The 70,771-nt window shown below is 39.2% G+C and overlaps 9 protein-coding genes across 9 annotated transcripts in view; 1 reads left to right on the top strand and 8 right to left on the bottom strand.

Annotated features, from left to right (window-relative positions):
* Nucleotides 1–6,685: 6,685 nt before the first annotated feature.
* Nucleotides 6,686–8,412, bottom strand: crygdl.28 (crystallin gamma D like gene 28). The gene is made up of 3 exons (XM_004910967.4): nucleotides 8,306–8,412; nucleotides 7,208–7,450; nucleotides 6,686–7,029 (listed from the first exon to the last, which is right to left on the bottom strand). The coding sequence occupies exons 1-3, from the start codon at nucleotides 8,312–8,314 to the stop codon at nucleotides 6,754–6,756; spliced, it is 528 nt and encodes a 175-aa protein (XP_004911024.1). The 5' UTR covers nucleotides 8,315–8,412; the 3' UTR covers nucleotides 6,686–6,753.
* A 4,217-nt stretch (nucleotides 8,413–12,629) lies between these two features.
* LOC116406474 (gamma-crystallin-1-like) lies at nucleotides 12,630–14,504 on the bottom strand. Its single transcript, XM_031905695.1, has 3 exons — nucleotides 14,496–14,504; nucleotides 13,155–13,397; nucleotides 12,630–12,971 (listed from the first exon to the last, which is right to left on the bottom strand). Exons 1-3 carry the CDS (start codon nucleotides 14,502–14,504, stop codon nucleotides 12,696–12,698), a joined length of 528 nt encoding a protein of 175 aa, XP_031761555.1. The 3' UTR covers nucleotides 12,630–12,695.
* A 4,838-nt stretch (nucleotides 14,505–19,342) lies between these two features.
* Nucleotides 19,343–20,795, bottom strand: crygdl.27 (crystallin gamma D like gene 27). Its single transcript, XM_031905076.1, has 3 exons — nucleotides 20,787–20,795; nucleotides 19,894–20,151; nucleotides 19,343–19,683 (listed from the first exon to the last, which is right to left on the bottom strand). The coding sequence occupies exons 1-3, from the start codon at nucleotides 20,793–20,795 to the stop codon at nucleotides 19,408–19,410; spliced, it is 543 nt and encodes a 180-aa protein (XP_031760936.1). The 3' UTR covers nucleotides 19,343–19,407.
* A 12,636-nt stretch (nucleotides 20,796–33,431) lies between these two features.
* Nucleotides 33,432–34,948, bottom strand: LOC116412112 (gamma-crystallin-1-like). Its single transcript, XM_031905676.1, has 3 exons — nucleotides 34,940–34,948; nucleotides 33,939–34,181; nucleotides 33,432–33,774 (listed from the first exon to the last, which is right to left on the bottom strand). Exons 1-3 carry the CDS (start codon nucleotides 34,946–34,948, stop codon nucleotides 33,499–33,501), a joined length of 528 nt encoding a protein of 175 aa, XP_031761536.1. The 3' UTR covers nucleotides 33,432–33,498.
* A 4,292-nt stretch (nucleotides 34,949–39,240) lies between these two features.
* crygdl.25 (crystallin gamma D like gene 25) lies at nucleotides 39,241–41,122 on the bottom strand. The gene is made up of 3 exons (XM_002939780.4): nucleotides 41,015–41,122; nucleotides 39,710–39,952; nucleotides 39,241–39,582 (listed from the first exon to the last, which is right to left on the bottom strand). The coding sequence occupies exons 1-3, from the start codon at nucleotides 41,021–41,023 to the stop codon at nucleotides 39,307–39,309; spliced, it is 528 nt and encodes a 175-aa protein (XP_002939826.1). The 5' UTR covers nucleotides 41,024–41,122; the 3' UTR covers nucleotides 39,241–39,306.
* Nucleotides 41,123–45,012: 3,890 nt separating this feature from the next.
* Nucleotides 45,013–46,427, top strand: crygdl.24 (crystallin gamma D like gene 24). Its single transcript, XM_002939774.5, has 3 exons — nucleotides 45,013–45,042; nucleotides 45,665–45,907; nucleotides 46,084–46,427. Exons 1-3 carry the CDS (start codon nucleotides 45,034–45,036, stop codon nucleotides 46,357–46,359), a joined length of 528 nt encoding a protein of 175 aa, XP_002939820.1. The 5' UTR covers nucleotides 45,013–45,033; the 3' UTR covers nucleotides 46,360–46,427.
* Nucleotides 46,428–51,127: 4,700 nt separating this feature from the next.
* On the bottom strand, nucleotides 51,128–52,611 carry crygdl.23 (crystallin gamma D like gene 23). Its single transcript, XM_002939776.5, has 3 exons — nucleotides 52,514–52,611; nucleotides 51,611–51,853; nucleotides 51,128–51,465 (listed from the first exon to the last, which is right to left on the bottom strand). Exons 1-3 carry the CDS (start codon nucleotides 52,520–52,522, stop codon nucleotides 51,190–51,192), a joined length of 528 nt encoding a protein of 175 aa, XP_002939822.1. The 5' UTR covers nucleotides 52,523–52,611; the 3' UTR covers nucleotides 51,128–51,189.
* A 4,709-nt stretch (nucleotides 52,612–57,320) lies between these two features.
* Nucleotides 57,321–58,701, bottom strand: crygdl.22 (crystallin gamma D like gene 22). The gene is made up of 3 exons (XM_004910966.4): nucleotides 58,693–58,701; nucleotides 57,853–58,095; nucleotides 57,321–57,662 (listed from the first exon to the last, which is right to left on the bottom strand). The coding sequence occupies exons 1-3, from the start codon at nucleotides 58,699–58,701 to the stop codon at nucleotides 57,387–57,389; spliced, it is 528 nt and encodes a 175-aa protein (XP_004911023.1). The 3' UTR covers nucleotides 57,321–57,386.
* An 11,903-nt stretch (nucleotides 58,702–70,604) lies between these two features.
* The window catches only part of crygdl.19 (crystallin gamma D like gene 19), a 1,474-nt gene continuing 1,307 nt past the window's right edge, over nucleotides 70,605–70,771 (bottom strand). The window contains exon 3 of the mRNA XM_004910964.3: nucleotides 70,605–70,771. This exon is cut by the window's right edge and continues 109 nt beyond it. Coding sequence (XP_004911021.2) covers nucleotides 70,605–70,771 — 167 coding nt within the window.

Genomic DNA, 70,771 nt, shown 5'->3' with positions numbered 1-70,771 from the left:
AAAGTGTATAAAAATAACTAAAATATAATGTGCTGCTGCCCTGCACTGGTAAAAGTAGTGTGTTTACTTCAGAAAGTCTACTATAATTTATATCAATAAGCTGCTATGTAGCCATGGGGGCAGCCATTCAAAGGAGAAAAGGCACAGGCACATAGCAGATAACAGATAAAACACTATTGTATTCTACAGAGCTTATCTGTTATCTGCTATGTAACCTGTGCCTTTTCTCCTTCTTTCCAGCTTGAATGGCTGCCCCATGGCTACACAGCAGCTTATTATACCAATTATAGTAGTGTTACTGTAGCAAACACACCAGTTTTACCAGTGCAGGGCAACAGTGCATTATATTTTTATTACTTTAAAGCTCTTTCATTGTTTGGTGTTACTGTTCCTTTAATATGTTAAGCTACTTCAAAAATGAGCATGCTGGAAGTGAAAGGGGTACCTCATCGCTAAAGAGGTTTCAGCATATATTGCACTCTTTTTATAGGCGTTGTCTTAAAAGTTAAATTTTGTGGACATTCCATCATCTGTGTTAACTGAACCCTTTATTTACACTTGTTTATTGTTACATTTATTTATTTGAAAACATTTTTAACAGGATAAAATTATCCTACTAAAAAAGGTGTTTTGGTTTTTCTGACATTTTTAGTGTACCTTATTTTTGTTTGTTAACATTACATATTTATATAAATTAAAAGTTTCTTTCATAAATGTGTTGTAAGTTCCTTTAGTAAAAAAATGAAACCATTCATTGTATTGATACCAATTGTATTATCTAAAATGCTGAAAAAAAGAGATTAAAAAAAATCGAAACCATATAATGGTAAGGTGGGAAATTGTAATGTGGGGTGCAACGGCGCAGGAGGGCAGTGCTGATTGAATCCCTTGCCTAGGGTGCCAAAATACCTTGGCCCGGCCCTGATTGCTAGAGATTTGAGTCTCAGTTTCAACTGTTAATGAAGGGGTCTAAAAATAAATTTGGATATCATCAGCATACAGATGATATTTAAAGCGAAATGAGCAGATGAGATCTCCCAAGGACAGTGTGTAGAAGGAGAACAACAACGGCCCAAGTACAGAGTCTTGCGGTACCCCCACATTAAGTGGAACTGGAGATGAGGTTTTGTTTGCATAAGAGACAGTGAATGATTGGTTAGAGAGGTAAGAAGAGATGCAGGATGCAGCCTGATTACGGATACCAATCAAATGCAGAATTTGCATCAGGAGGTAGTGGTCGACCATATCAAATGCAGCCAACAGATCAAGGAGGATTATTATGGAAAAGTTAACTTTGGCTTTAGCAACCTGAAGATCATTTGTAACTCTGCACAAGGCCATCTCAGTAGAGTGTGCAAGCCAGAAACCAGATTGCAGCAGGTCTAATAGATTTAGCTTCCTAGGTGTCATCTTTCAACATTTCGGCTTTTTGCCCATATCTGTTTGCTCCAAGCTGCTTGCTCCTTCCATACTGTGCCTTCTTAAGTGGATGTATATTTTCACTTATTGATTTTTTTTCGGGGTCTCAATAAGTGGCAAGTCTTTCTCAAATGGAATGTTTGCTTGTACATTTTGCAGCAAGAATGTTATGTTCTCATTTAGTTCTTCAAGGTATGTTTCATTCTTCTGTAAATATGTACAATCGATAATCCGCTTTAAATTTTGAACACAGTTGTGTATCAGTTTCTTCCGTCTGCTTTTCCTGCGGTCTGGAAGGGCTAGAACACTACTGTCTGATAAAGGAGGGGTCATATAATCACTCTCTTGCTCAATATTTGGCTTAGCTCTACTAACAGACAGACAATCATCATCTAAAACAAACGGGATTTTGAGTATAAACAGTGTTTAGCCTATCCCACTTCAATTGACTGCCATATTTTATAATGCAGCATATGTGCTTGCAGGGTAAAAAGGGTTTTTCCCAGCACAAGTGCAAGATGGTATTCCATCTTTAAATGTAACTTGATAGGTTTTAGCTGCATTTTCCTCCTTTTTCTGTCTAAACATTTTATGTGGCTGTTGTCTAAGGTGGTGTCAAGCCTCTTCATCATATGCCACACAAAGGGGCAGATTTACGAATCCATGAATCCCAATCCCGAATGGGAAAAAGACGGATTGGAAACGAACATTTTGTGTCTTTTTCGTATTTTTTGCGATTTTTTTTTGTTGCCGTCGCAACTTTTTTGTGAATTGTCGCGACTTTTTCGTATTGAGCACTCGTAAACAGCAGGCAAAACTTTCTGACTTTGCATGATTTTGGAAGCCTCCCATAGGACTCAATGGCACTCTGCAGCTCCAACCTGGCCCAAGGAAAGTCACGATACTGAAACTTGAATGAATCCGAAACTTTTGTACTCGGTGTGACAGTACGATTATTTCGCGATGGCGACGAAAAAGTCGTGACAATTCGAGAAAAAGTTGTGACAATTCGCGAAAAAGTCATGCAGGTGGCGAAAAAAATCGCAAAAATACTGATCATAACAAAAAAACGCATTCGGGCGCTTTTCGGATGTTCGTGGATTAGTAAATGTCCCCCAAAGTCTCTTGGCCAATTTCTCAGAAAATCCGGAATATCTTTGTTAAATTTTCTGTAGGTCTCACAGCTTTGTACATTTAGCTGGATGTATCTCGTAAAAAGACAGTAATTAAAAAAATATTAATTTATACCTTGATTAAATATAAAATTCTGAAAAATCAAGCTTGTTGCACAACATTTATAAAAGTCACCAAAATCATAATCCGCAATTATACACATATAAACAAATACAGTAAATGCTATTCAAAATCAATTGAAATTTAAAGGTTATATTTTATCTTAATTACACTAAGGATAGTATCATGCAGGTTTGTGCCTTGGCCACTAACAGGTTTTTCAGGCCAAAAATCTCCATGCTCTTGTGTTTTTAAATAAAATCTACCACATGATGGTTGCCTTAAACCATGCATTGTATTCAGAGGCTTAACTAGGCACAGACGGGCTGCCCCCCCAGAAACAAATGCATGTTTGCAAAGTCATGCTACCTGCAATATAACTCATAGCGGCTCTAGAAGGCCCCAAGGGGGGCTGGGCACAGGTGCTATTGCACCCCCAGAAGTTACACCAATGTTACATTTGCCAAAAATTAATTAGATTTACATATCTGAATTTTGTAAAACGCAACATATCCATACTTACTTTTTGTGTGCATCTGGGAAGAAATGGTTATAACGAACTATTAACAGTTCACTGAGTGTACTGTTTTTATATCCTTCCATATACTGTATGTGTGTTTTAAAACTTCATTTTGCCTTTCAAGGCCACTATTTGTATGTATCGCAATCTGTAGTTCTCCAGTTCTTTAAACATGTGCCCATTTCTGTGGTGGAGACATCAAAATTAGTTTTTTATTTTCTGTTTTGTGCACTCAGATTATACTGCAAAAGGTTTACAATCCTTATATGCCTCTGTTATTTATAGATGTACATTCATATTCAAAATTTGCATTAAAGCATAACAACCAATATGACACCAAGTTGACTTCCACTATACAAGTCTAGTAGGTTAAACTGTACCCCTCCAAATAATGTTCCTATAAAAATATATTTACATAAAACAAATCATACAGTATGTCAAGCTACAATTTTCATTATAACATATTTTCTCCGTAGTATGTGCAATTGGGTAATCCTAAATAGAAAATTGCTATTTTAAAAAAAGGGCTGCCCCCAGGGATCCTAGGATTCACGGTGCAAACAACCATACATGTTAGGTCACATGGGCCAATTAATGGACAAAGTTCTGTCTTTTGTTTCCAATATTTCTTCTTAAGGGATCTCTGAGAGGACACAGACCATCACAAAATGGTGGCTCAAGGAAAAAGATATAAAAGGGCAATATTTACTGATATATGTATTTAAGGTAAGATTCTTTAATGGTACACTTAATACGAAAGTTTATAAACTATCTGTTGGTTAAGTATTTTATTCTAGGGGAATAGTTTTATTTTAATGGGGTTAATACAAAGCATTTTTATACAGTGTTTTAGGCAATACATATTCACAAAGTAGGATATGGATGCAGTAAATACAATATATTTTTTTAAAATATGTATACAGGCATTGTAACTTTATCTCTATTTGAGGTAGCCACTTGTTTGAAAACCAGTGCCTCAGGGCACTGCATGTCTTCCAAATTTTTGATTCCATCAGATTTTTAAGAGAAATTTGATGTTCATCCATAGTTCGAGCAAGGGCTATTTTACGAAGCATGCTCAAGATGGTCTTCCGAAAATCATACACATTGTGGTCTTTTTTACTGGTCCATTCAGTCCATGTTTTTTCACGGTGAAAATCACAGAGCAAGACTTTTGATGCTAAAATTTTGAGATATGTACAGAGAAAACAAGAATTAGTGATACACCCCCCCAGCAAATCAGAGGCACAGTGATTCCCCCACCCCATAGGCCAAAAGAAAATCTGAGGCACAGTGATACCCCCCCAGCAAATCAGAGGCACAGTAATCCCCCCACCCCGTAGGCCAAAGAAAATCAGAGGCACAGTGATAACCCCCAGAAAATCAGAAGCACAGTGATCCCTCCACCCCAAGGCCCACAGAAAATCAGAGGCACAGTGATACCCCCCTCAGAAAATCAGAGGCACAGTGATCCCCCCAGAAAATCCGAGGCACAGTGATACCCCCCAGAAAATCAGAGGCACAGTGATCACCCCACCCAAAGGCCCACAGAAAATCTGAGGCACAGTGATCCCCCCAGAAAATCCAAGGCACAGTGATACCCCCCAGAAAATCAGAGGCACAGTGATCACCCCACCCAAAGGCCCACAGAAAATCAGAGGCACAGTGATCACCCCACCCAAAGGCCCACAGAAAATCAGAGGCACAGTGATCCCCCCAGAAAATCTGAGGCACAGTGATCCCCCCAGAAAATCTGAGGCACAGTGATCCCCCCAGAAAATCTGAGGCACAGTGATACCCCCCAGAAAATCAGAGGCACAGTGATCACCCCACCCAAAGGCCCACAGAAAATCTGAGGCACAGTGAATCCCCCCCAGAAAATCAGAGGCACAGTGATACCCCCCAGCAAATCAGAGGCACAGTAATGCCCCCCAAGGCCCTCAGAAAATTAGTGATCACCCCCCACAGCAAATCAGAGGCACAGTGAGATACAAATATCCAGTGACTCTGTAACTGCCTCAAAATCTAGAGTAAAGGTTACAGTCTGTACTAAACTCACATTACAAGTTGTCAGCCATTAAAAGTTGCAGGTCCTGTGAAATGATCGCTGTCTGCCAGTAGAAGCCATTAGCACGTCTGCGTGTTTGAATGTACCGCACAATAATGGGGAATGCGCAATGGAGCGGTTACATGATATTACCACATGACCGTGATGTCATAAAGGTCCCTTATGATATACTGTATGATCTGTTAGTATATATTCTAAATATAAACACAACGATGGGTCTTGAGGAAGACTTTAAAGAAAACAGGGAAAAGGGTTGTATAGAAATGGGCACTTGGAGTGGAAATGTGGACATTACATTTTACAGATCTCTAAGCAAAGATCTACAGTATTGGATAAAGTGATTAAGAAAGGTATCACTGTGTGCAGCAGATGCAACAATAAAGTTTGGTCCATTTGCATTTATAAAATGTCAAACAGAGTCTAATCCCCTGATAAATAACACAGTGCCTTGAGGCAGGGTATCAGTATCATATATTTAATGATCAGTTTCAGAGCAGGCAGCGAGTTTTCACATTATGTCTCGGGAACTCCAGAAAACATTTTTTGACTGTCAAATCCTGCCTCTACAGTAGAATTTGAGATGGTGCTAGAGTGAAAGACTTGCCAGCAAAGCTTAATAGAAAGATCATGAAAGAGTAAGTGCAACATAGGTATGTAACAAAATTAGCATTTCTTAAAACCAATCCAATTACATAAATGATAATAATATGCCATGTACAGTGTTGTGTAGCCCCTAAAGTCCCCCTGGTTTCAAGTTTGTAACTAGGGGTGAGTGAAATGTTTCTTGCCTGATACAGATCTTCACAAAAATACATATAAAAAGACCATTAGAAACAACAGCCATTGACTCCAATGAATTTGGTGCAAGAAAATACTCAGCATAAAACATATATAAGAGTCAATGTCACCATTTTGCAAATTTTTCAGTGTCTTCACAACGTTTGCAGGAAAAGAAAAGGGACAGTTTCATTCATCTCTCTTGGTAACTTGAGCAGACTCTAAAGCCCATTCATTAGTAACTATCTGGATTTCACCATTTCATTACTATGCAATAAATGCTTACTAGCACACATCCTTGTACAACATGATTCTAACTTGGGCAAAGACCTATTTAACCCTTCCCATCTTTTCTTAATGTTTTGAAAGCTGTACATATACAGTATTTAACAGTTTTCTTTTGTTATAGCTAAAGCTAAATTCAATGAAGTCACCAAGCAATCAATTTTATTCTTTTTGTGTTGAGATATAAAGTGGTCATATCCCACCAAAATCACCTTTTCTTTACTGTATATAAACTCAGCTTGATCAGTCTATCTACATAACTCACACCCATTCTCTACTTTAACTCTAATACCCTTCTGTACACTTTGTTGAGTTTTCTGTTTATTTTTGTTGTTCTGGAGACCAAAACTGCACTACATGTACAAATGACAAATCAAAAAATATGAGAATAAGGGATTTATCACTTTTATTAGAAGATAAACATAGTTAGTGTGCAATGTTTCAGAATGATTTAAAATCTGTGATAAACTCTTCTGAATGAGCCAATTCTGGCACTTGAGGCTCCCCAGTCACTGTATCTCCTGTATTGTCCAGGTCTCAGGTAGTACTGACGTCCCCTGTAGTTGGGTTCCTCATAGAACATCCAGTGGCCATCAAACACATTGCAGGAGTGAATGTCATGGAAACGGAATCGATCATAAGTATTGGGGCAGTCATCAAAGAACTCCATCATCTGCCCTTGGTAGTCTCCTCTTTCATAGATTCTCATTTTGTATTGGCCATGGTGCTTTAAATAAATACATGAAAAATAAATGAGCAAGCCACAAACTCTGAAACCTGAAATCTTTTCATTAATCAGTCTTGTTTTATTCTACTAGCTCTTTAAGTACAATATTCTTTTCTACTATTGCTACACGTGAACTGGAAAAAGAGGTTAAAGTTAGGAAAGCTTTGAAAACACTTACATTGGAAAGAAAGCGGCAGGACTTGATGGAGTCATTGAAGCCCATCCATCTCTGAAAGTCTGGGTATTCTCCTTGCCAGAGGTAATACTGGTGTCCCCTGTAACTGGGGTGCTCATAGAGGATCCAGTTACCACCCTCTACCCTGATGGAGTTGCAGCGATTGAAGTATGAGGACAGGTCAGAACAGTCTGAGCCACACTCATAGTGGCGGCCTTGGAAGTTCCTTTCCTCGTAGAAGAAGATCTAAAAAAAGCATTCTAATTTAAAATCTTTTACATATCTGGAAATGAAAAGTGTCAATGCTATATAATTTACCTGTGTTTATAATGTGCCAACATACTACACAATGTTGTACAACAGAATATAAAACATAAATGCAGCTTAGAATATCAACCCCCTTATGCAATAAAAAGCACTAAGTTTGCCTAGGAGTAGTCACCCGTAGCAACCAATAAAATGTTTACATTAAACAGATGATCAGTGAATTCTTCCAGCTGTATGATTGATATTGGTTACTGCTCCTTGGCAAACTTAGTGTCTTTTAATGCATAACTCCCTATTGTTTATATTACTCCTTAACTGAATTGTTCAATGTTCCTTTAATAAAAATTAAAGAGAGACCATCTTTTTCAAGTTTGCCTAGGAGCAGTCTCCCATAGCAACCAATAAGATGTTTACTTTAAACATTTAAAGATTTCAGAACATTTATGGTACAGGTATAGGACCTGTTACCCAGAATGCGCGGGACCAAGGGTATGCTGGATAAGGGGTCTTTCCGTAATTTGGATCTTCATACCTTAAGTCTACTAAGAAATCAATAAAACATTAATTAAACCCAATAGGATTATTTTACATCCAGTAAGGATTAATTATATTTTAGTTGGGATCAGATACAAAGCCCTGTTTTATTTTCACAGAGAAAAGGGAAATTAATTTTAAAAATCTGAATTAGTTGATTAAAATGGGGTCTATGGGAGGCAGACTTTCCGTAATTCGGAGTGTTCTGGATATCGGGTTTCCGGATAAGGGATCCCATACCTGCATATAGTAATTAGAAACCAACAGGATTATCAGGACATTTAGATGGTTGTGACTTACCTTTCCCATTGTGAATGGATCGCAGTGTCAGTGCCACTAAAGGAGAGAAGAGGCAGCCTTTATATATGCCCTGTATTGCTGCTGTCTGCATCTGCTCAACCTGGAACCTGTATTTTTGACTAGTAAGTAAAATGTACAGATCTTTTGTCTTTTATTGTTTCTTTTGTTTGTGCACTGTGACAGCTGTTTCTCTACTCTTACTGACACCTATATTCTATTGCTTTAGCTAAAAAGCTACCCTGCATTATGTATTATCTCAGTGAGTAAATGGCTGTGATTGGCTCTATAGATAACACACTCTCCCTGGAACCATTTAATGTGATATAATAATATAAATCTTGAGGGATTATAATAAAATGTTTATGGTCTGACTGTGTGTGTTATGGTTTTATGTTTTTAAAATAAGACTTACAACATGTCCCTTTTTTGTGATGCTTATAATAAGTTTCAAAATAAAATACTTATTATGTCATGTTCATCAATTACACAGACTATTTTCATTTCTATTAGGTCTATTAAGTCAAAGTAAAAGTCTGTATGTTTTAGGTGTTACTGCAATCTGCAGTATCAGTGGGCGGGACATACAAACTCCTTGCAGGTAGTTCTCTGGTTAGAATTGAACTTAAGATACCAGGACTGCAAGTCTGCAGTGCAACCAAATTACCGCCATACTTCTCCTAAAACTATACATTAAAATTTGCCTATCTCTGTGACATTTACCATGTTTGCCATATATGTAAAGAAGAAGAGGACCTACAATTCTAAAGATATATCCCAGTGAGCCTGCCTATTGACATCTTCTCCCTGCTTCCATTTATCAGTCGCTGGATACTTTTTCTTCTTTTCTGGATACTCTTTTGTTCTTTTTGCTCTGGGCCTTGAAATTGGTAAGTGTTCATATGCCAATGTGAATCCAAACATTCTGCACTTGAAAATAGGGCTGGCCAATGACACCTTTCATGTATAGATGAAGCCACTTTGATTGTGTGTTTAACACAGAATATCAAAACTCATGTAACTCACTTATCCCATTTAATACAGGAATTTGCATCACAGAGTCCAATCTAATTAAGTAGTTGCCTTATGTAAACAGTGGTGCTCTTTGAAAGGTTAAATATGCTAAATGAGTTTACATGACTTAAGATAACACAGTGGTGCTCATTTATCAACACTGGGCAAATTTGCACGTGGGCAGTAACCCAGAGCAACCAATCAGCAAGTTGCTTTTTCCAGTAAGCTGCAGGTAGAACAATGAATGCAACACTTTGGTTGCCAAGGGTTACTGCCCATGGGCAACTTTGCCCATTATTGATAAATGACCCCCAGTTTCTTTAGTTTATCTCAAGTCATAAGGCATTTAACTCACAAATCCTCACAATAACTCAAAAAGTGGCTTCATCTGTAGATACAGAACTATCTTTGGGTGGTAAGTTCATACTCACAAAGCTGTTGCACTTCTGGATATGTCCATTACAAATTTAAAGCAGTGTTTTGGTTTCCAGTTAATATTGCTAATTATATTGGGTTGAAAAACCCAACATACTGTTCCTCGACTTCAGCTTATACTTACTGCTTACTCTTCTTTTTCTTATTCTTAGTGACCCCCATTTTCTAAACGCTACTCCTCCTACAGTTTTAGGGGAACAATGCCCAAACTCTCCCGTCTTTTTGTGGTGCCACTCCGAACACCCCAATTTTCCCATTGACTTTGACAGGAAAGATTTTCAAACTGCTGCCACACTTACCGCTTTGAAGCTACACCCCCCAAACTTGAATAACATAATCATGGGGTCACCCTGAATGAAACATTTGTTGGATAACCCAAAGTGGGAGGAGCCTATAACAGCCAAGTCAAATTTCACCCATTTACTTTAATGGGGAAATTTAAACTGCTGCCACAGCTTTGAGGCTACACTCCCCAAACTTGAATCACATAGTCATGGGGTCAGCCTGAATGAAAATATGATATTGCTGGATGCCCAAAAGTGGGTGAAGCTATGAACAACTATTCAGATTTTTGACCTTTTGACTTTCAGTGGAGAAATTCAACCTGCTGCCATTCTCACAGTAATAATGTGAGGGTCCCCAAACTCTTCACAGTTAGTCACTAGGGGACTAGGTTTAAATAAGTGGGTGGGGCACCCAACAGCCAATCAGATTTCACCTATTGAATTTTACTGGTTTAAAGGAACAGTAGCACCAAAAAATGAAAGAGCTTTAAAGTAATAAAAATATAATGTACTGTTGCCCTGCACTGGTAAAACTGGAGTGTTTGCTACAGTAACACTACTATAATTTATATAATAAGATGCTGTGTAGCCACGGGGGCAGCCATTCAAGCTGGAAAAAAGGAGAAAAGGCACAGGTTACATAGCAGATAACAGATACGCTCTGTAGAATACAATAGTGTTTTATCTGTTATCTGCTATGTGCCTGTGCCTTTTCTCCTTTGAATGGCTGCCTCCATGGCTACATAGCAGCTTATTTATATAAATTATAGTAGACTTTCTGAAGTAAACACACAACTTTTACCAGTGCAGGGCAGCAGCACATTGTATTTTAGTTACTTTTATACACTTTAATTTTTTGGTGTTACTGTTCCTTTAATGCCAGGGTTCCTAAACTTCGCACAGTTTGTCACTGGGTGACTATGTCCCAAATTTAGAAAAGTGGGCAGAGCCAACAATAACCAATCACATTTCAACTATAGACTTTCATTAGTTTAAATGTAAATGGCTGCCATTCTTAAAAACCTAATACTAAGGTCCCCACACTTTGCAGAGAGAGGGTGGCATGAATAGGGATTGGGAGATAACATTATTTTTTTTAATAATTTGATAAATATATATATTTTTTCCCCTATGCCAATGTTTTGCTTTCTCCTGAATTTAATATACTTTCTGTATTTTTTACGTTTGGTAATGTTTTTATTGTTTTGTTTTGATATATGCACCAGTATGGGGTTAATTTCTGTGGTGGGAGGAGTTCTGGCTGGGATAAAAGGTACCTCCCTGGGGTGGATCCCATGCAGCTTTTGAGAAAGTGGCGTGACACCATGAAACGCGTCAAGCATATGGCCCTTGTATGACACTCACACAATGTGTTTTTAATGGATACAATAAACATGGATTTTATTCAGCGATGTTGTGGCTGCTCTGTATATTTTGCTTTTTAAATTTAAATAAATTATCTTATGTGTTGAAGTTTCATAATGCCCCACCTTCACCACAAATATGGTTTTACTACAGTTAGACTTGTCAAAATCACACAGGTCCTACTTGGATTTACATAGTCCACAATAATGCCTGTAACTTTGGCATAAGATCAATTGTAACATGGAAATATAGATTTTTATGCATTTTATAAAATGGATTAGTTAAATAATCATTAATTACATAAATGATAATAATGTGCCATGTACAGTGTTGTGTTGTCCCTTGAGTTCCCCCTGATACAGATTCACAGCAAATTTGCAAAAAGACCAGAGTCCATAAAGTTCAACCCTTCCAAGTAAACCCAACACACACAAACCTATACTGACCTATCTATACACTCACATACATAAACCATAAATACCAACATCAATACTAACTGTACATTTTAGTATCACAATAGCCTTGGATACTATGCTTGTATCCAAGGCATTAACAGAATCTCCCATTACAACATCACTAGGAAGGGCATTCCCCAACCTCACTGCCCTCACTGTGAAAACTCACCTACGCTGCTTCAAATGGAAGCTCCGTTCCTCTAATCTAATGGGGTCACCTCTGGTGCACTGGTCAGTTTTTTTTCCGATTATAAATTAGAAATCAGCTTCTTCACAACATTTGCAGGAAGAGAAAAGGGACAGTTGAGCTAATCTTTCTTGGTAACTTGAGCAGACTCTAATGTCCATTCATTAGCAACTATCTGGATTTCACCATTTAAATACTATGCAATATATGCTTACTAGCACACATCGATGTAAAACATGATTCTAACTTTGGCAAAAACCTATTTAACCCTTCTTTTCCTAATATTTTTAAATCTACACATATATTTAAAGTTTGTATTTTAAGATAGCTAGAGCTAAATTCATTTTAGTCACCAAGCTATCAATTTTGTTCTTTTTGTGTTGAGATATAAAGTGATCATATCCCACCAAAATCATCTCTTCTTCACTGTCTATAAACTCAATTTGATCAGTCTATCTACATAACTCGCACCCATTCTCTACTTTAACTTTAATACCCTTCTGTACACTCTTGAGATTTCTGTTTCTTTTTGTTGTTCTGGAGACCAAAACTGCACTACATGTACAAATGACAATTACAAAAAAAAATGAGTAAGGGATTTATCACTTTTATTAGAAGATAAACATAGTTAGTGTGAAATGTTTCAGAATTATTTAAAATCTGTGATAAACTCTTCTGAATGATCCAATTCTGGCACTTGAGGCTCCCCAGTCACTGTATCTCCTGTATTGTCCAGGTCTCAGGTAGTACTGACGTCCCCTGTAGTTGGGTTCCTCATAGAACATCCAGTGGCCATCAAACACATTGCAGGAGTGAATGTCATGGAAACGGAATCGATCATAAGTATTGGGGCAGTCATCAAAGAACTCCATCATCTGCCCTTGGTAGTCTCCTCTTTCATAGATTCTCATTTTGTATTGGCCATGGTGCTTTAAATAAATACATGAAAAATAAATGAACAAGCCACAAACTCGGAAACATGAAATTTTTTCATTAATCAGTCTTGTTCTCTTTTATTTTACTAGCTCTTTAAGTACAATGTTCTTTTCTACTATTTCTACACTCAAACTGGAAAAAGAGGTTAAAGTTAGGAAAGCTTTGAAAACACTTACATTGGGAATAAAGCGACAGGACCTGATGGAGTCATTGAAGCCCATCCATCTCTGAAAGTCTGGGTATTCTCCTTGCCAGAGGTAATACTGGTGTCCCCTGTAACTGGGGTGCTCATAGAGGATCCAGTTACCACCCTCTACCCTGATGGAGTTGCAGCGATTGAAGTATGAGGACAGGTCAGAACAGTCTGAGCCACACTCATAGTGGCGGCCTTGGAAGTTCCTTTCCTCGTAGAAGAAGATCTAAAAAAAAATTCTAATTTAAAACCTTTTTACCTATCTGGAAATGAAAAGTGTAATTACTATATTATTTACCTGTGTTTATAATGTGCCAGCATACTACTCAATGTTGTACAACAGAATGTAAAACATAAATGCAACTAAGAGAACAGTAAGAGGACAAAACTTGTAAACAGACATTTCTAATTTGCTTTAGGAACGTTTTTTATGAATCAGCATAATATAAGAATATCAACCCCCATATGCAATAAATGGAATGTAATTTGCCTAGGAGTAGTCACCCATAGCAACCAATAAGATGTTTATTCTATAAACAGGTGATCAGTAAATTCTTCCTGCTGATTGGTTGCTATGGGTAACTGCTCCTGTGCAAAATTAGTGTTTTTTAATGCATAATTACCTAGTGTTTTTTTTAACTGGTTTGTTCAATGTTCCTTTAGAGAGATACTGACACCAGAAATTAAGTCTTTTTTTTTACATCTATCATAACATTGTCTTTGCAAGAACTTTTGTGCCATAAAAGTATTTGCCCAATGCTTTTAGATTCCCTATCTGATCTCCCATATTTCTATATGAGGGGGCTGGCACATTTGTGCAGTGGTAGTCCATTAGCATTAGAAGCTATAACTGAGAGGTTGGGAAGGGACAGTTAGGTTGTCAACAACAGTCAGGTTTAGGAACTTCAAGTAACAATTACAAAAGCAAATCTGTCAGCAAAAAACCATCAGCATGACCTATAGGTAAATTTGTATGAATATATTGAAAAGTAGCTTTGTGTCAGTATCACTTTAAGGAAAATTAAAGAAAAACCATCTTTTTAAAAATGGTATATACTCCCTTTATATTGGAATGGGACCCCAATTTTAAAAGATGTAGTTATGTATAGATATTTTAAAATGTAAATATTGTTCTGATCTATAAATGAAAGCAATGGGAACTCAATTCTACATCACTATGAAAATATTATTTCTGTAGGTCTCTGTTTAATATAAATGGGCATAGTTCTATCATTTGCACCTTTAAAGGTTTTAAGAATATGAATGTTATATAGTAATTAGAAACCTACAGGATTATCAGGACATTTTCATAGTTCTGACTTACCTTTCCCATTGTGAATGGATCGCAGTGTCAGTGCCACTAAAGGAGAGAAGAGGCAGCCTTTATATATGCCCTGTATTGCTGCTGTCTGCATCTGCTCAACCTGGAACCTGTATTTTTGACTAGTAAGTAAAATGTACAGATCTTTTGTCTTCTTTTGTTTCTTTTATTATTGCACTGTGACAGCTGTTTCTCTACTCTTTCTGACACCTATATTCCATTGCTTTACTTAAAGTGCTACCCTGCATTATGCATTATCTCAGTGAGTAAATGGCTGTGATTGGTTCTATAGAAAACATACTCTCCTTGGAACTATTTCCTATTAAATGTAGAAATCTTTAAGGATTATAATAAAATGTTTATGGTCTGACTGAGTGTGTGTTATGGTTTTATGTTTTTAAAGTAATACTTCTTAAAAACATTTCCCTATTGTGTGATGCTTATAATAACTTGTTTGTGAATAAATGTATTGTGTTGTACTGATATAACTGTATTCCTCAATACTTCACATAAAATGTTCATCAATTACACAGACTACTTTCATTTCTATTAGAAGTCAATTTACCGGCCTGTATGTAGAATCAGTGGGCAGGACATACAGTAGAAACTCATAAGAGTTCATATGTCAATGTGAATCCAAACATTCTGCACTTGAATATAGGGTTGGCCAGTGATACCTTTCTTGTAGATACAGAACTATCTTTGGGTGGTAAGTTCATACTCACAGGGCTTTTGTACTTCTGGATATGTCCATTACAAGTTATAAAGCAGTGTTTTTATTTCCAGTTAATATTGTTAATTATTAGTTGTTGTGGGTCAAGATTAACACAGAGATAAATTTGCACACTGCACTTTAATATGAGCTGAATGTTCTGAATTTCAAAAATGTTATCACTCTTTATAAATTTAAATGATCTTATCTGTTGAAATTTCATAAGGCCCCACCTTCACCACAAAATGGTTTTACTGCAGTTAGACTTGTCAAAATCACCTAGGTCCTATTTGGATTTATGTAGTCCAAAATAATGCCTGTAACTTTGACATAAGAACAAATGTAACACAGAAATCTGCCCTTTATAATGCAGTGTAAAATAGAAATTTAAGATTAGATTTATTGAGAGTTTACTCACATGGCATCTGCAGGACTGATATCAAATTCACATATGGGTCATATTTTAGGATGCATAACTATGGGTGGTAAACAAGATACAACCCAGACAATACTCTGTAAAAAGAGTGTTTAATAACCTTGTACGGAGGGAGTAGTATTCTATTAGTTTCATGTCTGATGTGCCTCTCTTCTATGTTTCAACTTCATAGGAATAGGAGCCCATATCTAAATACTTTCCTTTGAGCCATCATTCCAACAAATAACCCATAGCATTTTATAGAAATATCTTTTTCTTTGTAACATTTAAAGGAATGTGTTTACTTTTGAATACAAATAATGTGTAAAGCATATATGGCAACCAATGTTTTATTTTACTGCTGAAAAAAAGTGCATTTGCATTTTAGCAATGATACTGTTAGTATATGATCTGAATATAAACATAGTGATGGGTCTAGAGCAGTGCTGTTCAACTTCTGCGGTGCCGAGGGCCGGAATTTCTCTAGCATATGTGGTGGAGGGCCGCTAATGGGAGCCAGTTTTGACCACTCCCCTTTTTAAACCATACCCACTTCAAACCACATCCATTTTATCACAATGGTGGTAGTGCAGCAAAAACCCAAATGCTTAATCCTCACTGCGCGGATATCAACCGTTATTCATATATGAAAGAATTATATTATGTCATAAGACACACCCTTAAATCCATATGTCCTCCTCACCTGTGGATAGCACAGCAACCCCCAGCACATAATTACACACCTTAGGGACCATTTATTGGCTATTTCCAACTACTAACAAACTCCCAGAACAAACCCCTGCCAGGTTCACCTCCCCCACAGGCAGCACAGGGCAGGCAGAGTATGGCACACACAGGCAGCATAGGGCAGGCAGAGTATGGCACACACAGGCAGCACTATGCCTGCCATATGCTGCCTGTAAGTGCTATATTCTGCCTGCCCTATGCTGCCTGTGTTGCCATACTCTGCCTGCCCTACCATGCCTGTGTGCCATACTCTGCCTGTCCTACCATGCCTGTGTGTGCCATACTCTACCTACCCTACCTGTGTGTGCCATACACACAGGCAGCATAGGCCAGGCAGTGCATACAATGTCTAAGCAGTGAACAGGAGAACAATGGGGGTGATTACAGCCTGAGCCTGAGGTGTGAACACTGCAGGGGGTGAACAATGCAGGGATTAAAAGGTGTGAACAACACAGAGAATTACATTTTTAAACAATACAGGGGGATTACATCCTGAATCTAAGGTGAGAACCATGCAGGGGGGCAGTTTAATCTCAGTACTGATACCATTTAAAGCTTATACAAAGCATCTAAGCAATTAATACAAAGCATCTAAGCCATCAAAGCAGCCAGACAGGTGGGGGGGCCACACAGAGGGGGGTCGCAGGCTGCCAGTTGGACAGCACTGGTCTAGAGGAAGACATTAAAGAAAGCAGGGAAAACAGTTGTATAGAAATGGGCACTTAGAGTAGACAAGAATGTGGACATTACATTTTACAGATCTCTAAGCAGAGATCTACAGTATTGGATAGAGTTCTAGAGATCAGAGTAGTTATGGCAAACAAGACAGATGTGATCAAACCCTTTAAAGTTGAGTTTAGGAAAATATAAAATGTCATAGAAAGAGGCAATACAATAAAATGCCCATAGATTATACATTAAAATTCAAAGCTCAGGGTTACTATTAGAGGGTGTAGTTAAGAAAGGTATCACTGTGTGCAACAGATGCAACAATAAACTTTGGTCCATTTGCATTTATAAAATGTCAGAGTCTAATCATCTGGAAAATAATGCAGTGCCTTGAGGCAGGGAATCAGTATCATATGTTTAATCAGTCTGAGAGTAGGCAGCAAGTTTTCACATTTTGTCTCAGGATGTCCAGAAAACATTTTTTAACTGTTAAATCCTACCTTTAGAATTCGAGATGGTGCTAGAGTGAAAGACTTACCAGAAAAACACAATAGAAACATCATGGAAGAGTAAGTGCAACATAGGTACGTAACAAAATTAGCATTTTCTTGTGTAGGGGTTTGACAAAATAGGCCCCACAGGATGTAAACCCCTAAGACAGGCCCCGGGAGGGTAATGGTTAAGGTACACTGGGTGTAGTCTGGTATATCTATAGTTAATGGGGAGTATCCCCGCAGTTTGGGTTATGGCCACAGGGTGGTGCATAGGCCTATATAAAGGGTTGCAGCCATGTGCTGGCAGACATCTTAGGCCTGGGTAGAGGAGCTCCCAGGCCCAGTTAATAGATAGCAGTTTCTAGTAGTAGGACACTCTAGGAGTGCCATGTAGGACACCAAGTTAGAATGGGTGGATATTGCCCCTCCAGGAGTGGTAGAGGGATTTAGACCCCCAGCATCTGCTGGAGTGCAGGGCAATAAGTGGCTAGGTAGGTGGATCAAGTCACCGCTAGTCCAGGAGTCCAGATCTGAGGGTGCCTAGCGGGAGTACCGATGTAGGTCCCTGTGGTAGGTCTGCCGAGCGTGAGTATCGGGGGGAACTCTATGATAGAGTGTCTGCTACCGAGAGTACCAGGGAGACCACCTAGAGGGGAGCATGTGCCGTGAGTACCATGGGTTACCCAACAGGAAAAGGTTCTCAATGAGAAGTAAGGAGTATATGCCCTGCCATGTGATTTGTATGCCGCTCCTGGAGAGGTCCTACCCAAATAAACAGCATTCATCTATTTCATCACAATCATGTGTATCTGGCTCATTCCTGCACTGGGATCACCTACCCGCTGGTAAGCTACTACCCCAGGGAGGGGCAAGGTGCCGGGAGTTGTGTGGATCCCCTGCATTGCACAGAGTTATATCAAGGTCCCAGGGTGGGAGTTATAGTCCCACAACATAACCCCTGGGTGGAGGCACGCCAAACAGCATAAACATACCTGTCCCCCATAGTAAGCGGGGCTCAGGGCTCCTGTTAGCGCCAAAGAACACAGTAGCAGCACTGAATCTGCAAAAGTGGGCTACACTTGAAACCAATCAAATTCCATAAATGATAATAATGTGCCATGTGCCGTGGTGTGTAGCCCCTAAGGTCCCCCTGGTTTCGAGTGTGTAACTAGGGGTGAGTGAAATTATTTTGCCTGATACAGATTTGCAACTTTTTGCAGATTTCCACCACATGGTTTGTATCTTCACAAAAAAAAATATATTTTGTTTGATAGGGAAAAAGTTAGAAATAACAACCATTGACTGAATTTGGTGCAAGAAAAAATGCAGCATAAAATACCCATTGACTCTAATGCATGTGGTATATAAGAGTCAATTTGGCTGATTCACAAAAGCAAGTGTTATTTTTAGCATGCTTTAAAATTAGTATCACTTCTTATATTTTTAGAATTAATGATCGATTCACAAAAAGACCACTTGTCTGACTTAAAAAGCAATTTTATTGTCATTATTTTTCATGCAATGCCATATTTTAAGCAATATTATACATGTTTATGCATTATAACACGCTATTACCCACCATTACTTTCTGAAAACTACCATTTTGAAAATGACAGTTTCCCTGAAAACTCTTCACTGTCTATAAACTCAGCTTGATCAGTCTATACATATAAATAACTCACACCCATTCGCTACTTTAACATTAATCCCCTTCTGTACACTCTGTTGAGTTTTCTGTTTATTTTTGTTGTTCTGGAGACCAAAACTGCACTACATGTACAAATGACAATTCCCCAAAAAAAAGAGTAAACAAGAGTAAGGGATTTATCACTTTTATTAAAAGATAAACATAGTTAGTGTGCAATGTTTCAGAATGATTTAAAATCTGTGATAAACTCTTCTGAATGAACCAATTCTGGCACTTGAGGCTCCCCAGTCACTGTATCTCCTGTATTGTCCAGGTCTCAGGTAGTACTGACGTCCCCTGTAGTTGGGTTCCTCATAGAACATCCAGTGGCCATCAAACACATTGCAGGAGTGAATGTCATGGAAACGGAATCGATCATAAGTATTGGGGCAGTCATCAAAGAACTCCATCATCTGCCCTTGGTAGTCTCCTCTTTCGTAGATTCTCATTTTGTACTGGCCATGGTGCTTTAAATAAATACATGGAAAATAAATAAAAAATGAACAAAAAAATAAAAAATGAACAAAGTCACATATTTGGAAACATGAAATCTTTTCATTAATCAGTCTTGTTCTCTTTTATTTTACTAGCTCTTTAAGTAAAATATTCTTATCTACTATTACAATACTCGAACTGGAAAAAGAGGTTAAAGTTAGGAAAGCTTTGAAAACACTTACATTGGGAAGAAAGCGACAGGATCTGATGGAGTCATTGAAGCCCATCCATCTCTGAAAGTCTGGGTATTCTCCTTGCCAGAGGTAATACTGGTGTCCCCTGTAACTGGGGTGCTCATAGAGGATCCAGTTACCACCCTCTACCCTGATGGAGTTGCAGCGATTGAAGTATGAGGACAGGTCAGAACAGTCTGAGCCGCACTCATAGTGGCGGCCTTGGAAGTTCCTTTCCTCATAGAAAAAGATCTTAAAAAAAACATTCTAATTAAAATGTATTTTTACATAACGTATCATATATAACGTACAAGAGAGCACAGTGGGTGTGGATGGTGCAAAAAGATGGAGGAGCGGAGGAGACGACCAGGAACATGCAGGGAGACCAGTGAAGAAATGTAGTGAGGAGCAGAGGAGTGAAGGGCTTTGAATGTTAGCAGAAGGATTTTGTAAGCTATCCTTTATCTTTTGACTGGTCAAAGTTAAATCAGTAAATTCTTCCTGCTGATTGGTTGCTTTGGGTAACTGCTCCTGGGCAAACTTTGTGTCTTTAATACATAATCCCCTAGTGTTTTTTTTAATCCTTTATTGGATTGTTCAATGTTACTTTAAGGAGAATTGAAAATTTTATATACTCCCTTCACGTTGGAGCTGGAACCCCAATTTTACAAGATGTAGTTATGTATAGATATTTAAAAATGTAAATATTGTTCAGATCTATAAAACAAAGCAATGGGAACTCGATCCTACATCACTATGAAAATATGATTTCTGTAGGTTTCTGTTTAATATAAATGGGTGCAGTTCTATCATTTGCACCTTTAATGGTTTCAGAACATTTATGTTATATAGTAATTAGAAACCAACAGGATTATCAGGACATTTTCATGGTTCTGACTTACCTTTCCCATTGTGAATGGATCGCAGTGTCAGTGCCACTAAAGGAGAGAAGAGGCAGCCTTTATATATGCCCTGTATTGCTGCTGTCTGCATCTGCTCAACCTGGAACCTGTATTTTTGACCAGTAAGTAAAATGTACAGATCTTTTGTCTTTTATTGTTTCTTTTGTTGTTGTGCTGTGACAGCTGTTTCTCTACTCTTACTGACACCTATATTCTATTACTTTACCTAAAGTGCTACCCTGCATTATGTATTATCTCAGTGAGTAAATGGCTGTGATTGGTTCTATAAAAAACACACTCTCCTTGTAACCATTTTCTGTGAAATAATTATAGAAATCTTTAAGGATTATAATAAAATGTGCATGGTCTGACTGTGTGTGTTATGGTTTTATGTTTTTTTAAAATAAGAATTACAATATTTCTCTTTTTTGTGATGCTTATAAAAAATGTAAATAAAATACTTTTTATGTTTTGTGTAGTACTGATATAACTGTATTCTTTAATACTTTACATAGAATGTTCATCAATTACACAGACTATTTTAATTTCCATTGGAAGTCAATTTACCTGCCTTTAAGTTTTAGGTGTTTGATAGGCAATCTGCAGTATCAGTGGGCGGGACATACAAACTCCTTGCAGGTGGTGCCCTGGCTAGAATTGAACATAATTGATACCAGGACTGCAAGTCTGCAGTGATTACCAAATTGCCACCATACTTCCCCTAAATCTATACATCAAAATGTGCCAATCTCTGTGACATTTACCATGTTTGCCATATATGTGAACAAGAAATAGACCTACAATTCTAAAGTTATTATCCCAGTGATGTATAAGCCTGCCTATTGTATCTCGCTGAAGGATGAGGCCCAGCTACTAGTGCAAATGGAGGAGGCTTCACAACTAGGTCAACTTGTTATTATGGTAGACTTAATTATCTGGACATAGACTGAAGTACTGGGGTGGCCAAGTCAGAAAATGCAAGTAGGTTTGTAAATATGCTAAATAATAACTTTTTATTTTAGGCAGTTCAAGAACCTACTATTTTGGACCTAGTGATTAGGGATGTAGCGAACCTAAAAAAAAATGTTCGCGAACCCGTTCGCGAACTTTCGTCGGAAAGTGCGAACGTTCGCGAACTTTGCGAACCCCATAGACTTCAATGGGAAGGCGAACTTTAAAACCTAGAAAAGCCATCTCTGGCCAGAAAACTGATTTTAAAGTTGTTTAAAGGGTGCCATGACCTGGACAGTGGCATGCAGGAGGGGCATCAAGGGCAAAAATTTCTCTGAAAAATACGTTGTTGACACAGCGTTGCGTTTTGTGCTGTTAAGGGGAGAAAACACACTACATTCCTAAACTTATGTAATAAACTGCTTTAAAAAGTCCGGCATCTACATTCCAATCAAGTCGTGTAAAGGTTACGGCCGGTTCACACGCAAAGACAAAACGCCGCGTTTACTGCAACGAAAAAAAACGCAAAAAGCTTTAATGATACTGTCAAGTGTGCGAATATTAGTTTTTACTAGTTGCTTGTCACCTCCAGGACGTTTGTCCCGTCGGTGGGAATATTTCTGTAGTGGTGTGTTTAGCAGTCACCGTGCTTGTGCGCACGTGCATGGTCAGGCAGAGGTAATTCAATGTACAGTAACGTGAACCAAAAAACACTGATTCTGCAGTGTGGGCCCAGGTTTGTCCTACCTTTTCGATCACCTGTGGTGACCATAAAAGATACGATTTTGCCGCAGTTGCAGAACCCTGAAAAATCAGGAATGTGTACATTCCTAAAAAATTATGGTTTTTTTGTTGCAGCCACTGAAGCACAGAGGACAGAAAAAATATCTTAGATAGATGGTATCATAACCATGCCCCAGGCAAACCCTTTCAAAGAACTCATATAGGGTGACAACAAGCACAGAAGACATTAAAAACATCAAAGCTAGATGGTATCATAACCATGCCCCAGCCAAACCCTTTCAAAGAACTCATATAGGGTGACAACAAGCACAGAAGACATTAAAAACATCAAAGCTAGATGGTATCATAACCATGCCCCAGCCAAACCCTTTCAAAGAACTCATATAGGGTGACAACAAGCACAGAAGACATTAAAAACATCAAAGCTAGATGGTATCATAACCATGCCCCAGCCAAACCCTTTCAAAGAACTCATATAGGGTGACAACAAGCACAGAAGACATTAAAAACATCAAAGCTAGATGGTATCATAACCATGCCCCAGCCAAACCCTTTCAAAGAACTCATATAGGGTGACAACAAGCACAGAAGACATTAAAAACATCAAAGCTAGATGGTATCATAACCATGCCCCAGCCAAACCCTTTCAAAGAACTCAGATAGGGTGACAACAAGCACAGAAGACATTAAAAACATCAAAGCTAGATGGTATCATAACCATGCCCCAGCCAAACCCTTTCAAAGAACTCATATAGGGTGACAACAAGCACAGAAGACATTAAAAACATCAAAGCTAGATGGTATCATAACCATGCCCCAGCCAAACCCTTTCAAAGAACTCAGATAGGGTGACAAGCACAGAAGAGTAGAAGAGAGAAAAATTCAGGATTTACCTGTCCAAAAAGTTTGGCTTACAATTAAGCCAGTAGGATTTGCACCCTAGTTTGTACGGTGGTGGAGGAGGACGCTAAAGGACAGCTGTGTGTGGTGTCAAGCGGCGTGCAGAGAAGGACAGCTGCATGGGCAGTCAGAACAAGTCTTCCGGCGTGCAGTAACCCTCCGAGATCCATGCCTCATTCATTTTAATAAAGGTCAGGTAATCAACACTTTTGTGACCTAGGCGAGTTCTCTTCTCAGTTACAATCCCTCCTGCTGCACTAAAGGTCCTTTCTGAGAGGACACTTGAGGCAGGGCAAGACAACAGATTTATGGCAAATTGTGACAGCTCTGGCCACAGATCAAGCCTGCGCACCCAGTAGTCCAGGGGTTCATCGCTCCTCAAAGTGTCAATATCTGCAGTTAATGCCAGGTAGTCCGCTACCTGCCGGTCGAGGCGTTCTCTGAGGGTGGATCCAGAAGGGTCCTGGCGCTGCCTTGGACTGAAAAAACTTTGCATGTCTGACGTTACAGAGTGTCCAAAGTGCATTGTCCTTGCAGGTGTGCTCGTGGGAGGATTACCGGCACCTCTGCCCCTGGAATGTGGAGTGACATCACCCTTAAAAGAATTGTACAACATGTTTTGCAGGCTGGTTTGGAAATGCAGCATCCTTTCGGACTTGTGGTACGTTGGTAACATTTCTGCCACTTTATGCTTGTAACGAGGGTCTAGTAGCGTTGCCACCCAGTACAGGTCCTTCTCCTTAAGCCTCTTGATACGGGGGTCCTTCAACAGGCATGACAGCATGAAAGACCCCATTCTCACAAGGTTGGATGCAGAGGTATCCATCTCCCCTTCCTCGTTATCAAGGACTACGTCCTCATCCACCACCGTCTCCTCCCCCCAGCCACGTACAAGACCAGGGCTCCACAAAAGGTGACCACAAGCCCCCTGGGAAGCCTGCTCCTGTTGGTCTTCTGCCTCCACAAAGCCACCTTCCTCCTCTGACTCCGCTTCTGACACCTCTCCCTGCGTTGCAGCAGGTGCCTGGGAACGTTCTGGTGATTCCGCCCAGAAATCGGGCTCTTGGTCACGCTGGTCTACAGCGTCATCTGTCACTCGTCGCACGGCACGCTCAAGAAAAAAAGCAAAGGGTATTAGGTCGCTGATGGTGCCTTCAGTGCGACTAACCATATTTGTGACCTCGTCAAAAGGGCGCATCAGCCTGCAGGCGTCGCGCATAAGCACCCAGTAATGGGGGAAAAAAATCCCCAGCTCTGCAGATCCAGTCCTACCACCCAGTTCAAATAGGTATTCATTGATGGCTCTTTGTTGTTGCAGCAGACGTTCAAACATCATTAGCGTGGAATTCCAGCGAGTCTGGCTGTCGCAAATTAAACGCCTGACTGGCAAGTTGTGCCGCCGCTGAATGTCAGCAAGGCGTGCCATGGCTGTGTAGGAACGTCTGAAATGGCCAGACACCTTCCTGGACTGCCTGAGAATGTCCTGCAATCCTGGGTACTTCGAGACAAACCGTTGGACTATCAAATTTAAAACATGTGCCATGCAGGGCACATGTGTTAAATTGCCCAGTCTCAGTGCTGCCAACAGATTGCTTCCGTTGTCACACACCACTTTTCCAATTTTCAGTTGGTGTGGGGTCAGCCACCGATCGGCCTGTGAGTGCAGAGATGACAGGAGTACAGATCCGGTATGGTTTCTACTTTCCAGGCACGTCATGCCCAAGACAGCATGACAACGGCGTACCTGGCACGTCGAATAGCCTATGTGGAGCTGGGGGTGCACAGGTGTGGAGGAGGACACAGCAGCAGAGGAGGAAGAAGCCGAGGAAGAAGCCAAGTTAGAAGACGAGTTAGAAGACGAGTTAGAAGACGAGTTAGAAGACGAGTTAGAGAGCAAAGGAGGAGTAGAGGTGGTGGCAGACCCGCATGCAACCCGTGGCGGTGACACCAACTCCACTGTTGTTGAACCACGCATTCCCTGCTTCCCAGCCATCACCAGGTTCACCCAGTGGGCAGTGTAGGTGACATACCTGCCCTGACCATGCTTGGAGGACCATGTGTCAGTAGTCATATGGACCTTTGCCCCAACACTAAATGACAGAGATGCGGTGATTTGGCTCTGCACATGCTGGTACAGGTGTGGTATTCCCTTCTGTGAAAAAAAATTGCGGCTGGGTACCTTCCACTGCGGTGTCCCAATTGCTACAAATTGGTGGAAAGCCTCAGAGTCCACCAGCTGGTATGGTAAAAGCTGGCGGGCTAAGAGTGCAGACAATCCAGCTGTCAGACGCCGGGCAAGGGGATGACTCGGAGGCATTGGTTTCTTACGCTCAAACATGGCCCTCACAGAAACTTGGCTGGGGGCAGATGAGCAGGAACTGGAAGGCGGAGTGGAGGGTGGTTGAGATGGGTCAAGGACAGCAGAGGTAGAGCAGTAAGATGCTGGAGCAGAAGGAGGGTGGCTTAGCGTTTGGCTGCTGCCTTTGAGGTGTTGCTCCCATAGTGCTTTGTGTTTGGCGTTCATGTGCCTTCGCATAGCAGTTGTACCTAAGTGGGTGTTGGGCTTCCCAAGACTCAGTTTCTGACTGCACTCATTGCAAATTACAGCGCTTTTGTCAGAGGCACACACATTAAAAAAAGCCACACTGCTGAGCCTTTTGATGTGGGCTTTCTAGCAGTAACAGTAGAAGTTGGCGGGTGCGTTGGCTGGCTGACCACAGGTGCCGATTCATGTTGTTGCCCTACTGTTCCCTGGGAGCTGTCCCTGCTTCTTCTAAGTCTTAATCTCCTCCTGCCTCTCTGACTCTCCGTCTCTCCATCTGAACTATCCTCCTCTTGCTCTCTTCTTGTGGGCACCCACAAAATATCACTCTCCTCATCATCATTCTCCTCAGATGCATCAATTTCTTCTGACAGCTCACAGAAGACAGCAGCAGCGGGGACCTCATCACACCTTATGTCCATCTCTGTTGTGTTGCCTGCCTGAGTTATATCTGGTGTAACGTCCTCATCTCCTTCATCTTCTTCTGGCAATAATGGTTGCGCATCACTCATTTCAACAAACTCATGAGTAAATAACTCCTCTGACTCCAGTGAAGAAGGGGCGGCGGTGGTGGAGGAAGTGGTAGGTGGGGTGTCCATAGCAGAGGAGGATGAGGATGTTGTGGCAAAGTTAGAAACGGTAGAGGATGGGGTGTGCTGTGTAAGCCAGTCAACTACCTCTTCAGCATTTTGGGAGTTCAGAGTAAGTGCCTTCGGAACACTGGGCAATTTCCTAGGGCCACAGGATATCATAGCAGCACGGCCCCTAGTGCCTCTGCGTGGCGGCCTGCCTTTGCCTGGCATTTTTTTTATTTTTACAAAACAACAACAACTTGGGTGATGTTTCTGGACACGGAATTATTATTGTTATTTAGACAAATTGTGAAAAAGATCACACAGCTAGGTGACACTTGGTTGCAGACACCGGGCAACAAGGCCTGCAAGGGCAACGTATACAGTAGTGGATACGGAATATATTATTGCTGGTGGAAAACCGTCACTCAAGTGATGTTTCTGGACACGGAATTATTATTGTTATTTAGACAAATTGTGAAAAAGATCACACAGCTAGGTGGCACTTGGTTGCAGACACCGGGCAACAAGGCCTGCAAGGGCAACGTATACAGTAGTGGATACGGAATATTTTATTGCTGGTGGAAAACCGTCACTCAAGTGATGTTTCTGGACACGGAATTATTATTGTTATTTAGACAAATTGTGAAAAAGATCACACAGCTAGGTGGCACTTGGTTGCAGACACCGGGCAACAAGGCCTGCAAGGGCAACGTATACAGTAGTGGATACGGAATATTTTATTGCTGGTGGAAAACCGTCACTCAAGTGATGTTTCTGGACACGGAATTATTATTGTTATTTAGACAAATTGTGAAAAAGATCACACAGCTAGGTGACACTTGGTTGCAGACACCGGGCAACAAGGCCTGCAAGGGCAACGTATACAGTAGTGGATACGGAATATATTATTGCTGGTTGAAAACCGTCACTCAAGTGATGTTTCTGGACACGGAATTATTATTGTTATTTAGACAAATTGTTATTTAGACAAAAAATACAGAGCAGTAGAAAGTAGATTACTAGCCAGAAAACCTACTTAAACTCTCCCTGAAATGAATGCACAGCTCCTATCCCCACACAAATACAGAGCAGTAGAAAGTAGATTACTAGCCAGAAATCCTACTTAAACTCTCCCTCAAATGAATGCACAGCTCCTATCCCCACACAAATACAGAGCAGTAGAAAGTAGATTACTAGCCAGAAATCCTACTTAAACTCTTCCTCAAATGAATGCACAGCTCCTATCCCCACACAAATACAGAGCAGTAGTAGATTACTAGCCAGAAATCCTACTTAAACTCTCCCTGAAATGAATGCACAGCTCCTATCCCCACACAAATACAGAGCAGTAGAAAGTAGATTACTAGCCAGAAATCCTACTTAAACTCTCCCTGAAATGAATGCACAGCTCCTATCCCCACACAAATACAGAGCAGTAGAAAGTAGATTACTAGCCAGAAATCCTACTTAAACTCTCCCTGAAATGAATGCACAGCTCCTATCCCCACACAAATACAGAGCAGTAGAAAGTAGATTACTAGCCAGAAATCCTACTTAAACTCTCCCTCAAATGAATGCACAGCTCCTATCCCCACACAAATACAGAGCAGTAGTAGATTACTAGCCAGAAATCCTACTTAAACTCTCCCTGAAATGAATGCACAGCTCCTATCCCCACACAAATACAGAGCAGTAGAAAGTAGATTACTTGCCAGAAATCCTACTTAAACTCTCCCTGAAATGAATGCACAGCTCCTATCCCCACACAAATACAGAGCAGTAGAAAGTAGATTACTAGCCAGAAATCCTACTTAAACTCTCCCTCAAATGAATGCACAGCTCCTATCCCCACACAAATACAGAGCAGTAGTAGATTACTAGCCAGAAATCCTACTTAAACTCTCCCTGAAATGAATGCACAGCTCCTATCCCCACACAAATACAGAGCAGTAGAAAGTAGATTACTTGCCAGAAATCCTACTTAAACTCTCCCTGAAATGAATGCACAGCTCCTATCCCCACACAAATACAGAGCAGTAGTAGATTACTAGCCAGAAATCCTACTTAAATTCTCCCTCAAATCAATCACAGCTTCTCTCCCTACACTATCTCTTCAAGCACACACAGGCAGAATGTAAAATGGCTGCTGGGCTTCGGTTTATATATGGAAGGGAGTGGTCCAAGGGGGGGGGGGTGGCCCAGGAGGGAGAGCTGCCTGATTGCCTGACATGTATCTGCTGGTCTGGGGTGAGAGGTCAAAATTTGGCGCCAGCTAAGGCGAACCCAAATGGCGAACATCGCCAAAAGTTCGCGAATTTGCGGACTTGCGAACACCCGATGTTCGCGCGAATTAGTTCGCCGGCGAACAATTCGCTACATCCCTACTAGTGATATCTAATAATACTGAACTCATCTCTAACATTTGTGTGGGTGAGCATTTAGGGAACAGTGATCACAATATGGTCTCCTTTGAGATAATGCTACAGAGACAGCACTATAAGGGAGTAACTAAATTTTAGACGTGCTGACTTTGCCAGTATAAGGGCATCTCTGCAATGTGTCAACTGGGAAAGGCTTTTCATAGGGTTAGACATGGAAGGAATATGAAATATCTTGAAATGTTGCTTAGCAAGTATACAGATCAGTATATTACCTTTATAAGCAAGGAGAGGCATCGCAACTCAAAACCTTTTCTGGCTGAATAAAAGTGTTAGTGTCGAGGTTGGTAAGAAAAAATGTGCTTTTAAAGTTAGCTGGGACAGCATAAACTCTCTTCAGGTACAAGGAAACAAATAAATAATGCAAAAAAGCTACGAGGCAAACTAAAATAGAGATGGAAAGGGGTATTGCAACTAGGAGTAAAAGGAATCCAAAATAATTTTTTTAATAATGTAAATATTAAAAAAAATGAAGCAAGAACCTTATTAAGGGACCCTTATTATCACTCGGGGGTCAGTTGGGTTATGCGAGCAGGGAAAAAGCAAAAATTGTGAACTCTTATTTTTCATCTGTCCATACAACTGAGTAGCCAGCTAATGAAGGCTTCCCTTTTAATAGACCCAATTCTAGTAATATAACTATTGATGCATGGGTCACTCAGGAGGAAATTTAAGAGACTTAAAGATGTAAAGGTAAACAAAGGTCCAGGACTGGATGGTATTCATCCCAGGGTATTAAACAAGCTTAGCTCTGTGATTGCCAAACCTCTCTACTTAATTTTTCATTGAGGTCTGGCATGGTGCCGAGAGACTAGCAAATTGCTATGTAGTGCCGTTATTTAAAAAGGGGATCCTGTTCTCAGCTTGAAAACTATAGGCCTGTTAGTCTGACATCAGTAGTAGGAAAGCTTTTGTAAGAGGTAAAAAGGGATAGGGTACTTGAATACATTACAAATCACAATACTAAGGGGCTGATTTACTTACCCACGAACGGGTCGAATGGAGTCCGATTGCGTTTTTTTCGTAATGATCGGTATTTTGCGATTTTTTCGGATTCTTTACGAATTTTTCGTTACCAATACGATTTTTGCGTAAAAACGCGAGTTTTCCTATCCATTACGAAAGTTGCGTAAAAAGTTGCGCATTTTTCGTAGCGTTAAAACTTACGCGAAAAATGCGCAACTTTTCGCGTAAGTTTTAACGCTACGAAAAATGCGCAACTTTTTACGCAACTTTCGTAATGGATACGAAAAACTCGCGTTTTTACGCAAAAATCGTATTGGTAACGAAAAATTCGTAAAGAATCCGAAAAAATCGCAAAACATACGAAAAAGTCGCAAAATGTTCGTTTTCAAGTCGGAACTTTTCCAATTCGGGTCGGATTCGTGGGTTAGTAAATCAGCCCCTAAGAGTGCCATTTATCAATGTCCGAATGAAAAAATTCCGATTAAATCTGATAATTTCTGATGTGTGTTAAATGTGCGAAAATTTTACATTGTGGTCATCCAAAAGTTCCGAAATTTTCATATCCGAACGATCGTAAAAGACGCAAAACACTTTCGGACTGTGATCCTTCAGTGCATGATTTTGGAAGCCTCCCATAGGACTCAATTGCACTCTGCAGCTCCAACCTGGCCAAAAAAAAATCATGATACCAAAGCTTTAATAAGTTCTGAAACTTTCATATTCATTGCGACAAATACGATTTTGTCGATCAAATTGTTGCAAAGTATGAAAAAGTCATGGAAATTATTGAAAAAATTGCAGAAAACACTCACAGTTCTAAAACTTAGAAAAAATACAAATTTTTAGCATTCGGACTTAATTGTACATTAATAGGCCCCTATAAGTTTGTGCCAGCATGGTTTTATGCATAACAGATAAAATTGATAAAATAATTGATAAAATTGAGGAATATTGGCCTAGAACATAATATTTGTACTTTGATAGAAAACTGGCTAAAGGATAGATTACAAAGAATGGTGGTAAATAGAACATTTTCTAATTGGGCCAGTGTGGTTAGTGGAGTACCGCAGGGGTCAGTCCTTGGTCCTTTGCTTTTGAATTTGTTTATTAATGACCAGTAGGTTGGCATAAAAAGCCAAAAGTATAAGTTCCATGCAGGATCCTGCCACTTTGCAGAGCGATTTGACTAAATTGGAAAATTGGGCAGCAAAATGGTTATCCACTTTGGTAGAAATAATATTAATACAAGTTATACACTAAATAGTAGTGTGCTGGGGGGATGTGTAAATGAGAAGGATCTGGAGATTTTTGTAGATAAAAAGTTGTCTAATTCTAGGCAGTGTATGTGGCTACTAAAGCAAATAAAGTGCTGTCTTGTATAAAAAAAGGCTCAAGGGATGAAAATGTAATTTTGCCTCTTTATAGGTCTCTGGTAAGGCCTCACCTTGAGTATGCAGTGCAGTTTTGGGCTCCAGTCCTTAAGAAGGATATTAATGAGCTGGAGAGAGTGCAGAGACTGCAACTAAACTGGTAAAGGGGATGGAAGATTTAAACTATGAGGTTAGTCTGCCAAAGTTGGGGTTGTTTTCTCTGAAGAGGAGGCACTTGCGAGGGGACATGATTACTCTGTACTAGTACATTAGAGGGAATTATAGGCAGATAGGAGATGTTCTTTTTTCCCATAAAAACGACCAGCGCACCAGAGGCTACCCATTTAGATTGGAGGAACAGAAATTTAATTTGAAGCAGCGTAATTGGTTGTGGAATGCCCTTCCTGGCGATGTTGTAATTGCAGATTCTGTAAATGCCTTTAAGAGGGGCTTGGATGAGTTCTTGGACAAGCATAGTATTCAAGGCTATTGTGATATTAAAATATACAGTTAGTATTGATGTTGGTGTATATGGTTTATGTATGTGAGTGTATAGATAGGTCAGTATAGGTTTGTGTATGCTGGGTTCCCTTGGAAGGGTTGAACTTGATGTAACCCTATGTAACTATGTAACTTAGACAATACTCTGTGAAAAGAGTGTTTAATAACCTTGTAGGGAGCAAGTAGAATTACATAAATTTCATGTCTGATGTGCCTCTCTTCTATGCTCATCCTTTGAGCCATCATTCCAACAAATAAGCCATAGCATTTTATAGAAATATCTTCTTCTTTGTCACATTTAAAGGAATATGTTTACTTTTGAATACAAATAATGTGTAAGGCAGTTATGGCAACCAATGTTTTATTTTACTGCTGAAAAAAAGTTAATTTGCATTTTAGTAATAATAATGTTAGTTTATGATCTGAATATAAACACAGTGATGGGTCTAGACTAGAGGAAGGCATTAAAGGTAACAGGGAAAAGGGTTGTATAGAAATGGGTACTTGGAGTAGACAGGAATGTGGACATTACATTTTACAGATCTATAAGCAGAGATCTACTGTATTGTTCTAAAGATCAGAGTAATTCTGGCAAACAAGATGTGATTAAACCTTTTAAAGTTAAGTTTAGGAAAATGTAAAATGTCATAGAAAGAGGCAATACAATAAAATGTCTATAGACTAAACATTGAAATGCAAAGCTCAGGGTTACTATCAGAGGGTGTGAAGGTATCACTGTGTGCAGGAGATGCATCAATAAAATTTGGTCCATTTGAATTTATAAAATTTCAGAGTCTAATCCTCTAGTAAATAATGCAGTCCCTTGAGGCAGGGAATCAGTATCATGTGTTTAATGATCAGTCTGAGAGCAGGCAGCAAGTTTTCACATTTTGTCTTGGTATCTGCAGAAAACTTTTTTTGACTTTTAAATTCTGCCTCTATAATTCAAGATGGTGCTAGAGTGAAAGACTTGCCTGCAAAACACAATAGAAACATTATGGAAGAGTAAGTTCAAAATAGGCACGTAATAAAATTAGCATTTTCTTGAAACCAATCCAATTACATACAGTAAATGATAATAATGTGCCATGTACAGTGTTGTGTAGCCTCTTGGGTCCCCCCAGTCTCAAGTTGGTAAGTAGGTGAGTGAAATGTATTTGCCTGATACAGATTGATAGCAAATTTGCAATTGGTGCAAGAAAATACACAACACAAAACACCTATTCACTCTAATGCATGTGGTATATGAGAGTCAATGTCACCATTTTGTGAATTTGCAGGAAGAGAAAAGGAACAGTTATGCTCATCTCTCTTGGTAACTTGAGCAGACTCTAAAGTCCATTTATTAGCAACTATCTGGATTTCATCATTTCATTACTATGCAATGGATGTTTACTAGCTAAAGCTAAATTCAATTAAGTCACCAAGCTATCAATTTTGTTCTTTTTGCATTGAGATATAAAGTGATTATATCCAACCAAAATCACCTCTTCTTCACTGTATATAAACTCAGCTTGATCAATCTATCTACATAACTCACGCCCATTCTCTACTTTAACTCTAATACCCTTCTGTACACTCTGTTGAGTTTTTTGTTTCTTTTTGTTGTTCTGGAGACCAAAACTGCACTACATGTACAAAAGACAATTACAAAAAAATAGAGTAAGGGATTTATCACTTTTATTAGAACATAAACATAGTTGTTGTGCAATGTTTCAAAATGATTTAAAATTTGTGATAAACTCTTCTGAATGAGCCAATTCTGGAACTTGAGGCTCCCCAGTCACTGTATCTCCTGTATTGTCCAGGTCTCAGGTAGTACTGACGTCCCCTGTAGTTGGGTTCCTCATAGAACATCCAGTGGCCATCAAACACATTGCAGGAGTGAATGTCATGGAAACAGAATCGATCATAAGTATTGGGGCAGTCATCAAAGAACTCCATCATCTGCCCTTGGTAGTCTCCTCTTTCATAGATGCTCATTTTGTATTGGCCATGGTGCTTTAAATAAATAAATAAGATGGAAAATAAATGAACAAGCCACAAACTTGGCAACATGTTTTCTTTTATTTTACTAGCTCTTAAAGTACAATATTCTTATCTACTATTGCTACACTAGAACTGGAAAAAGAGGTTAAAGTTAGGAAAGCTTTGAAAACCCTTACATTGGGAAGAAAGCGACAGGACCTGATGGAGTCATTGAAGCCCATCCATCTCTGAAAGTCTGGGTATTCTCCTTGCCAGAGGTAATACTGGTGTCCCCTGTAACTGGGGTGCTCATAGAGGATCCAGTTACCACCCTCTACCCTGATGGAGTTGCAGCGATTGAAGTATGAGGACATGTCAGAACAGTCTGAGCCGCACTCATAGTGGCGGCCTTGGAAGTTCCTTTCCTCGTAGAAGAAGATCTAAAAAAAAATTCTAATTTAAAATCTTTTTACATATCTGTAAATGAAAAGTGTAATTTTATATTATTTACCTGTGTTTATAATGTGCCAACATACTACACAATCCTGTACAACAGAATGTAAAACATAAATACAGCTTAGAGAACAGTAAGAGGACAAAACTTGGAAACAGACAATTTATATTTGCTTCAAGAAGGTTTTATATGAATCAGCATTATATAAGAATATCAACCCCAATATGCAAAAAAAGGCACCAAGTTTGCTTTAAATCACCCATAGCAACCAATAAGATGTTTACTTAATAAACAGGTGATCAGTAAAGTCTTCCTGATGATTGGTTGATATGGGTAACTGCTCCTGGGCAAACTTAGAGTCTTTAAATGCATAACCACCTAGTATTTTTTTTTTTTTTTTTAAATCCTTAACTGGATTGTTCACTGTTCCTTTAAGGAAAATTAAAGAGAAACTTTCTTTTTAAATATGGTATATACTCCCTTCACGTTGGAGCTGGAATCCCAATTTTACAAGATGTAGTTATGTATAGATATTTAAAAATGTAAATATTGTTCTGATCTATAAATCAAAGCAATGGGAACTCAATCCTACATCACTAGGAAAATATGATTTCTGTAGGTCTCTGTTTAATATAAATGGATGCAGTTCTATCATTTGCACATTTAAAGGTTTCAGAACATTTATGGTATATAGTAATTAGAAACCAACAGGATTTTCAGGACATTTTCATGGTTGTGACTTACCTTTCCCATTGTGAATGGATCGCAGTGTCAGTGCCACTAAAGGAGAGAAGAGGCAGCCTTTATATATGCCCTGTATTGCTGCTGTCTGCATCTGCTCAACCTGGAACCTGTATTTTTGACTAGTAAGTAAAATGTACAGATCTTTTGTCTTCTTTTGTTTCTTTTGTTGTTGTGCTGTGACAGCTGTTTCTCTACTCTTACTGACACCTATATTCCATTGTTTACCTAAAGTGCTACCCTGCATTATGCATTATCTCAGTGAATAAATGGCTGTGGTGGTTCTATAGAAAACACACTCTCCTTGGAACCATTTTCTGTGAAATAATTATAGAAATCTTGAAGGATTATAATAAAATGTTTATGGTCTGACTGTGTGTGTTTTATGGTTTTATGCTTTTAACATAGGACTGACAACATTTCCCTCTTTTGTGATGCCTATAATAAGTTGTTTATAAATAAAAAACTTTTTTATGTTTTGTGTAGTACTAATATAACTGTATCCCTTAATACTTCAAATAGAATGTTCATCAATTACAGAGACTATATTCATTTCTATTAGAAGTCAATTTACCTGCCTGTATGTTTTAGGTGTTTGATAGGCAATCTGCAGTATCAGTTGGCAGGACATACAAACTCCTTGCAGGTAGTGCCCTGGCTAGAATTGAACCTAAGATACCAGGACTGCAAGGCTGCAGTGCAACCAAATTACCACCATACTTCCCTTAAAATTATACATCAAAATGTGCCTATCTCTGTGACATTTATCATGTTTGCCATATATATTCGAATAAGAAATAGACCTACAATTCTATGGATCCCATCCCAGTCATGTATGAGCCTGCCTATTGGTGTCTTTTCCCTGCTTCCATTTATCAGTAGCTGGATATGTTTTCTTCTTTTCTGGATACTCTTTTGTTCTTTTTACTCTGGGCCTAAAATTGTTAAGAATTCATATGTCAATATGAATCCAAACATTCTGCACTTGAAAATAGTTGCTGGCCAGTGACACCTTTCAGAAGATACAGAACTATCTTTGGGTGGTAAGTTTATACTCACAGGGCTGTTGTACTTCTGGATATGTCCATTAAAGCAGTGTTTTTGTTTCCAGTTAATATTGCTAATTATTAGTTGCCCTGGGTCAAGATTAACACAGAGATAAATTTGCACACTGCACTTTTATATGAGGTGAATGTTCTGAATTTCAAAAATGTTATTACTCTTTATTGAAGTTTCATAAGGCCACACCTTTACTATAAAAATGGTTTTACTGCAGTTAGACTTGTCAAAATCACTTAGGCCCTATTTAGATTTATGAACCCCCAAATAATGCCTATAACTTTGACACAAGTCAATTGTAACATGGAAATATGCCCTTTATAATACAGTGTAAAATAGAAAACTTAAAGGGGTTGTTCACTAGTGATGAGCGAATCTGTACCGCATTTGTCGCGCAATTTTTTTGTCACTTGCATTTTTTAATGTGACCACACCCTTTTTTGATATGATCACACCCAATTTGATGTGACCACAACTTTTTTGACACACGGCAAATTTTTTTGCAGTGAATATTCACTGCAAATATATGCCTGGCAAAAATTTTTGCTCATCACTATTGTTCACCTTTGTAAAACATTAAAAAATCTAGAAATATACATTAATTAAGCAATGTTTGCTGTATAAATAGTTAGCCAAAAATGTTCAGTTTAAGACCCCTATTATTGCTATAGTCGCTACTTCCTTCCTCATTCAATGTCACACATAGTACTGGCAGTAATGGTTAAGTTTAAATGCGCATGTGCACTGATTTTCACATCCTATCTCCTATTGGCTGTGCGTTCTGCCAGTATGTCTCTAATCTGTCATCTGCTTTTGTATAGGTATTCAACTGCGCAGCCTATCATTCAGGCATGATGCATCGATCCTCACAGGCACACCGCTAAGCCTTCTGATTCAAATCAAAGTACAGAGGAGAGCACCATAAAGCAGAATACCTGCTAAAATATACTTTTTATTTTAGACCACAACACACGACATGTTTCGGGCAATATAACGCCCTTGATAAAGGTGGGGGGGCAATGGTGGCAGGCTGTAGTGAGGAAACGAGGTCTCCCAGGGGGAAATTGTAAATGCTGGGAAGCGGGGGGGCTTTGCAGGCAACTCTGGCTGCTCTTGTTCAGGAAGGAAATCATACATAAAGAAGGGAAAACTGGACATGGGAGGTGTAGGCAGGTCTCAATAAACTTGAGGTCTGGATGCTTATACAAGCAGTTAAATTGCACATGTATCCAATAGGGAAAAAGTAAGGGCATAGCTTTGAGGTGCTAATGTAAGCATATAGGAAGTTCTCTGTGTGTCAGGTTCAAAATAGGCCACTCCCATCCCTTCAGAAAACTGATCAGAGAGACAGAAGAAGGACTGATTTAACAGGTATAAAAAGTAGCTTTTGCAGTGGCATTTTTACTTTTCTTGTAATGCTGAGAGCATTGTTGGTGGCTTAATAAGATTATAACATTGAAGGTAAACAACCCCTTTAAGATTAGATTTATTGAGAATTTACTCACATGGCACCTGCAGGACTGCTATCAAATTCACATGTGGGTCATATTTTAAGATGCATAACTATGGGTGGTAAACAAGATATAACTCAGACAATACTCTGTGAAAAGAGTGTTTAATTAGCTTGCAGGGAGGGATTAGAATGACATCAATTTCATGTCTGATGTTCCTCTCTTCCATTGTTCAACTTCATAGGAATAGGAGCCCATATCCAAATACTATCCTTTAAGCCATTATTTCAACAAATAAGCCATAGCATTTTATAGAAATATCTTCTTCTTTGTCGCATTTAAAGAAATGTGTTAACGTTTGAATACAAATAATGTGTCAGTCAGTTATACCAGTGTTATACTTTACTGCTGAAAAAAGTGCATTTGCATTTTAGTAATAATACTGTTAGTATATGATCTGAATGTAAACACAGTGATGGGTCTTGAGGAAGACATAAAAGAAAACAGGAAAACGGGTTGTGTAGAAATGGGCACTTGGAGTAGTAGTAGGAATGTGGACATTTTATTTTTAAGCAGAGATCTACAATATTGGATAAAGTTCTAGAGATCAGAGTAGTTCTGGCAAACAAGACAGATCTTATTTAACCCTTAAAGTTAAGTTTAGGAAAATGTAAAGTGTCATAGAAAGAGGCAATACAACAAAATGACCATTTAAATTCAAAGCTCAGGGTTACTATCAGAGGATGTAATTAAGAAAGGTTTCACTGTGTGCAGCAGATGCAACAATAAACTTTGGTCCTTTGGTAAATAGCACAGTGCCTTGAGGCAGGGAATCAGTATCATATGTTTAATGATCAATATAAGAGCAGGCAGCGAGTTTTCACATTCTGTCTTGGGATCTCCAGAAAACTTTTTTTGACTGCAAAATCCTGCCTCTAGAATTCGAGATGGTGCTAGAGTGAAAGACTTGCCAGCAAAACACAATAGAAAGATGGAAGAGTAAGTGCAACATAGGCATGTGACAAAATAAGCATTTTCTTGAAACCAATCCAATTACATAAATGATAATAATGTGCTTGTGCAGTGTTGTCTCGCCCCTTGGGTCCCCCTGATCTTAAATGGGTAACTAGATATAAATGAATTTTTTTAACCTGATTTTCGATAAAAATTAGAAACAACATCCATTGACTCCAATTTAGTGCTAGAAAATACTCAGCACAAAATACTCATTGGCTTTAATGCATGTGGTATATAAGATTCAGTGTCACGATTTTGCAAATTTGTCAGCATCTTCACAACGTTTGCAGGAAGAGAAAAGGGACAGTTTTACTTATCTCTCTTGGTAACTTGAGCAGACTCTAAAGCCCATTCATTAGCAACTATCTGGATTTCACCCTTTCATAACTTTCATACGATAGATGCTTACTAGCACACATCCTTGTACAACATGATTCTAACTTTGGCAAAGACCTATTTAACCCTTCCCATCTTTACTTAATGTTTTGAAATCTATACATATATTTAACATTTTCATTTGAAGATAGCTAGAGCTAAATTCAATTAAGTCACCAAGCTATCAATTTTGTTATTTTTGTGTTGCGATGTAAAGTGATATTATACCACCAAAATCACCTCTTCTTTACTGTATATAAACTCCACTTGATCAGTCTATCTACATAACTCACACCCATTCTCTGCTTTAACTATAATACCCTTCTGTACACTCTGTTGGTCTTTTGGTTGTTCTGGAGACCAAAACTGCACTACATGTACAAATGCCAATTACAAAAAAAATGAGTAAGGGATTTATCACTTTTATTAAAACATAAACATAGTTAGTGTGCAATGTTTCAAAATGATTTAAAATCTGTGATAAACTCTTCTGAATGAGCCAATTCTGGCACTTGATGCTCCCCAGTCACTGTATCTCCTGTATTGTCCAGGTCTCAGGTAGTACTGACGTCCCCTGTAGTTGGGTTCCTCATAGAACATCCAGTGGCCATCAAACACATTGCAGGAGTGAATGTCATGGAAACGGAATCGATCATAAGTATTGGGGCAGTCATCAAAGAACTCCATCATCTGCCCTTGGTAGTCTCCTCTTTCATAGATTCTCATTTTGTATTGGCCATGGTGCTTTAAATAAATACATGGAAAATGAATGAACAAGCCACAAACATAACATTTTTTCATTAATCTTTAGTTAGTCTTCTTCTCTTTTATTTTATCAGCTTTTAGTAAGGAAAGCTTTGAAAACACTTACATTGGGAACAAAACGACAGGACCTGATGGAATCATTGAAGCCCATCCATCTCTGAAAGTCTGGGTATTCTCCTTGCCAGAGGTAATACTGGTGTCCCCTGTAACTGGGGTGCTCATAGAGGATCCAGTTACCACCCTCTACCCTGATGGAGTTGCAGCGATTGAAGTATGAGGACAGGTCAGAACAGTCTGAGCCGCACTCATAGTGGCGGCCTTGGAAGTTCCTTTCCTCGTAGAAGAAGATCTAAAAAAAGCATTCTAATTTAAAATCTTTTTACATATCTGGAAATGAAAAGTGTAATTACAATATAATTTACCTGTGTTTATAATGTGCCAACATACTACACAATGCTGTACAACAGAATGTAAAACATAAATGCAGCTTAGAGAACAGTAAGAGGACAAATTTTGCAAACAAACACTTAGGATTTTAATTTTCTTCAAGAAGGTTTTTTATGAATCAGCATATTATAAGAATATCAATCCCCATATGCACTAAGTTTGCCTAGGAGCAGTCACCCATAGCAACTAATAAGATGTTTACTTTATAAATAGGTGATCAGTACTCTTCTTCTGAAGTATTCTTCCTGCTGATTGGTTGCTATGGGTAACTGCTCCTGGGCAAACTTAGAGTCTTTTAATGCATAACCCCCTATTGGTTTTTCTAGGAAGTGTTTCTTTAAGGAAAATAAAGAGAAAGCATCTTTTTAAAAATGGTATATACTCCATTCATGTTGGAGCTGGAACCCCAATTTTACAAGATATAGTTATGTATAGATATTTAAAAATGCAAATAATGGGAACTGGATCCTACATCACTATGAAATATGATTTCTGTAGGTCTCTGTTTAATATAAATGGGTGCAGTTCTATCATTTGCACATTTAAAGGTTTCAGAACATTTATGTTATATATACTGTAGTAATTAGAAACCAACAGGATTATCAGGACATTTTCATGGTTGTGACTTACCTTTAATGTAACTGTTTTTGCAACGGAGCCGCACACACATACATATGCATTCAGGGAGCTTACCCCATTTATTGTGACCACCCTGATCAACGTTTTGGGGGATACACCCTCCCTTTTTAAGGACGAAGGGAGGGTGTATCCCCCCGAAATGTTGATCAAGGTGGTCACAATAAATGGGGTAAGCACCCCGACTGCATATGTTTGTGTGTGCTGTGCCGTTGCAAAAACTGTTCGACTGAGGATAAGGACCTGCCAGTCCTACAGAAGGCTTGCACCACTAGTGCAGTAAGTATAGCATAAACAGGTGTGCGGCTTTAACAAGTGTGTGACTTACCTTTCCCATTGTGAATGGATCGCAGTGTCAGTGCCACTAAAGGAGAGAAGAGGCAGCCTTTATATATGCCCTGTATTGCTGCTGTCTGCATCTGCTCAACCTGGAACCTGTATTTTTGACTAGTAAGTAAAATGTACAGATCTTTTGTCTTCTATTGTTTTTTTTGTATTATGGCACTGTGACAGCTGTTTCTCTACTCTTTCTGACACCTATATTCCATTGCTTTACCTAAAGTGCTACCCTGCATTATGTATTATCTCAGTGAGTAAATGGCTGTGATTGGTTCTATAGAAAACACACTCTCCTTGGAACAATTTCCTGTGAAATAATTATAGAAATCATGAAGGATTATAATAAAATGTGTATGGTCCAACTGTGTGTGTTATGGTTTTATGTTTTTTTTTGTGATGCTTATAATAAGTTGTTTGTAAATAAAATACTTTTTATGTTTTGTATAGTACTGATATAACTGTATTCCTCAATACTTATATAGTGCACACAGCACTTTTATATGATGTGAATGTTCTGAATTTCACAAATGTTATCACTCATTATATAAGTAAATTTTCTTATCTGTCATTAGGCTTCACCTTCACCACAAAAATTGTTTTACTGCAGTTAGACTTGTCAAAATCACCTAGGTCCTATTTGGATTTATGTAACAAAATAATGCCTGTAACTTTGACATAAGAACAACCGTAACATAGAAATATGCCCTTTATTATACAGTGTAAAATAGAAAACTTAAAGGGGTTGTTCACCTTTGTAAAACATTCAAAAATCTAATAGTTTACAACAATTAAGCAATGTTTGCCATAAAAATAAGCAGTTTAAGAGATATTCACCTCACAGCCATCCTTTTGCTGATCCTTCACTTCTACACAGACCCTGTGATTTGGGGGTGGGGTCGGCGACCCCTATTAATGCTACAGCCGCTACCTCCTTCGCTGTGCGTCCTGCCAGTATGTCTGTCATCTGCCTTTGCTTCAGTGTGTCTACAGTAAAATGCTTCAGTGAGGGTTACATTAAACTTTTAACTGCCTAAAAGCTATTCTTTTTTTACTATCTGCTCTGGCTGCATGGGGGGGTTTTGGACAGGACTGGGGAAACTTTGGATGCAGAAGGGGAAATTTTACATGTACGAGTGAGGGTTGGGGGAAGATGGGGTGAAGAAAAATGTACAAGTTTGGGTGGGGGGGAAGGTTGCAAAGGAGATAATTGTACAGGGTGCAGGAAAAGGGAGGATGCAGCCAGCGCAGAGGGGAGGAATTGTTCAAATTCTGGCAGGGGGTTGTGGTGCAGGCAGGGGCAGTGCTGGGGTGAACTGCAGATACTATTAACTTTTTTGGTTTAAATTTGAACTGCTGCCGTTCTTTAACTATTTATACTAGGGTCCCTAAACTTTGCAGAGTTAGTCACTGGGTAACTGCAGTTCCAGGTTATTAAAAGTGGGTGGAGCCACCAACCGCCATTTAGATTTCACTCATTGACTTTCAGTGGGGAAATTTAAATTGCTGCCATTCAGACACTATTACAACCAGGGTCCCCAAACTTTGCACAGTGGTTTTTACTATATAACTGCGGTCCAAAGTTAGAAAAAGTGGGCAGAGCCAACAACAGATCAGATTTCATTCAGTGACTTCACATTTTTCAAACCAACATGAAGTTTGTTCTTAGGCTGATGCCACACCAGGCGTAGGGCTGATTTTTTCGGCAAGCGGAAAAACGCTTGCCGAAAATTCAGCCCTACGCCTGCTACTTGTGCCTGCACCCGAATGAATGGGATACGCTCGGGTGCAGGCACATGTAGCCGATATACGCACGAAAACGCGAGAGAATGCAAAGTCTCGCGTTTTCGTGCGTATATCGGCTACATGTGCCTGCACCCGAGCGTATCCCATTCATTCGGGTGCAGGCACAAGTAGCAGGCGTAGGGCTGAATTTTCGGCAAGCGTTTTTCCGCTTGCCGAAAAAATCAGCCCTACGCCTGGTGTGGCATCAGCCTTAAACTTCTCTTATTAGTTGTCATTGTTCTTTACTTGAGAAAATCAATGTCATTCATCAGGAGATAAAAGTGTTCAAACATGATCTTTTTGGTAAAATTCATGAGAAATTTACCATTCTTGAAAAAATTATAATTTGTGTTATGCGAGAAATGTCCATACAAAAAATCTGCAAATTTGTAATCGTGTTAAATAAAGTTACTGTTTGCATCAATTTTTTATTTTTTAAGATATAGTTTATGTAGAAAAAAAATCTTATCCTTTATCCAGAAATGCATCATAAAAAAAAATGATTTTCAGAATGGTTAGCTCCTAGAGGGGCTGATTCACAAAAGGTCGTTAACACTTAACGCATAGTTTTATGCATTAAAAAGTGATCGTTAAGTAAGTAATTCATCAAAGTCATATCGCATGCGTTACTACTCATATCGCATGTGGAAAAATCTAAATTATCACAAAGTGTTATGTCCATTTCATTGCGATAATGATCTAATAGAAATAGTCCTAATGCATAATTCACAGACATATTTTCAGCGTTAAAAACATAAAATGTTGCAATAATTGCTGTGAAACTTAACACCTCCTAGTTGTGGGTGTTACTGAACAAAATTGCAATTCGTGATTGTCTGTGGTGACAAGGTGGAGTTTGCAGTCGGATTTTTTCTTGAATGTGAACAAGAGAATTAAGTATGTGATCGTCCTAGAGTGATGCATCCTCAAGTTTTTAGGGAAACTGTCATTTTTAGAACGGTAGTTTTCAGAAAGTAACGGTTACGCGCGTAATAGTGTGGGCTAATATTACGTGCTATGAATTAACACATAAATATATTGAATGCTTTAAAATACTGCTTAAAAATATGTCGTCACAAGATAAATAACAACAATAAAAATGCTTCTTAATTCAGACAAGTGTCCTTTTTGTGAATCAATCATAAATTCTCAAAATAATAAGAAGTGATATTTTTAACGCTCGCTAAAAATAACACCCGTTTTTTCGACCTTTTGTGAATCGGCCCCATAGACTCCATTTCTACTATAGCACCCATAAGTGATAATTACAGGGGCCATAAATCTCACTCAGCCCAAAACAAACAGTACAATATAACATCGTTACACCCAATACTCTGTCAGGCAATCACCCCTGGTATCTCCCTCCCCCCAGGATGTATTGCACTTCTACCCACTTCTTGGGTCCTAGATTTAATTAATGGGGGGTAATGCTACACTGACGAAAGGGAATTTGGGGACTCACAGTTAGCTACGGGTTAATGTTACACCGAGGGAGGGCAGTTTGGGGGCTTTTAAGGAAAATATTCCCCTTTAACATCTTCATTTAGTAATTGTTACAGAATGAGTCAGAGAAAAGTTCTGGGGTTTACTGAGGGAGAACCGACAGTGAGAGGACGTCACTGAGGCAGAACAGTATCTTCCCCTGTGATAGGAGGCTAATTAGATATTAACTAAGGTGCATTTCAGTTCAACATGGGGTACACACTATTGTAGCAATCATAAACCAAAGTTAGGCAAAAAAGCAGGTGCAACTATGCACAAAAATTGTCGCAGAATGCAAAATAGCAAACGCGGCCATTTTAATTTTGCGTTATTGGGTGCGCCAAAAATAGCTTTAGCTTTGCACCATCTGTGCACAAAGTTTTGCAACGTCATATGCCCAGGTTTGTGCAGTGCAGCCGTATGCATCCAAACTGGTGCTTGAAACTTTACATGGCCATTTGTGCACTATAATATTAAATATGCTCATGCGCAGGGCAAAAGTTTTGCCTCTGCAACTATTAGATCACTGCAATGCATTGATAAATGAGCCTCAGTGATGGATCTAAAGCAGAGAAACAGCTGTCACAGTACAACAACAAAAGAAGACAAAAGATCTCTAAATTTTACTTACTAGTCAAAAATACAGGTTCTAGGTTGAGCAGATGCAGACAGCAGCAATACAGGGCATATATAAAGGCTGCCTCTTCTCTCCTTTAGTGGCACTGACACTGCGATCCATTCACAATGGGAAAGGTAAGTCACAACCATGAAAATGTCCTGATAATCCTGTTGGTTTCTAATTACTATATAACATGAAACCTTTAAATGTGCAAATGATAGAACTGCATCCATTTATATTAAACAGAGACCTACAGAAGTCATATTTTCATAGTGATATAGGATCGAGTTCCCATTGCTTAGCAGTAACCCATAGCAACCAATCAGCAGGAAGAATTTAATGATCACCTATTTAAACTAAACATCTTATTGGTTGCTATGGGTGACTGTTCCTAGGCAAACTTAGTGCCTTTTATTGCATATGGCAGTTGATAATCTTATGCAAATTAAACTCCTAAGTGTCTGTTTGTAATTGGTCAACAAATTTAACAGTGAAACAAACAACCACTTATTGGCTCAAATTGTTAACAAAACATTCCAAAAAAGACAAAACATACTATACCAAACAACAAATAGGTGTCCTCCAGTGCCTCATGGTACCCATACCCACAAGCATCTGTTTGCAAGTTTTGCCCTCTTAATTTTCTCTAAGCTGCATTTATGTTTTCACATTATAAACACAGGTAAATAATATTAAATTGCACTTTTCATTTCCAGATATGTAAAAAGATTTCAAATTAGAATGCTTTTTTTTTAGATCTTCTTCTACGAGGAAAGGAACTTCCAAGGCCGCCACTATGAGTGCGGCTCAGACTGTTCTGACCTGTCCTCATACTTCAATCGCTGCAACTCCATCAGGGTAGAGGGTGGTAACTGGATCCTCTATGAGCACCCCAGTTACAGGGGACACCAGTATTACCTCTGGCAAGGAGAATACCCAGACTTTCAGAGATGGATGGGCTTCAATGACTCCATCAGGTCCTGCCGCTTTCTTTCCAATGTAAGTGTTTTCAAAGCTTTCCTAACTTTAACCTTTTTCCATTTATTGTGTAGCAATAGTAGATAAGAATATTGTACTTAAAGAACTAGCAAAATAAAAGAGAACAAGTCTGATTAATGAAAAGATTTCATGTTTCCAAGTTTGTGTACATTTATTTTCCATGTATTTATTTACAGTACCATGGCCAATACAAAATGAGCATCTACGAAAGAGGAGACTACCAAGGGCAGATGATGGAGTTCTTTGATGACTGCCCCAATACCTATGATCGATTCCGTTTCCATGACATTCACTCCTGCAATGTGTTTGATGGCCACTGGATGTTCTATGAGGAACCCAACTACAGGGGACGTCAGTACTACCTGAGACCTGGACAATACAGGAGATACAGTGACTGGGGAGCCTCAAGTGCCAGAATTGGCTCATTCAGAAGAGTTTATCACAGATTTTAAATCTTTTTTTGAAACATTGTACAACAACAATGTTTATGTTTTAATAAAAGTGATAAATCCCCTACTCATTTTTTTGTAATTGTCATTTGTATATGTAGTGCAGTTTTGGTCTCCAGAACAACCAAAAGAAACAGAAAACTCAACAGAGTGTACAGAAGGGTATTATAGTTAAAGAGAAGAGAATGGGTGTGAGTAATGTAGATAAACTGATCAAGCTGAGTTTTTATACAGTGAAGAAGAGGTGATTTTGGTGGGATATGATCTCTTTATATCTCAAGACAAAATAAACAAAATTGATAACTTGTTGACTTAATTGAATTTAGCTCTAGCCATCTTAAAATAAAACCATTAAATATATGTGTAGATATCAAAATAATAAGAAAAGATGGGAAGGGTTAAATAGGTCTTTGCCCAAGTTAGAATCATGTTGTACAAGGATGTGTGCTAGTAAGCATCTATTGCATAGTAATGAAATGGTGAAATCCAGATCGTTGCTAATGAATGGGCTTTAGAGTCTGCTCAAGTTAAGAGAGAGAGATGAGCCAAACTGTCCCTCTCTTCCTAAAAACGTTGTGAAGATACTGAAAAATTTGCGAAAATGACATTGACTCTCATATACCACATGCATTAGAGTCAATGGGTGTTTTGTGCTGTGTATTTTCTTGCACCAAATTCATTGTAGGCAATGGTTGTTATTTCTAATGTTTTTTCCTATCAAAAAAAATATATTTTTTTTGTGAAGATACAAAACACGTGGTAAAAATCTGCAAAAAGTTCAAAATTTGCTGTGAATCTGTATCAGACAAAAAAAAATTCAGTCACCCCTAGTTAACTTGAGACCAGGGGGAACCAAGGGGAACCACTGCACATGGCACATTATTATCATTTATGTAATTGGATTGGTTTCAAGAAAATGCTGATTTTGTTACGTGCCTATCTTGTACTACTACTCTTCCATGATGTTTCTATTATGTTTTGCTGGCATGTTTTTCACTCTAGCACCATCTCAAATTCTAGAGGCAGAATTTAACAGTCAAATAAGTTTTCTGGAAATCCTGAGACATAATGTAAAAACTCACTGCCTGCTTTCAGACTGGTCATTAAATATATGATACTGAATCCCTGCCTCAAGGCACTGTGTTATTTACCAGAGGATTAGACTCTGTTTGACATTTTATAAATGCAAATGGACCAAACGTTATTGTTGCATCTGCTGCACACAATACTTTTCTTAATCACATCCTTAGTTAGTAACACTAAGCTTTAAATTTTAGTGTTTAATCTATGTACATTTTATTGTATTGCCTCTTTATTTGACATTTTGCATTTTTCTTAACTTAACTTTAAAGGGTTTGATCACATCTGTCTTGTTTGCCAGAACTACTCTGAGCTCTAGAACTTTATCCAAAACTGTAAATCTCTGCTTATAGATCTGTGAAATGTAATGTCCATATTCCTGTCTATTCCAAGAGCCCATTTCCCTATTTTCTTTAATGTCTTCCTCTAGACCAGGGCTGTCAAACTGGTGGCTCGTGGCCCCCTCTGTGCATCCCCCACCTGTCTGGCTGCTGTGACTGCTTACCTTTGTGTAAGCTTTAAATGGTACCAGTACTGAGAAATGGTACCATTACTGTCGCCTGTATGGTTTACACCTCAGATTCAGGCTGTAAACCCCTGTATTGTTTAAACCTGTAGTCCTCTGTGTTGTTCACACCTTTTAATTCCTGTACTGTTCTCCCCCTGCTTTGTTCACACCTCAGGGTCAGACTGTAAGCCCTATTCACACCTCAGACTGTAGGAGCAGTGCTTGTATTGTGTCACTGTGTGTTGCCTGTGTGTGCCATACAGCACAGGGCAGGCAGAGTATGGCACACGCAGTGAAGGTAGGACATAGAGAGAATGGAACACACAGGCAGGGTAGGGCAGGCAGAGTAAGGCACACACAGGCAGGGTAGGACAGGCATGTAAAGGTAAACAAAGGTCTAGAACCAGATGGTATTCATCCCAGGGTATTAAACAAGCTTAGCTCTGTGATTGTCAAACCTCTCTACTTAATTTCTCATTGAGGTCAGCATGGTGCCGAGCGACTGGTGAATTTCTGTTTTCAGCCTGAGAACTATAGGCCTGTTAGTCTGACATCAGTAGTAGGAAAGCCTATGGAAGGGGTAAAAAGGGATAGGGTACTTGAATATGTTACAAATCCCATATTTGTACTTGGATGGAAAACTGGTTGAAGGATAGATTACAAAGTGTGGTGGTAAATAGAACATTTTCTAATTGGGCCAGTGTTGTTAGTGGAGTACCACAGGGGGTCAGTCTTTGGTCGTTTGCTTTTTAATTTGTCTATTAATGACCTGGAGGTGGGCATAAAAAGTTCCATGCATTTGGTAGAAATAATATAAATACAAGTTATACACTAAATGGTAGTGTGTTGGGGGGATCTGTAATTGAGAAGGATCTGGTGATTTTTGAAGATAACAAGTTGTCTAATTCCAGGCAGTGTCATTCTGTGGCTACTAAAGCAAATAAAGTACTGTCTGGTATAAAAAAGGGCATTGACTGAAGGGATAAAAACATAATTATGCCTCTTTATAGATGTCTGATAAGGCCTCACCTTGAGTATGTGGTGCAGTTTTGGGCTCCAGTCCTTAAGAAGGATATTAATGAGCTGGAGAGAGTACGGAGACCTGCAACTAAACTGGTAAAGGGGATTTAAATTATGAGGTTAGACTGCCACAGTTGGGATTGTTTTCTTTAAAGAGGAGGCACTTGCGAGCCACCCTATTAGATTAGAGCAGGGATCCCCAACCTTTTGAACCCCTGAGCAACAATCAAACGTAAAAAGAGTTGGGGAGCAACACAAGAATGAAAAATGTACCCGGGGAATACCAAATAAGGGCTGTGATTGGTTATTTGTAGCCCCTATGTGGACTGGTAGCCTACAGTAGGCTCTGTTGGGCAGTACACATGGTCTTTATGCCTCCAAAACCTACCAATAAAACAAAAATTCAAAAATAAGCACCTTCTTTGAGGCCACTGGGAGCCATATCCAAGGGGTTAGTGAGCAACATGTTGCTCCCGAGCTACTGGTTGGGGACCACTGGATTAGAGGAATGGAACTTTCATTCGAAGCAGTGTTTTTCAGGGTGAGGGCAGTGAGGTTGTGGAATGCCCTTCCTAGTGATGTTGTAATGGCAGATTCTGTTAATGTCTTCAAGAAGGGCTATTGTGATATTAAAAGCTACAGTTAGTATTGATGCTGGTATGGTTTATGTAAGTGATTGTATAGATAGGTCAGTATATGTTTCATTTCATGTCTGATATGCCTCTTTTCTATGTTTCAACTTCATAGGAATATGAGCCCATATCTAAATACTTTCCATTTGAGCCATCATTCCAACAAATAGAATAGGCGACAAAAGAATAGCCGCACGACAAAATAATAGCTGCGGGCGACAATTTTTTTTTGCTGTGCGACATTTTCGCCGTTTCGCGAATTTATCGCCGGGACAGATTCGCTCATCACTAATCTACAGTATTGGATAATGTTCTAGAGATCAGAGTAGTTCTGGCAAACAAGACAGACATGCTCAAACCGTTTAAAGTTAAGTTTAGGAAAATGTAAAATGTCATAGAAAGAGGTAATACAATAAAATGTCCATAGATTAAACATTAAAATTCAAAGCTCAGGGTTACTATCAAAGGATGTGATTTAGAAAGGTATCGCTGTGTGCAGCAGAAGCAATAATAACGTTTGGTCTATTTGCATTTATAAAATGTCAAACAGAGTCTAATCCTCTGGTAAATAACACAGTGCCTTGAGGCAGGAAATCTGTATCATATGTTTAATGATCAGTCTGAGAGAAGGCAGCTGTGTTTTCTCATTCTGTCTCGGGATCTCCAGAAAACTTTTTTTGACTGTTAAATCCTTCCTCTAGAATTGCAAGATGGTGCTAGAGTGAAAGACTTGTCAGAAAAACACAAAAGAAACACCATGGAAGAGTAAGTGCAACATAGGTACGTAACAAATTTGCATTTTCTTGAAACCAATTCAATTACAAAAATGATAATAATGTGCCATGTACAGTGGTGTGTAGCCCCTTGGGTCCCCATGGTCTCAAGTTGGTAACCAGGGGTGAGTGATTTATTTTTGCCTGATACAGATTCACAGCAAATTTGCAACTTTTTGCAGATTTTAAAACCGTCTTTCTCAAAAAACAAATGTTTTTTTTCGATAGGAACAAACATTAGAAATAACAGCAGCCAATGTCACCATTTGGCAAATTTTTCAGCATCTTCACAACGTTTGCAGGAAGAGAAAAGGGACAGTTTGACTCATCTCTCTTGGTAACTTGAGCAGACTCTAAAGCCCATTCATTAGCAACTATCTAGGTTTCTCCATTTCATTACTATGCAATAGATGCTTACTAGCACAACATGATTCTAACTTTGGCAAAGACCTATTTAACCCTTCCCATTTTGAAATCTATATATATATGTTATGTTTCTATTTTAAGATAGCTAGAGCTAAATTCAATTAAGTCACCAAGCTATCAATTTTGTTCTTTTTGTGCTGAGATAAAAAATGATCATATCCCACAAAAATCACCTCTTCTTCACTGTATATAAACTCAGCTTGATCAGTCTATCTACATAACTCACACCCATTCTCTACTTTAACTTTTATACCCTTTTGTTTTCTGTTTCTTTTTGTTGTTCTGGAGACCAAAACTGCACTACATGTACAAATGACAATTAAAAAAATGAGTAAGGGATTTATCACTTTTAATAGAACATAAACATAGTTGTTGTGCAATGTTTCAAAATGATTTAAAATCTGTGATAAACTCTTCTGAATGATCCAATTCTGGCGCTTGAGGAGCCCCAGTCACTGTATCTCCTGTATTGTCCAGGTCTCAGGTAGTACTGACGTCCCCTGTAGTTGGGTTCCTCATAGAACATCCAGTGGCCATCAAACACATTGCAGGAGTGAATGTCATGGAAACGGAATCGATCATAAGTATTGGGGCAGTCATCAAAGAACTCCATCATCTGCCCTTGGTAGTCTCCTCTTTCATAGATTCTCATTTTGTATTGGCCATGGTGCTTTAAATAAATACATGGAAAATAAATGAAAAATGAGCAAGCCATAAATTTGGAAACATGAAATCTTTTCATTAATTCTTTTCTACTATTGCTACTCTGGAACTGAAAAAAGAGGCTAAAGTTAGGAAAGTTTTGAAACTCTTACATTGGGAAGAAAGCGACAGGATCTTATGGAGTCATTGAAGCCCATCCATCTCTGGAAGTCTGGGTATTCTCCTTGCCAGAGGTAATACTGGTGTCCCCTGTAACTGGGGTGCTCATAGAGGATCCAGTTACCACCCTCTACCCTGATGGAGTTGCAGCGATTGAAGTATGAGGACAGGTCAGAACAGTCTGAGCCGCACTCATAGTGGCGGCCTTGGAAGTTCCTTTCTTCATAGAAGAAGATCTAAAAAAAGCATTCTAATTTAAAATCATAACATAAATGCAGCCTAGAGAAAAGTAAGAGGGCAAAACTTGCAAACAGACACTTAGGAGTTTAATTGGCTTCAAGAAGGATTTTTATGAATCAGCATAATATAAGAATATCAACTTCCATATGCAAAAAAAGGTAGTGAGTTTGCCTAGGAGCAGTCACCCATAGCAACCAATAAGATGTTTAGTTTAAACAGGTGATCATTAAATTCTTCCTGATGATTGGTTGCTATGGGTTAATGCTCCTGGGCGAACTTAGTGTCTTTTAATACATAACCCCCTAGTGTTTTTTTAATCCTTAACTGGACTGTTCAATGTTCCTTTAAAGAAAATTAAAGAGAAACCATCTTTTTAAAATGGTATATACTCTCGTTACGTTGGAGCTGGAACCTCAATTTTACAAGATAGGGTTATGTATAGATATTTAGAAATGTCAATATTGTTCAGATCTATAAATCAAAGCAATGGGAACTCGATCCTACATCACTATGAAAACATTATTTCTGTAGGTCTCTGTTTAATATAAATGGCTGCAGTTCTATCATTTGCACATTTAAAGGTTTCAGAACATATATGTTATATCGTTATTAGAAACCAACAGGATTATCAGGACATTTTCATGGTTGTGACTTACCTTTCCCATTGTGAATGGATCGCAGTGTCAGTGCCACTAAAGGAGAGAAGAGGCAGCCTTTATATATGCCCTGTATTGCTGCTGTCTGCATCTGCTCAACCTGGAACCTGTATTTTTGACTAGTAAGTAAAATGTACAGATCTTTTGTCTTTTATTGTTTCTTTTGTTGTTGCACTGTGACAGCTTTTTTTTCTACTCTGTTCTGACACCTATATTCCATGGTTTGCCTAAAGAGCTACCGTACATTATGCATTATCTCTGTGAGTAAATAGTTATGATTGGTTCTATTAAAAACACTCTCCTTTCCTGTGAAATAATTGTAGAAATCTTGAAGGATTATAATAAAATGTACATGGTCTGACTGTGTGTGTTATGGTTTTATGTTTTTAAAATAAGACTTACTGTATCTACCGAGTATAAGCCGATCTGAATATAAGCCAAAGTACCTAATTTTACCTAAGAAAACTGGAAAAACTTATTGACTCGAGTATAAGCCTAGGGTGGGAAATGCAGCAGCTACTGCCAAGTTTCAATAATCAAACTAAATACCAATAAAATTACATTAATTGAGGCATCAGTGGTTTTATGTTTTTAAATATTTATTTAAAAGAAAAACAGTAAACTAACTCTGTAAGTGGCGAAGAGGGTCAACAAGAACAATAAGGACTGGAGGGTCTGGTTGCGGGTGGCCTAATTTGCACACAAAGGACAGGGTGCTAGTCTAGAGGGACCCATGGCTCCCGACTCTCTGTGACATTTACCATGTTTGCCATATATGTGAACAAGAAATAGACCTACAGTTTTAAAGATATTATCCCTGGGATGTATGAGCCTGCCTATTGGCGTCTTCTCCCTGCATCCATTTATCAGTAGCTGGATACTTTTTCTTCTTTTCTGGATACTCTTTTGTTCTGGGCATTGAAATTGGAAAGTCTCAATATGCCAATGTGAAACATTCTGCACTTGAAAATAGTTCTGGCCAGTGACACCTTTCATGTATGTATGTATATCTTTATTTATAAAGTGCTACTTATGTATACAGCGCTGTACAGCAGAATAGAATAGATTAATACAGGGGTTATTAAAATAATACATAAATACAAAGTTTGATAATAAATACACGGTACAGTAGCAATAATGTAAGAATCAAAGAGACAACATGGTAGAAGTCCCTGCCCCATAGAGCTTACAATCTAAATGGGAGGGTAACTTACAGACACAAATAGGCAAATATAAGTGCGGTAGGTTACAGTGGGTTACACTGCAATATACAGTAAATGCCAGTTCCCAGATCAGGTGCTGTGCGAGTGCTCCAATAGGTAGGCTTTAAGTTTAGTTTTAAAAAGACTGAGGGAGGATTCTTTCCTCAGGAAATTAGGGAGAACATTCCAATTGTAAAGAGCAGCAAGGCAAAGGAAAGGTTTAAGGTGGTAAACAACAGTAGTAGTGGGGGTGTAACCAAGCAGTTGCTCTGTGAGGAGCGGAGGAGTCGGCCAGGAATGTACGAAGACATAACACAGGAGATGTAGTGAGGTGCAGAGAAATGGAGAGCTTTGAAGGTTAAGAGAAAGAGTTTGCAAGATATTCTTTGTTTAATGGGAAGCCACGATAAGGGGAAGGGCCTGAACTCTGCTGGATGAGAGGAGGAGAATTCTGGCAGCAGTATTTAATACAGACTATAGGGGGGAGAGATGGGAGTTAAGGAGGCCAGTTAGTAGCAGGTTACAGTAGTCAAGTCAGGATAGGATGAGCATGAATGAGCAGCCTAGCAGTTGCAGTTGAAAGAAAGGGATGGATTTTGGCAATACTGCATAAGAAAAAGTAACAGGTTTTGACAGTGGTGTTAATATAGTCAGAGAAGGAGAGACAGACATCACCCCCAAACAATGTGCCAAGTCAACAGGGTTCATGAGAGTTCCATCAATAGACATAGTAAAGGGGAGAAGGACAAGGTTTGGGTGGAAAGATCATTTGTTCAGTTTTTGTTAATGAAGGGGTCAAAAAATAAATTTGGATATCATCAGCATACAGATCCAGGATGCAGCCTGATTACGGATCAAATGCAGAATTTGCATCAGGAGGTAGTTGTCGACCATATTAAATGCAGCCGATAGATGAGGATTAGTATAGAAAAGTAACCTTTGGCTTTGGCAACCTGAAGATCATTTGTAACTCTGCACAACGCCATCTTAGTAGAGTGCACAAGCCAGAAACCAGATTGCAGCAGGTCCAACAGATTTTATGTTCTAAGATTCTGGAGGCAAGCGGTAGGCAGGATGGTAATTAGAGAGACAGGATGGGTCCAGCATGGCCTTTTTAAGGATAGGCTTGACACTGACCTGTTTGAACAAAGAGGGGAAAATTCCAGAAGCCAGAGAAGAATTGCAAATATGAGTAAGAGCTGTAGTATGTGGTAAGTGGAGAGACTTTGGAGACAGTTACAAAACTGAAAAAGCTACGACATGCAGAAGGGGACTGAGGAAGTTGGAGATGGTTTGTATTAGAAGATGTAGATACAGAACTATCTTTGGGTGGTAAGTTCATATTTACAGGGCTGTTGTACTTCTGGATATGTCCATTACAAATTATAAAGCAGTGTTTTTGTTTCCAGTTAATATTGCTAATAATTATTTGTCATGGGTCAAGATTAAATGAGAGGTAAATTTGTACATAGCACTTTTTATATGAGGTGAATGTTTTCAATTTCACAAATATTATCACTCTTTATATAAATAAATTATCTTATGTGTTGAAGTTTCATAAGGCCCCGACTTTACCACAAAAATGGTTTTACTGCAGTTAGACTTGTCAAAATCACCTAGGTCCTATTTGGATTTATGTAATCCAAAATAATGCCTGTAACTTTGACATAAGAACAATTGTAACATGGAAACATGCCCTTTTTATGCATTTTATAAAATGAACTAGTTAAATAATCATTAATTACATAAATGATAATAATGTGCCATGTACAGTATTGTGTAGTCCCTTGGGTCCACATAAAAAGATATAGATCTAAGCAATAGATGGTAGAGAAAAAGGTTACCCGTGTAAAGATTAGGTCTGGGTGCTCATGCCCCAGACCCTCAGCATAGGGGAGCCATATAGGAAACATAGATGAGATAGGCAGGCACTCCGGAAATCCATTAAAGTAGAATTGAAGCTCAAATATTAAAGTAAGATCAAAAGTATTTTATTGAATAATACATGTAAATGCTATGCCTTACGCGTTTCAGGCCATTCAGGGCACATAATCATAGGCTGCTATGATTTATATCTTTGCAAAAAATAAATATATATAGTTACATAGTTACATAGGGTTATAACCAACATCAATGCTAACTGTAGATATTAGTATCACAATGGCCTTGGATATTGTGATTGTTCAAGAACTCATCCAGGCCTATCTTAAAGGCATTAACAACATCTGCCATTACAACATCACTAGGAAGGGCATTCCCCAACCTCACTGCCCTCACTGTGAAAAACCACTTACGCTGCTTCAAATGGAAGCTCTGTACAGAGTAACCATGTCCACTTGCAAGTGCCCTTTCTCCAGAGAAAACAACCCCAACCATGACAGTTTTTTTGATGGGGAAAAAATAGAAATAACAGCCATTGACTACAGTGAATTTGGTGCAAGAAAATATGCAGCACAAAACACCCATTGACTCTAAAGCATGTGGTATATAAGAGTCAATGGGACCGATTCACTAAAGTCTTAAAAAAAATGAGTGATATTTATAGCATGCGTTAAAAATATTATCACAGAATTAACGATCGATTTACTAATAGGACACTTGTCAGAATTAAGAAGCAATGTTATTGCCGTTATTTATCTGGTGATGACATATTTTTAAGTGTTATTTTAAACCATGTGATATATATATGCGTTATTTCATAGCACACGATATTAGCGCATGCTATTGCGCACATAACCATTACTTTCTGAAAATAACCATTTCCCTGAAAACTGGAGGATGCATCACGCTAGGGCAATCACATACTTGAAAAAATCTGACTGCACCACAGACAATCACCAGCTGCAATTTTGTTTAGTAATGCCTACTCCTGGGAGGCGTTAAGTTTCACAGTAATTATCGCCACATTTTATGCTTTTAACGCTTCAAATACGTTTGTGAATTATGTGTTAGCATTATTTCTATTTGATAATTACCTCAATGCAATGGAAATGATGCTTGCAATAATTAGGATTTTTGCACATGCGATATGAGTAGTAACGCATGCGAAATGATTTTGATGAATCGGTACTTAATTATCGCACACTTTTTAATGCATAAAAATAAATGTTAAGCATTAACAACGTTTAGTGAATCGGCCCCAATGTCACCATTTTGGGAATTTTTCAGCATCTTCACAACATTTGCAGGAAGAGAAAATGGACAGTTTTGTTCATCTATCTTGGTAACTTGAGCAGACTATAAAGCCCATTCATTAGTAACTATCTGGATTTCACCATTTCATTACTATGCAATAGATGCTTACTAGCACACATCCTTGTACAACATGATTCTAACTTTGGCAAAGACCTATTTAACCCTTCCCATCTTTTCTTAATGTTTTGAAATCTACACATATATTTAACGGTTTTATTTTGTGATAGCTAAAGCTAAATTCAATTGTCACCAAGCTATCCATTTTGTTATTTTTGTGTTGTGATGTAAAGTGATCAAAATCAACTTTAACTCTAATACCCTTCTGTACACTCTGTTGAGTTTTCTCTTTCTTTTGGTTGATCTGGAGACCAAAACTGCACTACATGTACAAATGACAATTCCCAAAAAAATGAGTGAGTGATTTATCACTTTTATTAGAATGTAAACATAGTTGTTGTGCAAAGTTTCAAAATAATTTAAAATCTGTGATAAACTCTTCTGAATGAGCCAATTCTGGCACTTGAAGCTCCCCAGTCACTGTATCTCCTGTATTGTCCAGGTCTCAGGTAGTACTGACGTCCCCTGTAGTTGGGTTCCTCATAGAACATCCAGTGGCCATCAAACACATTGCAGGAGTGAATGTCATGGAAACGGAATCGATCATAAGTATTGGGGCAGTCATCAAAGAACTCCATCATCTGCCCTTGGTAGTCTCCTTTTTCATAGATGCTCATTTTGTATTGGCCACGGTGCTTTAAATAAATACATGGAAAATAAATGAAAAATGAACAAGCCACAAATTTGGAAATATGAAATCTTTTCATTAATCAATCTTGTTCTCTTTTATTTTACTAGCTCTTTTAGTACAATATTCTTTGCTACTACTGCTACACTAGAGCTGGAAAAAGAGGTCAAAGTTAGGAAAGCTTTGAAAACACTTACATTGGGAAGAAAGCGACAGGACCTGATGGAGTCATTGAAGCCCATCCATCTCTGAAAGTCTGGGTATTCTCCTTGCCAGAGGTAATACTGGTGTCCCCTGTAACTGGGGTGCTCATAGAGGATCCAGTTACCACCCTCTACCCTGATGGAGTTGCAGCGATTGAAGTATGAGGACATGTCAGAACAGTCTGAGCCGCACTCATAGTGGCGGCCTTGGAAGTTTCTTTCCTCGTAGAAGAAGATCTACAAAAAGAATTCTAATTTTAAATCTTTTTATATATCTGGAAATGAAAAGTGTAATTACTTTATTATTTACCTGTGTTTATAATATGCCAGCATACTACACAATGCTGTATAACAGAATGTAAAACATTAATGCAGCTTAGAGAACAGTAAGAGGAGAAAACTTGCAAACAGACACTTAGGAATTTAATTTGCTTCAAGAAGGTTTTTTATGAATCAGCATATCTTTTAATGCATAACCCCCTAGTGTTTTTTTAATCCTTAAGTGGATTGTTCAATGTTCCTTTAAGGAAAATTAAGGAAAAACCATCTTTTTAAAATGGTATATACTCCCTTCATGCTGGAGCTGGAACCCTGATTTTACAAGATGTAGTTATGTATAGATATTTAAAAATGTAAATATTATTCAGATCTGTAAATCAAAGCAATAGGATGTCGATTCTACATTACTAGGAAAATATGATTTCTGTAGGTTTCTGTTTAATATAAATGGGTGCAGTTCTATCATTTGCACTTTTAAAGGTTTCAGAACATTTATGGTATATAGTAATTAGAAACCAACAGGATTATCAGGATATTTAGATGGTTGTGACTTACCTTTCCCATTGTGAATGGATCGCAGTGTCAGTGTCACTAAAGGAGAGAAGAGGCAGCCTTTATATATGCCCTGTATTGCTGCTGTCTGCATCTGCTCAACCTGGAACCTGTATTTTTGACCAGTAAGTAAAATGTACAGATCTTTTGTCTTCTTTGTTTCTTTTGTTGTTGTGCTGTGACAGCTGTTTCTCTACTCTTACTGACACCTATATTCCATTGTTTATCTAAAGAGCTACCCTGCATTATGCATTATCTCAGTGAATAAATGGCTGTGGTGGTTCTATATAAAACACACTCTCCTTGGAACCATTTCCTGTGAAATAATTATAGAAATGTTGAAGGATTATAATAAAATGTGCATGGTCTGACTGTGTGTGTTATGGTTTTATGTTTTTAAAATAAGACTTACAACATTTCCTTTTTTTGTGATGCTTATGATAAGTTGTTTAAAAATAAAATACTTTTTATGATTTGTTTAGTACTGATATAACTGTATCCCTTAATACTTCATATTGACTCATCAGTTACACAGACTATTTTCATCTCTGTTAGAAGTCAATTTGCTGGCCTGTATGTTTTAGGTGTTTGATAGGAAATCTGCTGTATCAGTGGGCAGGGCATACAAACTCCTTGCAGGTACAGTAGTTCCCTGGCTGGAATTGAACCTAAGATACCAGGCCTGCAAGTCTGCAGTGATAACCAAATTACCGCCATACTTCCCCTAAAACTATACTTCAAAATGTGCCTATCTCTGTGACATTTACCATGTTTGCCATATATGTAAAGAAGAAGTGACCCTACAATTCTAAAGATATTATCCCAGTGAGCCTGCCTATTGGCGTCTTCTCTCTGCTTCAATTTATCAGTAGCTGGATACTTTTTCTTCTTTTCTGGATACTCTTTTGCTCTTTTTGCTCTGGCCTTGAAATTGGTACGTGTTCATATGCCAATGTGAATCCAAACATTCTGAACTTGAAAATAGGGCTGGCCAGTGACACCTTTCATGTAGATACAGAACTATCTTTGGGTGGTAAGTTCATACTCACAGGGCTCTTGCACGTCTGGATATGTCCAATACAAGTTCTAAAGCAGTGTTTTTATTTCCAGTTAATATTGCTAATTATTAGTTGTCGTGGGTCAAGATTAACACAGAGATAAATTTACACATGGCACTTTAATATGAGGTGAATGTTCTGAATTTCACAAATATCATTCTTTATATAGCTAAATTATCTTATCTGCTTAAGTTTAATAAGGCCCCAGCTTCACCACAAAAATGGTTTTACTGCAGTTAGACTTGTCAAAATCACCTAAGTCCTATTTAGATTTATGTAGTCCAATGTAATGCCTGTAACTTTGACATAAGAACAATTGTAACATGGAAATATGCCCTTTATAATACAGAATATATAGAAAACTTAAGATTAGATTCACTCACATAGTACCTGCAGGACCCATACACATATGGGTCATATTTTAGGATGCATAACTATGGGTGGTAAACAAGATACAACCCAGACAATACTCTGTGAAAGGAGTGTCAAATAACCTTTTAGGGAGGGAGAAGAATTACATCAATTTGATGTTTAATGTGCCTCTCTTCTATGTTTGCATTTTATAGAAATATATTCTTCTTTGTCACATTTAACCCTTAAACTGCCAGCCAATTTGGTCAAAGCAGAACTTGTATTGCCAGACCGTTTTTGAACATTTTGCACTCTTTCACTTCAGGAGCCTTTCCCAAAGAGTACTTTTAGTTTACCGTTACTTTACGCTTCTAAATGTCTAAAAAAATGAAGAAAAACAATATTTTCCATAATATTAACACATATATTAAAAACATCAATTATTTTATGCATGTGTAACACCTATTTGGCTATAATATGGCAAAACCCAGACTAGCTATAGGTATAGAGCATGTGTTACATGTGACCTTAATACACAGGAGTGGGCCTCCGCTACGTGGGAGGTACTAATGGAGCTGAGGGTGTAGTTTAACTACAACTAGATAGAGCTTGTGTGGTGTAGATAGAATAATGGACGCCAGAAAGGTTCTTGCTGATGAACTATAGTACAAGTTTATTGGACAAGGCACACATAGAATAGTGCAACAGGGTTTATACTCACAGATACAGCAGTATAGGATGTTCGTCACAATGGAGAATGCAGATGTGACCTTTAGGAACAGAATACCCCTCTTGGAGGATGCACAGAGGATTAGCTGATACCTGAGATGAAGACCTTTCAGTAGGGAGTGTTCCGGCCGACTATGGTCCAGGGGAGAGCTCCTAACACTGGTACCTGGCATCTAATAAAACTGGTCCCTAAAGAACGACAACAGAGCCGGCGTAGGCTAAACCCTTTTACAACTCCTGGTTGGGGCTATTAACTGCCCTTTCTAAATAGACTAACTGTTCTCACCACTTCTAGAGGGTGCTATTACATAAACTGACTGTTCTGGCTTTACCTCGTTCACGGGCCCTGTCCCCGACTTAAGGAATAGATGGTTCTCTTTACTGGAGCCTTATGCCTCCAGGCTCAATGACGTGAAGCCTGAGACAACAGCAGCCAGAGAGGAAGACACTTCCTTGTGCAAGACACTATATAGTCTGCCAAGGGGAGTGGTCAACCTGGGCTGTAATCTGAGTGTAGAGGGCTCTGCCCTATAACAGCACAGATAAGATTAGATAAGGGATAACACCATAGGGAGCTTAACCCTATGGGTCCCTACACATGAAAATACAACTGATTTGGAAAGTTCAATGTCTGAACACACCAATACAAAATATATATAGTTTTATAGAGATTTCTCACTTGTATAGTTAAAAAACTCCCAGCAGTAGAGTAGGTTTACCCTAGAAAACTATATATTTTTGAAAAGAACAGATTGTGATGAATCTACTCCAAATTACCAAGTTGCAATGCTATCCTAAAATTACCAGTTTTAATAAAAATTTGTGAAAATCATTTTAATGCTTCCACTCTACAGCTTCTTATGTCCCATATATCATTAGGTACCAAGATAAAACACCCTAAATATGAATGCCAGGGGTCCACTAAACAGTTTGATACCCAATGTGCATAGGTTTACATGTGACATGTAGGGGCCCCAAAATGAAAATGCCCCATATGATTTATTATTTCAATCCTTTCAGTTACTGCAAAATCAACACAATTACTGCATTTAATGGGGGGGCGTGAAGCTATAAAAAGCTACATTTAACCAAGAAAGCCAGTATATTTTTTAGATAGTACACATTCTTCCGAATCTAAAATAGGTACCCGTGTCCCCTCGCAAGTGCCTCTTTTCCAGAGAAAACAACCCCACCCTCGACAGTCTAACCTCATAGCTTAAATATTCCATCCCCTTTACCAGTTTAGTTGCACGTCTCTGCACTCTCTCCAGCTCATTAATATCCTTTTTAAGGACTGGAGCCCAAAACTGCACTGCATACTCAAGGTGAGGCCTTACCAGGGACCTATAAAGGGGCAAAATTATGTTCTCATTCCTTGAGTATATCTACATAACTCACACCCATTCTCTGCTTTAACTATAATACCCTTCTGTACACTCTGTTGAGCTTTCTGTTTCTTTTTGTTGTTCTGGAGACCAAAACTGCACTACATGTACAAATGACAATTCCCAAAAAAATGAGTGATTTATCACTTTTATTAGAACGTAAACATAGTTGTTGTGCAAAGTTTCAAAATAATTTAAAATCTGTGATAAACTCTTCTGAATGAGCCAATTCTGGCGCTTGAGGCTCCCCAGTCACTGTATCTCCTGTATTGTCCAGGTCTCAGGTAGTACTGACGTCCCCTGTAGTTGGGTTCCTCATAGAACATCCAGTGGCCATCAAACACATTGCAGGAGTGAATGTCATGGAAACGGAATCGATCATAAGTATTGGGGCAGTCATCAAAGAACTCCATCATCTGCCCTTGGTAGTCTCCTCTTTCATAGACGCTCATTTTGTATTGGCCATGGTGCTTTAAATAAATACATGGAAAATAAATGAAAAATGAACAAGCCACAAATTTGGAAACATGAAATCTTTTCATTAATAAATCTTGTTCTCTTTTATTTTACTAGCTCTTTTAGTACAATATTCTTTGCTACTATTGCTACACTAGAGCTGGAAAAAGAGGTTAAAGTTAGGAAAGCTTTGAAAACACTTACATTGGGAAGAAAGCGACAGGACCTGATGGAATCATTGAAGCCCATCCATCTCTGAAAGTCTGGGTATTCTCCTTGCCAGAGGTAATACTGGTGTCCCCTGTAACTGGGGTGCTCATAGAGGATCCAGTTACCACCCTCTACCCTGATGGAGTTGCAGCGATTGAAGTATGAGGACAGGTCAGAACAGTCTGAGCCGCACTCATAGTGGCGGCCTTGGAAGTTTCTTTCCTCGTAGAAGAAGATCTACAAAAAGAATTCTAATTTTAAATCTTTTTACATATCTGGAAATGAAAAGAGTAATTACTTTATTATTTACCTGTGTTTATAATGTGCCAGCATACTACACAATGCTGTACAACAGAATGTAAAACATAAATGCAGCTTAGAGAACAGTAAGAGGACAAAACTTGCAAACAGACACTTAGGAATTTAATTTGCTTCAAGAAGGTTTTTTATGAATCAGCATATCTTTTAATGCATAACCCCCTAGTGTTTTTTTAATCCTTAAGTGGATTGTTCAATGTTCCTTTAAGGAAAATTAAGGAAAAACCATCTTTTTAAAATGGTATATACTCCCTTCATGCTGGAGCTGGAACCCTGATTTTACAAGATGTAGTTATGTATAGATATTTAAAAATGTAAATATTATTCAGATCTGTAAATCAAAGCAATAGGATGTCGATTCTACATCACTAGGAAAATATGATTTCTGTAGGTTTCTGTTTAATATAAATGGGTGCAGTTCTATCATTTGCACTTTTAAAGGTTTCAGAACATTTATGGTATATAGTATTTAGAAACCAACAGGATTTTCAGGACATTTTCATGGTTGTGACTTACCTTTCCCATTGTGAATGGATCGCAGTGTCAGTGCCACTAAAGGAGAGAAGAGGCAGCCTTTATATATGCCCTGTATTGCTGCTGTCTGCATCTGCTCAACCTGGAACCTGTATTTTTGACCAGTAAGTAAAATGTACAGATCTTTTGTCTTCTATTGTTTCTTTTGTTGTTGTGCTGTGACAACTGTTTCTCTACTCTTACTGACACCTATATTCCATGGCTTTATCTAAAGAGCTACCCTGCATTATGTATTATCTCAGTGAATAAATGGCTGTGGTGGTTCTATATAAAACACACTCTCCTTGGAACCATTTCCTGTGAAATAATTATAGAAGTTTTGAAGGATTATAATAAAATGTGCATGGTCTGTGTGTGTTATGGTTTTATGTTTTTAAAATACTTTTTATGATTTGTATAGTACTGATATAACTGTACCCCTCAATACTTCATATTGACTCATCAGTTACACAGACTATTTTAATCTCTATTAGAAGTCAATTTGCTGGCCTGTATGATTTAGGTGTTTGATAGGAAATCTGCTGTATCAGTGGGCAGGGCATACAAACTCCTTGCAGGTACAGTAGTTCCCTGGCTGGAATTGAACCTAAGATACCAGGCCTGCAAGTTTGCAATGATAACCAAATTACCGCCATACTTCCCCTAAAACTATACTTCAAATTGTGCCTATCTCATGCGACCTTAATACACAGGAGTGGGCCTCTGCTACGTGGGAGGTACTAATGGAGCTGAGGGTGTAGTTGAACTACAACTATATAGAGCTTGTGTGGTGCAGATAGAATTATTGGACAAGGCACACATAGAATAGTGCAACAGGGTTTATACTCACAGATACAGCAGTATAGGATGTTAGTCACAATGGAGAATGCAGATGTGACCTTTAGGAACAGAATACCCCTCTTGGAGGATGCAAAGAGGATTAGCTGATACCTGAGATGAAGACCTTTCAGTAGGGAGTGTTCCGGCCGACTATGGTCCAGGGGAGAGCTCCTAACACTGGTACCTGGCGTCTAATAAAACCGGTCCCTAAAGAACGACAACAGAGCCGGGGTAGGCTAAACCCTTTTACAACTCCTGGTTGGGGCTATTAACTGCCCTTTCTAAATAGACTAACTGTTCTCACCACTTCTAGAGGGTGCTATTACATAAACTGACTGTTCTGGCTTTACCTCGTTCACGGGGCCCTATCCCCAACTTAAGGAATAGATGGTTCTCTTTACTGGAGCCTTATGCCTCCAGGCTCAATGACGTGAAGCCTGAGACAGCAGCAGCCAGAGAGGAAGACACTTCCTTGTGCAAAACACTATATAGTCTGCCAAGGGGAGTGGTCAACCTGGGCTAAACCTATTAGGAGCAGCTTAAGAACTGTAATCTGAGTGTAGAGGGCTCTGCCCTATAACAGCACAGATAAGATTAGATAAGGGATAACACCATAGGGAGCTTAACCCTATGGGTCCCTACATTCACCCGGGGGAAGAATCCATTCCGACCCGGCAATGGTAAATAACAATAAGTACACTTTTCAAGCAATAAACAGTAGTGCATTGATTTAGTGCAAAAATACAGTACCTTTACATCCGTTTCTGACACCCTCTCCTGAGGAGTATCTGGTACATTGGATAACTGTAAAGAAAAGTTAGGCACATACAGCAACTTTTACTGACTCATATACACTTTGAGTGTCCGGTTGGATCACTCCAGTGCACACATGGGAAATACTCCTGTTGTTCAGGTTCCCAGGAACATTCTTAGCTGTAACAGATTTGGTTTAAACAAAAATATGAACTGTTTCGTTACTAGTTACGTTTCTGTAAACCATATACAATACGTGAGTGTCACAAAGGATCACTCAGGCACTTTACTTATAGATCCTTGAGTCACCTTCCTGACCAGTCACACACTTAAGAGATCCTTGATATACCACCTGTAACCTGCAACAGGGGTATAACAGGTACACTTACACATGGGAACGACCCTGCCTTCATTCAGGTGTCCCAGGCACATGCTTGGCTGTAAAGAAATGTTAGTGGGCACAATTTAAACTGTGACAGATTCCCACCCATCAACTTTATTAAGTCCAGGCCTGTCCACCCTAACCCAGTGTTCATGAATCTCCCGACATGCACTCCATAGGTGTGGATTTGGCAATGGGTCCTACCCTTGGTGAGGTAGGTTGAAGTAGAAGTTGTAGTGGGATGGGGCGCAGCAGTCTTTTCTTGAACACCCACAAACAAACTTTACAGTCTCTCACTAGAGGATTGAGAGCTCCAAACTGAAGAACAAAAACAAGTCCATCACTGTGGACAGAACTGAAGGTGGGTCACATCCTATTTTGCAGCAAAACCGCAGTCTTTAAGGCATGTGCCCAAAATGGTGGGTGTTGCCCTTAAACTTTAGGGAAACCAAACCCACCCCCCACCCGGGGGAAAATCCCATCTGGTGAAGGGATATTACCTGGAACCGGCATGGGGTTTTCTCAATGCATGTTCCGCTCATACTTTGCCTTTGTCACCTCGTAGGAGACATAATAAGCGGGATGCGGTTTGTCAATACGATCTCCGCTGTGGAGATCCGAGCTGAGGGCGAAATTGCGCTCCTCTTGGTGTTTTCCGCAGGATTTTACACCATGCTTGAGGATGGTCCTCCCGAACCACCACTCTTGGGAGATGTCATAGAGATAGTCCACATCTCTCCTGCGTTTCTCAAGGTCTCTCTTGAAGATCCCTCCTGGGCCAACCTTCTCTCTGCGGATGAGCTCCCCATACAGCCACTCATCCACATACTTTGCCACCTCATCGTACACCCACTCGGGGGCATACGGCATGTAATACCCCCATTTTTCATACACACGGGTGTTGATCAACCTCTGGACCCTAGATACTGCTCTGTACCTTTCTGGGTCTGCTCTCCCCGGTGCCACCCAGCAGAAGGTGTCCTTGTTCACCGCATATGGTGGCGGTGGGGTACATGGCCACTCCGGTGGGAAACAAAAAGTGGGGTCAGTGGGTGGTGTGACTGGTGTCATTGGTTCAAATCGATGCTCCCCTTCAGGGAGAGTGCATTTAGGCAATGGGCCAAGGTCCATCAGGCCCCAGTTTGGTTTAGGGTACCTGCGGCGGGTGGTGCTCTCCAGCAACGTACCACTCCCTGTGGAAGATGCTGAGCTTGGCTCTCCTTGGCTCCCAGATTTTGCCCTTCCTCGGCCTCTTACCAAGTTTAGCAATGTCTGCACATTCTCCTCATCTGTAGGAGTGGAGTTGGTAGGGGCCACAGTTGCAATTTTAGCTACCACTACTGGCTGGATAGCTAGGGCAGCAGCAGGTGTGCACAGATCCTCACTGCTGGAGGATTTTGATGGGGACAGCAAGATGTCTCCTGAAGATTCTGCAGGGCACTGTTGGGGTAACTCCTGCGGTGCCTTCTCTGGCATGGGTGTGGTGGGCCTGGATTGGCTTGGTGTAGCACTAGCACCTTTTTCACCAGCCACTCCCTGTGGACAGATTAATGGCTCAGCCCAACAGCGGGTTTTGCAGAATGGGCACCTAGGCTCCAGGTCTCACCAGGCCTGGGATATCTCCATGTAGCAGCAGCCACAAAATGCCTCTATCCATCTTGATCCAACCTCCTCATAGCGCTCCCCAAATGTGCCCAACCACGCGTAGCGGTGTGGGGGCAATAGCTCAGGATTACTTTCCGGGGCTTCCGGAGTAAGTTGGCGAGGTGGGGTGGCGCTAGCCATTTTTGCAGATAGTGATTTAATATCCACACAATATGTTATGCTGCAGCCGCAGCATGTGTTATCAGGCCCAGACCGCAGCCGCGTGTACTGGGTCACACTCGGGTAAGTGATAAAGCAGCTGCCGGTTTATCTGGTTGATATAACAGGCCGGCAGGCTGGATAATAGTAGTGGTCCCACAGCCGTGGGGTACTCACAGTCACTAAGCCTCTCTCCCTTCTCGGAGCCCCAGGCTGCAGCCGCTGGTCCTGGTTCCAGAAAGTGATTTTTAACTTCGGTACCATTTGTCCTCTCTGCAGCCGCAGTGATATGCAAGGTAACCGATAGCAGAGGTAGTGAAATTAAATGTTTTTAATGTGTAAGCAGTCGCTATACACTCAATCAGACAGGAGCTCTCTGACCACGCGTTCTCCCAACTCAAGTGCGAGTCACAAGATGGCCGCCGTGACGTCAGCTCCTGCCCCCTCCCCGGTGAAATCTCGTAAACAAGATACTTCAGGCGGGATTTCAGCAAAAAAAGTGCCAAACCAGTAATAGAATGATTGACAGTGGCGCCGGCCAATGGGAATACTCGGGGGAACATTTCAAGCCCGAACTAAGAATTTACGAGCAGGCCTGCGGTGCCTTTTACCTATCGCGTCCGGCAGTGCCTGTCAGCAAAATTTAAAGCAATACACACAGCAGCTCAATCCCTCAAGGCAATGGCTCCGGATGCAACAATTTGAATATAAAAAAATCCAAAAAGCACGTTGGGCGCCAAATGTAACACCTATTTGGCTATAATATGGCAAAACCCAGACTAGTTATATGTATAGAGCATGTGTTACATGCGACCTTAATACACAGGAGTGGGCCTCCGCTACGTGGGAGGTACTAATGGAGCTGAGGGTGTAGTTGAACTACAACTAGATAGAGCTTGTGTGGTGCAGATAGAATAATGGACGCCAGAAAGGTTCTTGCTGATGAACTATAGTACAAGTTTATTGGACAAGGCACACATAGAATAGTGCAACAGGGTTTATACTCACAGATACAGCAGTATAGGATGTTCGTCACAATGGAGAATGCAGATGTGACCTTTAGGAACAGAATACCCCTCTTGGAGGATGCACAGAGGATTAGCTGATACCTGAGATGAAGACCTTTCAGTAGGGAGTGTTCCGGCCGACTATGGTCCAGGGGAGAGCTCCTAACACTGGTACCTGGCGTCTAATAAAACTGGTCCCTAAAGAACGACAACAGAGCCGGGGTAGGCTAAACCCTTTTACAACTCCTGGTTAGGGCTATTAACTGCCCTTTCTAAATAGACTAACTGTTCTCACCACTTCTAGAGGGTGCTATTACATAAACTGACTGTTCTGGCTTTACCTCGTTCACGGGGCCCTGTCCCCGACTTAAGGAATAGATGGTTCTCTTTACTGGAGCCTTATGCCTCCAGGCTCAATGACGTGAAGCCTGAGACAACAGCAGCCAGAGAGGAAGACACTTCCTTTTGCAAGACACTATATAGTCTGCCAAGGGGAGTGGTCAACCTGGGCTAAACCTATTAGGAGCAGCTTAAGAACTGTAATCTGAGTGTAGAGGGCTCTGCCCTATAACAGCACAGATAAGATTAGATAAGGGATAACACCATAGGGAGCTTAACCCTATGGGTCCCTACACATGAAAATACAACTGATTTGGAAAGTTCAATGTCTGAACACACCAATACCAAATATATATAGTTTTATAGAGATTTCTCACTTGTATAGTTAAAAAACTCCCAGCAGTACACTACTAACTTTCCAAAGCATTGTTCCAGAAAGCTGCATACTTTAGATTTCAAGGCCCAATATTCCATTTAGAGTAGGTTTACCCTAGAAAACTATACATTTTTGGAAAGAACAGATTGTGATGAATCTACTCCAAATTACCAAGTTGCAATGCTATCCTAAATGTACCAGTTTTAATAAAAATTTGTGAAAATCATTTAAATGCTTCCACTCTACAGCTTCTTATGTCCCACATATCATTATGTACCAAGATAAAACACCCTAAATATGAATGCCAGGGGCCCACTAAACAGTTTGATACCCAATGTGCATAGGTTTACCTAAGTATGTGACATGTAGGGGCCCCAAAATGAAAATGCCCCATATGATTTATTATTTCTATGATTTCAGTTACTGCAAAATCAACACAATTACTGCATTTTATGGGGGGGTGAAGCTATAAAAAGCTAAATTTAACCAAGAAAACCAGTATATTTTTTAGATAGTACACATATTTTCCGAATCTAAAATAGGTACCCGGGTCCCCTCGCAAGCGCCTCTTTTCCAGAGAAAACAACCCCACCCTCGACAGTCTAACCTCATAGCTTAAATCTTCCATCCCCTTTACCAGTTTAGTTGCACGTCTCTCCACTCTTTCCAGCTCATTAATATCCTTCTTAAGGACTGGAGCCCAAAACTGCACCACATACTCAAGGTGAGGCCTTACCAGGGACCTATAAAGAGGCAAAATTATGTTCTCATCCCTTGAGTCAATGCCCTTTTTTATATAAGACAGCACTTTATTTGCTTTATTTGCTTTAGTAGCCACAGAATGACACTGCCTGCAATTAGACAACTTGTTATCTACAAAAACACCTAGATCCTTCTCCATTAAGGATACCCCCAACAAACTACCATTCGGGAGATAGTTCGCGTTTATATTATTTCTACCAAAGTGCAAAACTTTGCACTTGTCAATATTGAACCTCATTTTCCAGTTTGCTGCCCAGTTTTCTGGGCAAAATCTACATATATTTAATATTTTTACTTTAAGGTAGCTAGAGCTAAATTCAATTAAGTCACCAAGCAATCAATTCTATTGTTCTTTATGTGTTGAAATGTAAAATGATCATATCCCACCAAAATCACCTCTTCTTCACTGTATATAAACTCAGCTTGATCAGTATATCTCACACATAACTCACACCCATTCTCTGCTTTAACTATAATACCCTTCTGTACACTCTGTTGAGCTTTCTGTTTCTTTTTGTTGTTCTGGAGACCAAAACTGCACTACATGTACAAATGACAATTCCCAAAAAAATGAGTGATTTATCACTTTTATTAGAACGTAAACATAGTTGTTGTGCAAAGTTTCAAAATAATTTAGAATCTGTGATAAACTCTTCTGAATGAGCCAATTCTGGCGCTTGAGGCTCCCCAGTCACTGTATCTCCTGTATTGTCCAGGTCTCAGGTAGTACTGACGTCCCCTGTAGTTGGGTTCCTCATAGAACATCCAGTGGCCATCAAACACATTGCAGGAGTGAATGT

Source organism: Xenopus tropicalis, chromosome 1 (assembly GCF_000004195.4).
Source record: "Xenopus tropicalis strain Nigerian chromosome 1, UCB_Xtro_10.0, whole genome shotgun sequence".
In the NCBI taxonomy this organism is placed as follows: Eukaryota; Metazoa; Chordata; class Amphibia; order Anura; family Pipidae; genus Xenopus; species Xenopus tropicalis.
The sequence above is the reverse complement of the archived record's forward strand: the minus strand, read 5'-3'. Positions and strand labels throughout refer to the sequence as shown.

What these genes read in the sequence shown, in the direction of transcription:
- crygdl.24 (XM_002939774.5), top strand. An exon ending in CCTGCCGCTTTCTTTCCAAT is followed by an intron (nt 45,908 to 46,083) that starts GTAAGTGTTTTC and finishes ATTTATTTACAG; the next exon opens with TACCATGGCCAATACAAAAT.
- LOC116406474 (XM_031905695.1), bottom strand. An exon ending in CCTGTCGCTTTATTCCCAAT is followed by an intron (nt 12,972 to 13,154) that starts GTAAGTGTTTTC and finishes ATTTATTTAAAG; the next exon opens with CACCATGGCCAATACAAAAT.
- LOC116412112 (XM_031905676.1), bottom strand. An exon ending in CCTGTCGCTTTCTTCCCAAT is followed by an intron (nt 33,775 to 33,938) that starts GTAAGGGTTTTC and finishes ATTTATTTAAAG; the next exon opens with CACCATGGCCAATACAAAAT.
- crygdl.28 (XM_004910967.4), bottom strand. An exon ending in CCTGCCGCTTTCTTTCCAAT is followed by an intron (nt 7,030 to 7,207) that starts GTAAGTGTTTTC and finishes ATTTATTTAAAG; the next exon opens with CACCATGGCCAATACAAAAT.
- crygdl.27 (XM_031905076.1), bottom strand. An exon ending in CCTGTCGCTTTCTTCCCAAT is followed by an intron (nt 19,684 to 19,893) that starts GTAAGTGTTTTC and finishes ATTTATTTAAAG; the next exon opens with CACCATGGCCAGTACAAAAT.
- crygdl.25 (XM_002939780.4), bottom strand. An exon ending in CCTGTCGTTTTGTTCCCAAT is followed by an intron (nt 39,583 to 39,709) that starts GTAAGTGTTTTC and finishes ATTTATTTAAAG; the next exon opens with CACCATGGCCAATACAAAAT.
- crygdl.23 (XM_002939776.5), bottom strand. An exon ending in CCTGTCGCTTTCTTCCCAAT is followed by an intron (nt 51,466 to 51,610) that starts GTAAGAGTTTCA and finishes ATTTATTTAAAG; the next exon opens with CACCATGGCCAATACAAAAT.
- crygdl.22 (XM_004910966.4), bottom strand. An exon ending in CCTGTCGCTTTCTTCCCAAT is followed by an intron (nt 57,663 to 57,852) that starts GTAAGTGTTTTC and finishes ATTTATTTAAAG; the next exon opens with CACCGTGGCCAATACAAAAT.